Raw genomic sequence first — 72,089 nt, forward strand, 5'->3', positions numbered from 1 at the left:
ATAATTGCTTCTCTATGTCCTCACTGAGTACTAGTGGTCCCTTTGTGCTCCCACAAGATATTAGTGACTCCTTCATACCTTCAAAAAGAATTATTGGCCCTCTGTCCTCCTAATAGACCCCCTGCAGTCCATGCAGGTCTGCCATACCCTGGATCCCTGAGATTCCTTACAGCAGGTTGAACTTCCTTCCTCATGGATTGTGCTGACAACACCGCACTGTGCATACAGAATATCTAAGATAGGAGAGAAGTTGAGATATTCATTATGTACACTGCCATACTGTCAGTAAGGAAGATCAACTTGCTGCAAAGAGTTGGAATCCAACATGATGGCAGCTCTTACTGGCTTAGTGGGTCATTCACGAATGCAACCACTGAAACCCCTATAGCTATGTCATTGGATATGGCCAATAACATTTAGGGTCTGTTCATAATTGTATGTTGTGGAGCCTCCTTTGCCAATTCAGTCTTATTTCATGGGAAAAATAATGCTGCATGTACTGCTAATTTATTCACCAAAATGACAGGCATCTTGATGGAGCTCATGTACTTGTATAGGGTCTGTCTGTCCACAGGATAGGGGATAACTTGCTGATCAGTGGAGGACGCATCAGTGAGACCCCCACCAATCCTTAAAACGGAGAAATATGTCCCCTTTAGAGATGAGCGAATATACTCATTTCAAGTAATTACTCGATCGAGCACTGCGATTTTCGAGTACTTCTGTACTCGGGTGAAAAGATTCGGGTGGTGCCGGGGGGCGGGGGCGGCGTGGCGGAGCAGGGGGAGCAGCGGGGAACAGGGGGGAGCCCTCTCTCCCTCTCCTCCCCACTCCCCGCTGCAACCCCCCACTCACCCATGGCGCCCCCCGAATCTTTTTACCCGAGTACGGAAGTACTCGAAAATCGCGGCGCTCGGGTGGAAAAGGGGCATGGCCAAGTAGGTTCGCTCATCTCTAGTCCCCTTTTTTTCATAACTGTGGGGCTGTTTCTCAAGCTCAGAGTGACATCACATTGAGTGAAGCCACGGCCATGCATATGTGGTCACAGCTCCATTCATTTCAATGAGGCAATGGAAATAGCCATGTGCTTGCTGCTTGGCTATCTCCAGTAGTCCCATTGAAAATGGATAGAGTCTCAGTGCACTTATGCATCAGATGCTCCATTCAATCTATTCCTCATTGTAGGGGGTACATAGTAACCCTGCAGTGAGATGGACAGGGAAAACAAAATCCCCATTCTCAAAATTGTTGTGGGTCCCAATGGTGAGACTCCCATGATCAATAAGTTATTCCCTATCCTGTGGATAGGGAATAACCTGTAGTTCTAATATAATAAAAAAAAAAAAAAAAAAAGAAATGTCTATATTGTACCATCTCATGACCCAAGAAACTGTTGGTTTTCCTTTACCTGTGATAATTATTTAGTTTGCTGCCCTAGCCCTCTATATAAATTCTATGGCTACTGCAGAATGTGGAAAGACTTTTTTGGTGCCAGCCTTGGCACTCAGCAACCCATTGGCACCACTTACTAGCTACATCACTGCTCATGCATTGTCTATTTCTTGTAAGTGTAGCCAAGAAAAAATCTTTTTTTTCAAATAGCTTCTAAAGAACAAAGTGCTCATGAACCCAACTCCAAAAACATATATTGTGAAGACCTTAATTCCTCCATAAACTATTTGTGTTCTAGTTAACGCACTTCACTAAAAATAACTTAATTGCTAATTAATCACAATTTAAGGTTCAGGTGCCGTGAAATATGCATGAGGCCATTTTATTAATGTTAATCAGTTCCTAGTTAATTATACCTTAGGGCCACCTATCACCATCATAAACGTTTGCATAGTTCATTAATACGTTATGAATCATATTGCATATACAATTAATACCACTAATAGCGGCTCAACCGAAATCAAGAGCGAGCGACTGTAGCAAGTTTAAAAGTTCATTGATACAACAAATGCGACAGCATATTTCTACCACAAGGTCACTTGGACTTTGCTGTCTTGATTTTATACAATAAATACAAGAATATATCTTCTAGGTGTCTGAGTTTTTCAGTTTCTTAAGACATTCTTGGAAAATATACTTTTTGTCTGACTGGAAACATAATAGGTTTTGTATTTCCACTATCGCTTGAGTTTCTTGAAGGTTTATATATCACAGAACACCTACATGATGCTTTTCCTATTACACTCGTCTTCTCTCCCATTTTTTAATCTCGGTTATTTATGCCCACCGTGTCTGTCAGAGCTTCACGTTGTATTATAATCCTCTATTACTATATCCAAGGAACATCAGAACAGGCATGTCCACCCCAAACATAAAACGTAGAACTGTTTTTATAGAACTATTGCATGTACCACTCTAATACAATGACACATTTCATTACCGTATATAGTACTCTGCTTACATTATTCTTTATATATTTATATATAAAGGGCAAGGTGTCCTGACGACAGCTAACTTTATAAAAAGTACCTGCACCCATGGGTGCCCCAAAGCCTTTTTGCTGCCTGAGGCGATATGTGAAATGGCACCTCCCTCCCTCGCAAAAAAGTGCACCAATTTAGTAAATACTGAAATAGCCAATACACAAGATATCCAACACATATTTAAACCATTGGGTCATGTTACGTGTGCTGCTGGAATCTGCAGTACTTCTGTGTTTCTAGCAACACAGCCCTCACAGGGTTAATTGATTGAGTTGACTGGGAGTGGTACTTCCTGCTAGCCAATTTCCGGGGTCTGTGTTCACATATAAATCCTGCTTCTGTTAGTCTCTGTCTGGGTTCCAGAGTGAGCAGTCATGAATCCTTGTCTGTTGCAAGTAGGTCTTTTGTGTCTCTCTGCTTCCCAAGACGGTTTGGACACCTGTAGTCCTTCCCTGTGTTATATGCAGATCCCTTTACAGGTGCGGCCTCCAAACGTCTTATGTCTTACTCTGTGTGTCAGTTGGTGATCCCTGACACTGTTCCCTTTGTCAGCTTGGTGGCTGATTGTCTATCCCCCCTGTATGAGGACACATAGACTTGCTAGGAGTTTCATCTGTGTAGAGTCCGTGCCCTGGTTGTTCTGTCCTGTTTGCAGCCTGCCGTGTGATCTGTGACCTGTGTTCTGTTACCTGTCCTGTTGCAGCCTGCTGTGTGATCAGTGACCTGTGTCCTGTTACCTGTCCTGCTGCAGCTTGCTGTGTGCTCTGTGCCTTGCTGTCTTGTCCGTTTCTAAGTTTATTTTCTGTCAGTTTTGTGTTAGCTTGCTGTATGACCTGCAATCTGTGTCCTGTCCTGTTGCAGCGTGCTGTGTGAACTGTGTCCGGTTCTGCTGGACTCCTGGTTAGTGTAGGGACTAGCGGTATAACCAGGAGCCGTGAAGTGGCCCGCTAGCTTCCCCTTTTTGTACAAAATGTCAACTAATACCTGCTATTTATATTCAGCTTATCATCTGTTACTAGTGCTTGCATTGTGGCTGCTGTATGCTGTGTATTCTGGCTCTGTGTGTCCTGTTGTTCAGTCCCTGTCATGTGACATGTGAATGCGTCCTGTTCTGGTGCGTGGCTCCTAGGATCAGCTAGGACCCAGATCCAAAGACCGCTTGGCCGCCCTTTATTGGGGCGAATCCCCCACTTAGGTAGGGCCATGCCTTCCTCCCTTGTAGCACAGGGTCAGTTGCCTGAAACCAGTGTGACTCGTGTGCAACCTGTGTGCGTGCATCCATTCTTTTTTGGGTACGATCGTGTAGGCCCCGTACTTAGTTTGCCCACACGAACGTAACAGACATGTCTGAAGTCACAGAGTAATAGTGTCCCCAGTAGTGGCCCCAATAGTAAGTGCCCCTCTTAGTGGCCTCAATAGTAATAATGACTCCCTTAATGACCCCAGTAGTAATATTGACTCGCACTTTGGCCTCATTAGTAATAGAGACCTCCCTAGAGGCCTCAATATTGATAGTGTTCCCCTTAGTGGACTTCTGGACAGGCAGCTACTCAACACATGAAGCATTTAACTCATTCTGTCTATAATTCTGACCCGGCAGCCACTGCTGCTATAATCAGACTGTAACCCCTGACTTCTCTGCCCAGCATCTGCATTACGTACAGGACAACATATACGTACAAGAACACAGGTGCAAGGGGAAGAGTTCAAGGGTCACAGTCTGATTATAGCATAAGCGGCTGCCGGAACTAAGATAGGAACTGCTTCATGCTTTGGGATTGCTCTCCGACAGACTGACAATTATTTATGATTTATATGGCTGGAAAAAAGCAAATACTGGCCTTAATTACCTGCCAGGCTTGTAACATACTTGTAGATTGGCAACCCTAAGTGCTACCCCTCTGATGTGCTTTGTAGTGCAACCTGAAGTGACTGGTTTAGGTTGCCTTATGGCAGGGGAGCCTCTGCCTGTGCCACACAAAAAGGTATGTGACCCTCTCAAAAAAAGTGGTCCCCACTGTAAAGTATTCACTGGGTGTATCCCTTAAAATATAACTTTTATTGACAAATATATATAAAATGTTTGGGCCTCACAAAAAACAGACAAAACAAAACAGAAACAGAGCAGGAGATAGAACCCTGGAAAAGAACCGATAAAAAATCTACGAAGCTGATCCCTCCAAGGTGGTACAGGAGTGTACTGATGGATAAGACACTACCGACTCACTATATCAACCGCTCCAAAATCAATTCAAATCTATTTAGAGGACCATATCGAGGTCTACCCTTATAGAAAGGGTGGAAGCGGAAAAAAATTCCACCAAGTGGGTGGTTTACAGTCAGCTTCTAGTGGTGGCGAGCCCCTGGGTTCGCCCTATGTCCCATAAGCTAGACCAGGAGCAAAATGAGCAAGCGACCCAGTAGAAGCCCCAGAGCTCTGAAAATGACGTCCCGGTAAGAGACAAGTGCGGTTCTATCCAGAGGAATGCCCTGTTCAAGTAATAGTAGCGGGCAAGAAGTAATCCCAGAACGAGAAACCAGCAGAAGTCTATGATTGGCTTCTATCCACAGAACTAGATGAAAATTAGTTCTGAATACACGGACACCAATCAATGCTTCCGCTGAGTACCTCCGAGAGATAAACACAAGTGGCTGATAGACTATAAGCCACAGGTTATCAATCCAGAAATACAATAGATTCTAATAAAACAGCAGGAGAACCACATTCAACGATATGATGGGTTCTCATGCAACGTGTGGTTTCAAAGACCAATAAAAGACAAGTTCAGAACACCAGTGGACAATCAGACTGGGTTCTCCTAGCAAAAAAAGGGATATTTTGAAAAATTATTTCAAGGTTGGTACAGACTGGTTCAACGCGTTTCTGTCTCATACAGACTCATCAGGAACCTGAATGCTTGATAGTGTCATAAGACACGGAAAAAGAATAGTTGTCCTTGATAGTAAAATATCTATCTCATGTATAATTGGATTAACCTAAGCAGATGCCCTATGCTGTAAGCTATGCTGTTATATAGTAAAATAGGGGGTACCTATCCGTATGGGCAAATGAATAGATGATAAATTGCCCATAACAGAAAAATTGTACCAAAATACCACTTCCCCCAATAATAGAAAGACTCCCAGAAAAATAAGGAGTATGCTCATAGAAATAAAACTAACCAGGATGATTGCAACACCTATGGAGAAATGAGCGTTACAAATGTTACACTGATTCCTCACTAGAAGGTGCTAGGATAAAGTGATATCCTGGAAACAATATCCCAAACAGAACAGAGTCTCCACAATACATGGAGAGTGCTCCAAAACAAAGGTTAAAAAAAAACCAATCCGGTCAGAGATAGAGCAAAGTGGGAAGAAGAGAGAAAGAACAGCAACTCCTGTCTTGTCTACCTTGAAATAATTTTTCAAAATATCCCTTTTTTTGCTAGGAGAACCCAGTCTGATTGTCCACTGGTGTTCTGAACTTGTCTTTTATTGGTCTTTGAAACCACACGTTGCATGAGAACCCATCATATCGTTGAATGTGGTTCTCCTGCTGTTTCATTAGAATCTATTGTATTTCTGGATTGATAACCTGTGGCTTATAGTCTATCAGCCACTTGTGTTTATCTCTCGGAGGTACTCAGCGGAAGCATTGATTGGTGTCTGTGTATTCAGAACTAATTTTCATCTAGTTCTGTGGATAGAAGCTAATCATAGACTTCTGCTGGTTTCTCGTTCTGGGATTACTTCTTGCCCGCTACTATTACTTGAACAGGGCATTCCTCTGGATAGAACCGCACTTGTCTCTTACCGGGACGTCATTTTCAGAGCTCTGGGGCTTCTACTGGGTCGCTTGCTCATTTTGCTCCTGGTCTAGCTTATGGGACATAGGGCGAACCCAGGGGCTCGCCACCACTAGAAGCTGACTGTAAACCACCCACTTGGTGGAATTTTTTTCCGCTTCCACCCTTTCTATAAGGGTAGACCTCGATATGGTCCTCTAAATAGATTTGAATTGATTTTGGAGCGGTTGATATAGTGAGTCGGTAGTGTCTTATCCATCAGTACACTCCTGTACCACCTTGGAGGGATCAGCTTCGTAGATTTTTTATCGGTTCTTTTCCAGGGTTCTATCTCCTGCTCTGTTTCTGTTTTGTTTTGTTTTGTCTGTTTTTTGTGAGGCCCAAACATTTTATATATATTTGTCAATAAAAGTTATATTTTAAGGGATACACCCAGTGAATATTTGTTGAAAAGCCTTTCCTTTGTATCCCTCTGCCTCTGTGAATTATACCACTGTAAAGTATGTCTCCACTAAAAAAGTATATGCAACCTAAAGAGTATTTGCTTTCAAAAACTATGTGCCAGAAGAGAGACGCTCCTCTCCAACCTCCTAGAGAACTACAAAATGAATTCTTTTCAGAGCTTGAAGGAGGAATTCAAACTATCCGAGAATGAAGGATTTAAATACCTACTAATTAAAAACATTATTGCTAAATTAAAAACACTAGAGCTGCACCTACCTGCATATGTTCATATTTAGCCCTCCCCCTTTCATCCTTAGCCTGAAACACTTATGCTTTCACTTTTTTATATTACTTTCATCTAATCTATCTGTATGGACCCCATTTAGAATGTGCTCCATGATTGATAATGCCATCCAGTGTACATATTGTGCCATATATGCAGTCCTTGAACAGCCGGTCGAGGGTGCGTACTGCTGTACAAGGTTTGAGCGTATTGCATATTTAGAAGCCCACTAAATGAGCAGCTTGCAACACTGAGATCCATTGGCACCATGGAAAGGAGTTTATTGCTCACTGAGCTGCACTTGCTACGGTAGATATGGAGGCGGATGGTAGTATGGGAGAGCAGGATGTGCAGGCAGCTCTTCCCTCTACCCCTCCTTCTATAGCGTGTCAGTTAGAATGAGGGGTAGAGGGAAGAGGTCCAGGGAGCCTAGTCCTGAACTGACACACCCCAACAAGTTTGCAAAGTTGCCAGATGAAATGGATGCCATTACAGAGTTAGCACTGCTGTAGCATGACATGCCCTCTGAACGCCAGGGAGATGACTGCTCCAGTAAGAAGGGGAATGGGAGTGACCTGTCTGGCACAAAGACACTGACTGACTTGGGTAGGGGGCAGAGCCCTGACGGCTTTCCCCTTGCAGTGTCGATTAAGCTATGCGACACCTTGACAGAGTGAATAGTGTGTGGCACATGGATTCCCCATTGCTATGCCCACGTTTGCAGCTCCTGACGGAGGTGGCACAGGATTGGATTTCTCATTGCTTTTGTACAGCATTGTGGGCTATCGCCCCACCCCTTTTAAAGAGGGTCGCTGCCTGGCCCTGCCAACCCTCTGCAATGTGTGCCTCCGGTTCCTCCTCATGGCAGACACACTTATAAATAGACATGAGGGTGGTGTGGCTATGGGGCCAGCATGTGGCATGAGGGCAGCTGAAGGCTGCGCAGGAACACTTTTGTGTGCGCTGTGGACGCAGGGTCGTGCGTGCGCGCGCGCGCGGGGGGGGGGGGGGGGGGGTTGGGCAGCATGTAACCCAGGAGAAGAGGCAGCGGAGTGTCATGCAGGCAGTGATTGTGCTTTGTTGGAGGTAGTGTGGTGCTTAGCTAAGGTGTGGCTTACTAATGAGGGTTTGTCCGAAGTAAAAATTGTTGGGGGGGGGGGGCACTCTTGCCGCTATTGTGGCTTAATAGTGGGACCTGGGAACCTAAAATGCAGCCCAGCATGTTGCGCCTCGCCTGCCCTATCCGTTTCTGTGTCGTTTCCATCACTTTCTTGGGTTTTGCAGATTTTCACCAATGAAAATCTTAGAGAGCATCGGTGACATACAAAAATGCTCGAGTCGCCCATTGACTTTAATGGGGTTCGTTAGTCGAAACAAACCCTCGAGCATCGAGGAAAGTTCGACTCGAGCAACGAGCACCCGAGCATTTTGGTGCTCGCTCATCTCTAAATATTATATGTTGTAAGCATTAATAATTTCAAGGGTTGTGGATTCAGGGATTATTCCGATTGCCAGATTGGAATCAGGGAGGATTTTTTTCCCTTATATATCATTAGGAATCTTTTTGCCTTCCTCTGGATCAACATGGGGGGGGGGGGGGGGGGTAATAGGCTAAAGTGGATGGACATATATCTTCTTTCAGCCTTACATACTATGCTACTATGTTAAGAAGATCCCATGAAGAGGTTTTTTGTTGTTTTTTTTACAACCTATGAAAAACAATTGTAATATTGGAGAAAAGGAATCTCTATAACGAAATGAAGGATTTAAATACCTACTAATTAAAAACATTATTGCTAAATTAAAAACACTAGAGCTGCACCTACCTGCATATGTTCATATTTAGCCCTCCCCCTTTCATCCTTAGCCTGAAACACTTATGCTTTCACTTTTTTATATTACTTTCATCTAATCTATCTGTATGGACCCCATTTAGAATGTGCTCCATGATTGATAATGCCATCCAGTGTACATATTGTGCCATATATGCAGTCCTTGAACAGCCGGTCAAGGGTGCGTACTGCTGTACAAGGTTTGAGCGTATTGCATATTTAGAAGCCCACTAAATGAGCAGCTTGCAACACTGAGATCCATTGGCACCATGGAAAGGAGTTTATTGCTCACTGAGCTGCACTTGCTACGGTAGATATGGAGGCGGATGGTAGTATGGGAGAGCAGGATGTGCAGGCAGCTCTTCCCTCTACCCCTCCTTCTATAGCGTGTCAGTTAGAATGAGGGGTAGAGGGAAGAGGTCCAGGGAGCCTAGTCCTGAACTGACACACCCCAACAAGTTTGCAAAGTTGCCAGATGAAATGGATGCCATTACAGAGTTAGCACTGCTGTAGCATGACATGCCCTCTGAACGCCAGGGAGATGACTGCTCCAGTAAGAAGGGGAATGGGAGTGCAGGGCAGGCTAGACAGGTTCTGGCAGTGGGAGACTCAATTATTAAGGGGACAGACAGGGCAATCTACCACAAAGATTGGGATCCTCGAACGGTGTGTTGTTTTCTTGGCACTCAAGTTCGACACATTGCGGATCGTGTTCACAGATTTCTGGAATGGGCTAATGAGAATCCAAAGGTCGTGGTGCACATTGGCACCAATTACATTGTTAGAGGGAGGTGGAGGGTCCTTAAAAATGATTTCAAAGTTAGGGGCAGTGCTCTGACTACTGGTGGGGAGAGAGATATCTTTTATTATGCATATGAATATGAGAAGGACTAACCTCGCATTAGCGGCCAAACCAAATTGATTAGAGAGACCGCTAAGCCTGTAAACGCCCTAATGAGTCAAAAACACATATATAGATTATTTAGTTTAGAAAAAAGACAGCTGAGGGGTGACCTAATAACTATGTGTAAATATATCAGGAGTAGAGATGAGCGAGCATACTCGTCCGAGCTTGATGCTCGTTCGAGTATTAGGGTGCTCGAGATGCTCGTTACTCGACACGAGCACCACGCGGTACTCGTCTCGATTAAACGAGCACTGACCATTGAATTCAATGGAGGCTGCAATACAGCTGGCTCCATTTAAAGCAATGGGCTGCCGGTGATCGCGGGATGAATTGTCGGGAAGGGCTTAAATATATAAGCCCTTCCCTGCAATTCATCCAGAAATGTGTAAAAATAAAAAATATATATATACTCATCTTGTCCCGGCAGACGGAGTTCAGCGCAGCCGGCCTGCAGTGGGCGTGAAGGGGGTGTGAGTCAGACATGCCCCTGATTGGCTCAGCGCTGAGCCAATCAGAAGCAGGTCTCACTCACACCCATTCATGAATTCATGGCATTACTGGGTGTACACACTGCTTGACCCACGGTATAAGGATAACCTTTCCACTCTCATTCCCGAAGAGGAAAGGGGTTTGAGAGTGATGCAATACCACAGGGCCCTGGTGGACAAACTGATGGTAAACTTCCCATCTGACAGGGCTAGTGGCAGAAGGCGCAGTTCCAAGGGCCAAGTAGAAGGGGAGGCGCGGAGATCAGGCAGCATGTTCAGCGCAGGCAGGGGAACACTCTCCAAGGCCTTTGCCAGCCTTATGGCACCCCAGCAAGACTGTCTCACACCTCCCCAGTCCAGGCTGAGTCGAAGGGAGCACTGTAAGAAGATGGTGAGGGAGTACGCAGCCGATCGTACAACCGTCCACCGTGACGCCTCTGCTCCGTACAACTACTGGGTGTCAAAGCTGGACACGTGGCCCGAACTCGCGCTGTATGCCCTAGAGGTGTTGGCTTGCCCTGCGGCTAGCGTCTTGTAAGAGAGGGTGTTTAGTGCAGCTGGGGGAATCATCACGGACAAGCGTACCTGCCTGTCAACTGACAGCGCTGACAGGCTTACACTCATAAAGATGAACAAAGCCTGGATTCCCCCAGACTTCTCTTCTCCACCAGCGGACAGCAGCGCTACCTAAAGACCTTTGTCAATCTGTGTATGATATTCGTCCTCCTAATCCGGCTCCTCCTCCTGAAACCTCTCGTAATCACCGCGAATGTGCAATTTTTCTGTGTTCCAAAAGGCTCATATAACTTTTCTAAATAATATTTATCTGTTTCAATTCTCATTAAAGCGTTAAAACTTCCACCTGAACCAATTTTTATTTTGACTGGGCTGCCTCCAGGCCTAGTTAAAAATTAAGCCACAGTACGCTAAGCGATTAATGGGTTTCACCTGCCCTCTGGGTTGGGCATGGGCAATTTTTCTGGGGTACATTTCTACTGTTGGTACACCAATTTTTCGGGCCCTCGCCTACAATGTAATCCAAGTAATTTTTATGGGCTTCGCCTGCACTCATAGTACACCACTGTGTCTGGGGTTGGCCTACACTTTTGCCACAAAAGTGTAGTATAGCTATACTGCCTAGCTATACTTCTGCCACAGTAATGCTACAGGGGATTGACTATACTTCAGCCACAGAAATGTTACTTCGGTCTGCCGATACTTCTGCTCCTGAAATGTTACCTTGGTTGGTGTATACTATTACTACTGTAATTTTACTAATACTGGGCTCTGCCCATAATGCTTCAACGGAAATGTTACTGGGGCATGTCTATACTGCTATAACAGAAATGTAACTAATAGTGGGCTCTGCCCATACTGCTTCTACGTAAATGTTACTGGGGCCTGTCTATACTGCTACTACTGAATTCTTACCAATGCTATGCTCTCCCTACACTGCTGCCAGGGAAATGTGAATCTGCTGCTTTGCCCATACTGCTTCTACATAACTGTTACTGGGGTCTGCCTATACTGCTGCTACTGCTATGTTACAGGGTTGTGGAAACGGAGGCCTCCCAAAGACATGATGGTGGCGAGGCCGCGCTACTAGGTACCCAGGCACGACAACTTTTCAGCGACGCGGTCACTGGGAAGGTGCATATAACCACGGACACGAGGACAGGACACGTACTGCCTCAAAAACATCCCCGTCCTCCTCCTCCAACAATGAAAACATTCTTGGCCGAAGCCCACCTGTATTTAATCTGACGTTAGCTCTACTGTCCAGGGCACTGCAATGGGATTTATTTATGTACCACCGGTGGGTTCCAGGGAGCTACCCATGCTGTGGGTCCACAGAGACTTCATATTAGGGATTTGTACCTGCCTGTGTCTATGTATTAAAAACCCCGGTCAGGTTGGGGCATGCAGTGTGGGCCGAAGCCCACCTGCATTTAATCTGACGTTACCTCAGCTGTACTGGGCAATGCAATGGGATTTATTTATGTACCGACGGTGGCTTCCTGGGACCCTCCCATGCTGTCGGTCCACACGGACTTCACATTAGGGAGTTGTACCTGCCTGTGTATACTTATAAAAAAAACCAGTCTGACTGGGGCATGCAGTGTGGGCCGAAGCCCACCTGCATTTAATCTGACGTTAGCTCTGCTGTCCAGGGCACTGCAATGGGATATATTTATGTACCGCCGGTGGGTTCCAGGGAGCCACCGATGCTGTCAGTTCAAACGGACTTCACATAGGGGATTTGTACCTGCCTGTGTTGACTTAAAAATCCCAGCCTGACTGGAGCATGCAGTGTGGGCCGAAGCCCACCTGCATTTAATCTGATGTTACCTCAGCTGTGCTGGGCAATGCAATGGGATATATTTATGTACTGCCGGTGGCTTCCTGGGACCCACCTATGCTGTTGGTCCACACGGAGTTGTAACTGCATGTGTCTACTTATAAAGAACCCCAGTCTGACTGGAGCTTCCAGTGTGGGCCGAATCCCACCTGCATTTAATCTGTCGTTAGCTCTGCTGTCCAGGGCACTGCTATGGGATTTATTTATGTACCCCCGGTGGATTCCAGGGAGCCACCCATGCTGTCGGTCCATACGGACTTCACATAGGGGATTTGTACCAGCCTGTGTCTATGTATTAAAAACCCCGGTCAGGTTGGGGCATGCAGTGTGGGCCGAAGCCCACCTGCATTTAATCTGACGTTATCTCAGCTGTACTGGGCAATGCAATGGGATTTATTTATGTACCGCCGGTGGCTTCCTGGGACCCACCCATGCTGTGGGACCACACTGACTTCACATTAGGGAGTTGTACCTGCCTGTGTATACTTATAAAAAACCCCAGTCTGACTGGGCCATGCAGTGTGGGCCGAAGCCCACCTGTATTTAATCTGACATTAGCTCTGCTGTCCAGGGCACTGCAATGGGATCTATTTATGTACCGCTGGTGGGTTCCAGGGAGCCACCGATGCTGTGGGTCCACAGGGACTTCACATAGGGGATTTGTACCTGCCTGTGTCTATGTATTAAAAACCCCAGTCAGACTGGGGCATGCAGTGTGGGCCGAAGCCCACCTGCATTTAATCTGACGTTACCTCAGCTGTGCTGGGCAATGCAATGGGATTTATTTATGTACCGCCGGTGGCTTCCTGGGACCCACCCATGCTGTGGGACCACACGGAGTTGTAACTGCATGTGTCTACTTATAAAGAACCCCAGTCTGACTGGGGCATGCAGTGTGGGCCGAAGCCCACCTGCATTTAATCTGACGTTACCTCAGCTGTGCTGGGCAATGCAATGGGATTTAGTTAAGTACCGCCGGTGGCTTCCTGTGACCCACCCATGCTGTGGGACCACACAGACTTCACATTAGGGAGTTGTACCTGCCTGTGTATACTTATAAAAAAAACAGTCTGACTGGGCCATGCTGTGTGGGCCGAAGCCCACCTGTATTTAATCTGACGTTAGCTCTACTATCCGGGGCACTGCATTGGGACAAACTACAGGAGAAATACAGCTCTAATGAGACGTCCACAGCTACGCTACCATTGGAGTCCGCTGTAGGCCCGCGATTGCTGAGGGTTTGTGCAGAGGCCTATGTCCTGGGTGCAGTGAAAGTCCGCTTCCTGCCTAGGATTGCTGAATCTGTGGGCCAAGGCCTATGCCATGGGCGCTGTGCAAGTCTGCCATGTTTGGCTGCTCAGATCAATTTTTTTGTTTTTTTTTTGGGTTTCCTTGGACCCACCTATGCTGTTGGTGCAAACTTAGTTCCCATTGCGGTGTTTGACCTGTCTGGCACAAAGACACTGACTGACTTGGGTAGGGGGCAGAGCGCTGACGGCTTTCCCCTTGCAGTGTCGATTAAGCTATGCGACACCTTGACAGAGTGAATAGTGTGTGGCACATGGATTCCCCATTGCTATGCCCACGTTTGCAGCTCCTGACGGAGGTGGCACAGGATTGGATTTCTCATTGCTTTTGTACAGCATTGTGGGCTATCGCCCCACCCCTTTTAAAGAGGGTCGCTGCCTGGCCCTGCCAACCCTCTGCAATGTGTGCCTCTGGTTCCTCCTCATGGCAGACACACTTATAAATAGACATGAGGGTGGTGTGGCTATGGGGCCAGCATGTGGCATGAGGGCAGCTGAAGGCTGCGCAGGAACACTTTTGTGTGCGCTGTGGACGCAGGGTCGTGCGTGCGCGCGCGCGCGCGCGCGGGGGGGGGGGGGGTTGGGCAGCATGTAACCCAGGAGAAGAGGCAGCGGAGTGTCATGCAGGCAGTGATTGTGCTTTGTTGGAGGTAGTGTGGTGCTTAGCTAAGGTGTGGCTTACTAATGAGGGTTTGTCCGAAGTAAAAATTGTTGGGGGGGGGGGGGGGCACTCTTGCCGCTATTGTGGCTTAATAGTGGGACCTGGGAACCTAAAATGCAGCCCAGCATGTTGCGCCTCGCCTGCCCTATCCGTTTCTGTGTCGTTTCCATCACTTTCTTGGGTTTTGCAGATTTTCACCAATGAAAATCTTAGAGAGCATCGGTGACATACAAAAATGCTCGAGTCGCCCATTGACTTTAATGGGGTTCGTTAGTCGAAACAAACCCTCGAGCATCGAGGAAATTTCGACTCGAGCAACGAGCACCCGAGCATTTTGGTGCTCGCTCATCTCTAAATATTATATGTTGTAAGCATTAATAATTTCAAGGGTTGTGGATTCAGGGATTATTCCGATTGCCAGATTGGAATCAGGGAGGATTTTTTTCCCTTATATATCATTAGGAATCTTTTTGCCTTCCTCTGGATCAACATGGGGGGGGGGGGGGTGGGGGGTAATAGGCTAAAGTGGATGGACATATATCTTCTTTCAGCCTTACATACTATGCTACTATGTTAAGAAGATCCCATGAAGAGGTTTTTTGTTGTTTTTTTTACAACCTATGAAAAACAATTGTAATATTGGAGAAAAGGAATCTCTATAACGGGGGATAACATAGTGAAAAAAACTCCTAACCCCTTAAATGTATAACTTTTTGGATGACTTTTAGCAGCAACAATAGCAACCAGGCACTTGCTGCAATTTATATCAACATAGCTGTCGAGGAACATACTAGTCTAACCCAAATTTCTCTGACACTATTCCAGACCGCTTGTGGTTCGTGTGTTTTTGTAAATGTGAGATGAGCCCTGATGTTACTCTTAGATCTCAACATTTTTTCTTTGCAGTTGTCTGATGAATCCCAGATCCCAAAATGTAATATGCTCACATGTCTGAGACCTTATACATCGGGGGGCTTGTGACAAAGATGAATGCAAGTACACGGCCTAGAATCTTTAAATATGTAACAAAGAACCCTCTGGTGAGAGCTGAGGATTTGCAATTATTGATACAGTCGGTGATTAGGAGTTTGCCATAAAACAAACAGAATATTTGCAAAAAAGCAAAAAGTTTACTGACAAGCCATGTTTTACAGGGCGACAGCAATCAAGAATAGATGAAACGTACACTGAATAGTCTTCATATTAGAGCCCCCGCCCTATCATGATTGGCACTTATGGAAATAACAGTTGTGACTAGAGATGAGCAAAAACGCTCGGATAAGGCAGTTACTCGAGCGAGCATCATTCTTTTTGAGTAACTGCATTCTTGTCCGAGCAGGCTCGAGGGGTCGGCGGGGTGTGGGTGTGGGGGGAGATCTCTCTCACTCTCCCCCTACCGCACCCTGCCCTCCCCCCCCCCGAGCCTACTCGGACGAGTATGCAGTTACTCAAGAAGAGCGATGCTCGGTCTAGTAACTGCCTTATCCGAGCGTGCTCGCTCATCTCTAGTTGTGACCCCAGAGTGTAGCATAAAAAAAGTTGGCACAAATGAGCTACTACAGCAGACAACCAGATCCAGCGCCATTGTGTCTAAGAGAAACATAAGGTGAGACTCCAAGGGCAAAAGAATGCAAACATTGTGTCAGTGACAGGTGAAAAACATCACCTGGTCAGATAAATCCAGATTTCTATTGCATCATCCTCATTGGAGGGTTAGAATTTTGCACAAGCAGCATGAATTGGTGACCCCTTCCTGTAAGGTGCCAATAGTTCAGGAAGGTAATGGTGTGAAATGTTTTCTTGGCATACCCTGGATCCTCGGATACCTATGGATGGACGTTGTGATGAATTGTTGTAGTTATGAAAGCTAAAGGAGGTGCAAAGTGCTACTAGATGGGGATCTAAAATAAAGTGACCAATGAGTAGAACTTCAATTTATTGCTACATTTTCTTTGTGATGTGCATAGAAAAATAATTCCCTCAATAAAGATATCATATCTAATCACAACTCCTTAAATGGGTTGTCTCTTTACAATAAGATTTTTTTACGAGCAGCTGGGCATGAGGAAAAAATACGGAACTCTCATCTGTCTTTGGCCCCCTGGGACACAGCTGAGCGTCTCCAGCACCTGTGCCCTGGCACAGATAGCTGCCAGAAATCAGATGACCACTATAGCCAATCAGAAGCCACAGTATCACCATCCCAAAATTGTGGCATCATGACACCCAGCATGTGAGATCTGATGTCATGAGTTCCGAAGGTGATGTTGCAGCCTCTGATTGGCCACAGTGTTCATCTGACTTGCGATCGCCGTCTGCGGCGGTTCCTTGGGGCGAAAGACAGGTGAGTATGTTGTTTTTTTTTAATTTTCTCTCATATTCAGCTGTAAAAAGAAGTTTTAATGTAAAGACAACCCCTTTAACATCAAAGACAGTCTTCAATAGGGGTCTGTTTTGCTTATTCATGAACTATGTAAAATGACATCAATAACATTAGTACTTTAGTATTTCAATGATTGGCTGAGGGAATAAATAAGCACCCTGCTTATGCAAACATAGCAAAAATGAATCTGCCTCTGAAATTTTACCATTGTTACCCCATTGTTTGCAACTTTTTTTCCATAGGAAAACATTAAAGATGCAATGTGGTCATGATTTTACCTTTATTCTATGGCGACATTGCGGTGCCATGTGGCTCTAGTGAATTGCGTAGAGTGATTGTGATTCAAAAATACTGGAGTCAATACAGCAAAGAATAAGTAATATTTTTATTTGTCAAGCCAGAGCACAAACCAAGGAGTGATGAGTTAGATAAGGTCCAACAATTAAGCTGACACTGTACTTCACATAGCTGTCCTTCAAACACTTGGCCAGTAGCTATTCCTTTAGATATCCACGTGCAACTGAACGTGCACGTTTTCTGAATGGGGAGAGTTGAGTTAGCTGCAGCCAGACACCTCTGATGGCAGATTAGGATTGAACAAAAGGATAGAACGTGCTGAAAGTCAACAGCTCAATGCTTCTTTCTCCCAACGTCTGCCATTGGGAAAAAAGTCCAGATACCCCCAAGACACCAGATGGCTGGCCACTGAAATTGGCGGGTTCAGCCAAGATTGATCCACATGTGTGGCCACCCTTAGGCTCACAATGATATCAAGGTAGGAAAATAGAACCAGGCAACAGTTTTTAAAGGCATGGCAACTATAGCTATAACTCAGATCTTGCAATGTGGATTTACAGTATAAGGATGACTCAAGTAATCTTGTGAACCTGAGGGCTCAACTGTAGAAACCTTGGGGATTCTACTCAGGGCATAAGCATAGTAACATAGTATGTAAGGCCAAAAAAAAGACACTCGTCCATCCAGTTCAGTTTATTATTCCCCAGTGTTGATCCAGAGGAAGGCAAAAAAAAGACAATAAGGTAGAAGCCAATTTTCCCCATTTATGGGGAATAAAATCCTTTATGACTCCAATCTGGCAATCAGAATAATTCCTGGATTACTGACCCTTTGGAAGTTATTAATGATTATAACATATAATATAACATATTATAACATTATAACATATAATAGTGTATCACTCCAAGCCCCTCTTAAACGTTTTTTTTTAATCAAATTTGCCATCACCACCTCCTCAGGCAGAGAGTTCCATAGTCTCACTGCTCTTACAGTAAAGAACCCCCTTCTATATTGGTGTATAAACCTTTCCTCTAGACACAAAGGACACCCCCTTTTTACAGTCACAGTCCTGGGTATAAATCAATTGTGGGAGAGATCTCTGTATTGAGCCCTGATATATTTCTAGTCCCTTTCTTACTAAAGCAGACATCCCTCAGGCGGTTTGAGGCCATAATGTGCTCCAGCAGTGCTAATCCTGTAATGGTATTCCCCTCATCTACCAACTTTTGCAAACTTTTTGAGGTATTCCAGTTCAGGACTCACCTCCCTAGATCTCTTCCCTCTACCCCTCCTTCTGTCACCCAGCTAGCTGCCTGCTTATCCTGCTCTTCTGAATTACCCCCACATCTACCCCAGCAAGTGCCTGCTCAGTGAGGAGTAAACTCCTTTCCAGGTTGCCAATGAATTTCAGTATTGCTGCAGGGTCTCATAGGGAGACCTGATATACGTGGGGAGCTGGGAGGGTAAAGTGCTGACGGGTCACGGTGGCACTTACGAGACTCCTTCCCAGAGGGACACAGGCAGCCAGGGCCAGAGTATCACTGCAGGCCACCTGGAATACCCATAGTATAGGGAGATGCCCACTAAACAAGATACCAGGTGTTGTAGTTGTCACGGGTGACGCCACAGTTCCTACACACACCAGTATGACCCTCGGTGGAGAATAAATGCAGTCATAGACAGTTCTGAGTACCATGGGTCCCCAGGAACGGTTAGACCCTGACATAGACTTTACTTGCAATTTTGAAAAGAGGCAATACAAGGCAGTTCAGTGGTAAACATTACAGTGCAGGTAAATGACTTCAGAACATAGTATCTCCACACGGCTCTCATAAACTCAAAGACACACATGTGTGAACAGAAATTCTTATCTTGCAGTACCTCCACGCCGACTTGGAGACACGTGGGTGTGACAATTAGAGGGTGTACCTCTATGCGGTGATCCAAACCCCAGACCGCCACATAGGAAAATTAGAGAATTAATTAGTACCTCTGCACTGGCCTTGAAAGAAAGTGATTACTCACAGGTGCCCTCTCTTACTTCTGGGGGGTGGGGGTCTCACTCCACTTACATCCAACACAAAAGCAGCACAGGAAATCTCTCCTTCACCTCCATCTTCACCACAGGAAGGCTGAAGGTGCCTTCATGTGGCTTGTGCTAACTGGACCTCAGGTGGCAGGCAGGATGGAAGACCTGCTACTCCAGAAGATGGAACTCCTTTCCTGCTCCCAATCACTCCTATTTATACCTTCCCTCATACAATATAACAGACGTGATACATTTACATGCAGGCTTTGGATTTTACAGACGTTAACCTCTCAATTGCTGCAGCTGTGCAACACACATACTGGAAATGACAAGACAACTCTGCACAGCGCATCAACACAAGACATACTTGGTGACATTTATGGAGGGGACCAGAATGATGTATTGGGTCACTACATTGCAAGCTACTTATTTAGATCAAGGATCTTGGCAACAGCAACAGCTGTTCAAGGACTGCATACATTGCACAAGATGTACACTGGACAGCCTTGTCAATCATGGAGCACATTCTAAATATGAATCATGCAAATAGATTAGATGAAAGTAGCATATGCAAAAATTTTAATAGATAAACAGTAATTAAATACAAATGACATTTCCAAAGTTTCTAACTCCAAAGTAACTAAGGTACACACTTAGAACATAATACAGTTATAAGACATCCACGCACACTCATTCAGCTTGCATGTTCTCTTAGGTATTGATTAATATAGCATTTAGCTGTAGCACCTCTGTTCCTCCTCTGTTTGGAATGGAGGAACCTGGGACAAAAAAAAGAAAATAGATAAGGGTCATAAAGGGTTAAAATGAAGAGACATTGAATACTCACCTATCCCAGCAGCCCCTGTGCCCACCACACAGAATGCAGAAGAATTGTCGGGTGGTCATGTGCCGCTCATTGTGCTTGTGACCACTCAGCTACTCACAGGCTTCAGCAACCACGGAAGAATCACCATTGACGTCTGTCAGTGGCTGAATGCTCACAAGCACAATGAGCGGCACATGACCACCCACTGCTTATTCTGGGTTCCGTGCGGTGAGCAGGGCTGGACAGGGAGCCGCCGCTATAGATGAACATTTAATTTCCCTTCATAATTTTTATCTTATGTCCCAAAAACCCCTCTAATTACGACAATGTATCTCAACCTTCGATGTGACAATTTATGCTTTCCACTCCAATACTTCTTGTACTACATGTCATTTTTCTTTGCTTCATCTCGGTTAGGCCTCATGTCCACGGCATGCACGGATTCTGAGTGCAGAATCCCGCAGTGGATTCCTGCCGTGCCTGCAGACATGAGGCAAAAAAAAAATCACTCCCTGTCGGGACGCTATGCGGTCTTCTTTCCTCTGCATGGTGGATGCGCTCAGAGCGCCGCCGCCGTGCCTTTCTTCTTTTTTTAAATCTCCTGCTTTCCCAGAGATCCGCGGCACGTCCGCAGTGTCAGCTGCGGACGTGCCGTGGAATGGAAGGCTTCCATTGACTGCAATGGAAACCGTCCCTGCAGGATCTGCAGAAAAATGGAGCATGCTGCAGTTTTTTCCCAGATCATACGCCGGGAAAAAAATGACATCCGCAGGTATTTAAATACCTGTGGATACTCAATGATAGTCTATGGGCATATTGATCATCCGTCAGGTGACATACACGGATTCCGCAATTCAATTATGACCGTGGACAGGAGGCCTTTGTATTCCTCTTTGTAGTTTATGTGGCGTGCTTCGATCCAGATAGGACACACTAAGCATAGAGCATTGAACATATGAAGGGTCCTGCAAGACCAACTGACTTTTTCAGTTTCTCAGGATACAAAATAGATACACTCTCAGAGCATCCATTATATATGTACATTTGTGCACATTTTCTAATCCCCTGTTTTGCGAACAATAGAGTTCCTGTGGTAGTACTGTGCAGGTTATTGCCACCCAAGAGCAAAGGCAATGAGGCGGTCTCTCTTCAAAGACCTCAAAACAAGGTTATTTTCTAGGAGGAATTCGATCTAATTATAGATCTACACTTATATAACTTTTCTTATTGTTCACATAGAGGGTAGAAATGCCTCTGCTATAGATGTGTGTCCTTACTTACCCTTCCTCTTGGCTGGATAGGATCAGATACAGTATGTGGGTCATGAGATCATTAGCAGAGATGAGCGAGCGTACTCGGAAAAGCACTACTCGCTCGAGTAATTTGCTTTATCCGAGTATCGCTGTGCTCGTCCCTGAAGATTCGGGTGCCGCTGCGGCTGACAGGTGAGTCGCAGCGGGGAGCAGGGCAGAGCGGGCGGGAGAGAGGGAGAGAGAGATCTTACCTCCGTTCCTCCCCGCTCTCCCCTGCAGCTCCCCGCTCCGTGCCGGCACCCGAATCTTCAGGGACGAGCACAGCGATACTCGGATAAAGCAAATTACTCGAGCGAGTAGTGCTTTTCCGAGTACGCTCGCTCATCCCTAATCATTAGCTTTTCCAAACAAAATGATTTTGTGATACTCACAGGAGATGACTGTCCTACAGCTGGGTGTCTTGTTGCCACCCAGTGGTTGTGGTGTTACTTGCGGATTCAAGGGTTTTACTAACATGTTGTGATATTGTGTTGAATTGGTTTCATGAGAAATTGCAGTTCTTCCCAAATTAGAAGTGAGGTAAGGATGAAACTATCTGATATACAGTATATAGATGTAAGTAGGGTCTGCTAAGCATAGCCTAATTAAGTTTATTTTAATGGGTTTTTTATATACATTTTCTGTTTGGTGTATTCCACTTTAACAAGTGGTGCTGGTGGTTCGGTATAGAGCATTGTTTTTATAGGATCTATATATTCAAATTAGGCCTTGAGTTAGAAAAAAGGGAGTTTCCCACTTCCCAGAAGTGTGATGCAGTTAAGAAAAAGTGGAGAGTGGGCGAGAGAAGTCGCGGCTAGACCTGCAGTAGCAACTTTCTCTGTTCCTCTCTTTCTCCAGGCTCCACTTACACTAAACACTCACTCCTTCTTCTACATTAACTCCTATTGGCCAACCCGTGAGTAGGACCTTTCTACTTATCACAGGCCGTCTATCACCTAATTAGTTGACTCAGAACCTTTAAGCTAGGTCCTACCTTGTAACAGCGAAGTGTGGTTGACCAACAGCAAATTTACATATTAAAGTGACATATACATTAAAGGGGTTGTCTCGCGGCAGCAAGTGGGGTTATACACTTCTGTATGGCCATATTAATGCACTTTGTAATGTACATTGTGCATTAAATATGAGCCATACAGAAGTTATTCACTTACCTGCTCCGTTGCTAGCGTCCCCGTTGCCATGGTTCCGTCTAACTTCGGTGTCTTCTTGCTTTTTTAGACGCGCTTGCGCAGATGCATCTTCTCCCTTCGGCTGGTCTTGGAAGCATCGGCGTTTTGGCTCCGCCCCCTTGTACGCATCATCGCGTAGCTCCGCCCCATGACGTGTGCCGGTTCCAGCCTCCTGATTGGCTGGAATCGGCATGTGACGGGGGCGGAGCTACGCGATGACGCGTACAAGGGGGCGGAGCCAAAACGCCGATGCTTCCAAGACCAGCCGAAGGGAGAAGATGCATCTGCGCAAGCGCGTCTAAAAAAGCAAGAAGACACCGAAGTTAGACGGAACCATGGCAACGGGGACGCTAGCAACGGAGCAGGTAAGTGAATAACTTCTGTATGGCTCATATTTAATGCACGATGTATATTACAAAGTGCATTAATATAGCCATACAGAAGTGTATAGACCCACTTGCTTTCGCGAGACAACCCCTTTAATGACACGACCTCAGAGTCCACAGGTTATTATGGAGTGTACAACTACTGTACACTGCATTGGTCCATTTCATTTCTGGGTGTCTAAGCTGGAGAAGTGGCCGGAGCTTACACAACATGCATGCCTGCCCTGCTGCCAGTGTGCTATCAGAAAGGGTGTTCAGCACAGCTGCAATAGAAGAGTACAATAGAACAACAACAAGGTGTAAATGTGGTGCTCACCTAAAAGCCACACTGTCCATGGCTTTGTATTACATAGAAACAGTGAGCACCCACAAATAATAGTGCAAAAAAGTTACATTTTTCAAGCTGTACAAAAACATGATGGAGTCAAGTAACATAATATATCTAACAGAGAGGCTATATTAAATATTAGCACAGTTGTAGACATTGATATTACCACATAGCATAATATAACTCAAGCTTGCACCTAAATCATGAGACGTCAAAGTGTATGCTAGGACAAAGGGTCCCAATCGGGAGGGGGCTATAAACAAAATATAGACATAATTGAACAAAGGGTCCCAAGAAACAAACATAAATAACATATAAGGAGAGAAACAAATCACACATGGATGCTGGGCCCCAAACAGCTACATGTAATTAACAGGTAGCAGTTATATACTGAAAACAGGAGGAGTGCAGAAACATAAAGGAGACATTGGAGAAGGCCCATGCTTGAGTGTTGTGTTCACTTTGCAGAATTTCTTATTGTAAAATCTATAACATTGCTTTTAAAATAAGCACCAAACCTTCTGTCTTCCGTTACAAAATGTTTGGCAGGTCAACAGCTATTCCTGGGCTCTGCCATAAGTGACGCCCCCACATGACTGTACACTATTTTGGCCAATTTTGGGAAAGGCACAGTGATCCCCAGATATGTGACTATATTCCCAAGCAGGGGTGTAACTAAAGGCCCAGGGGCCCGGGTGCACAAGTTTAGCTCGCCCCCCCCCCCCCTCTTGGAGGGATGCATGCAGCCCAGCTTAGGGCAGCGCTTGGCCTCTTCCGGACGCCCCTAGGAAAGGGATGCCCAATAGATTGTAGAACAGGGAAAGAGTTTGTCATGGGTGACGCCATCGTTCAGGTACACACCAGAATGAACTTCTGGCAGAGAATAACAACACTGTCTTCGGGGCCATCTGTTTTATTTACAGAGTTTAGAAATGCGTCCCAGCCTGACCGTGGGTCTCCAGAGCTGAACTCAGAGCATCATAAGCATGAATGGTGCAGAAGACAGTGTTGTTAGCCCTATAGACATACACACATATACAGGCACATATACAGTATGTACACGCACTGTACACATACAGTATATATACACACATACAGGCACATATACAGTATATACACAGAACACTGTACACATACAGTATATACACACGCATATACAGTGTGTACACGCACTGTACACATGCAGTATATATACACACACATACAAGCACATATACAGTGTATACACAGAACACTGTACACATACTATATATATATATATATATATATATATATATATATATATATTTGAGGTGCTTTGGTTGCATTGAGGACCTTCTGAAGTGTAAAATGCTGAGCAATGATTGGTCTACAGACCTGTATAAAGGGGCAATCATTGATTTGAAGGAATGTTGCCATCCAATAGGTGGCGCTGCAGAGGTATTGTTAGATCTTCCTTATCTGCATGTAGACACTGCGTATTGTATAGATCACAGCATGCTCTATTTCTCTGTGTACCATACAGCATAAGCCCTATACATTGGTATAGACAGCTTACGAAATGCGGGGAATAAAATAAAAAGAGTCACACGGCACATGTCCGTGTGATACGTAGGCATGCGCAGTGCACTCGCAGCCATACAGAGCCGATGTTTACAAACATAAATGCTTTACGGATACGTTCATGACATGAGCCCTACTGACATGAACCGATTATTCCACCAATCGCTCATCACTACCGGCCACCAAGACCTACTGTTTTTGGTCTTTTCAAGTAATAAACTACCCTTCAGCAAGGATGTGGTTGTGTGGTGTGTGATCATCTGTGCGGCTCCTAGTACCCCAACAACCAATCGATAGTCAATATTACTGGCAAGTGACAACACGTATAGAGAATGACCAGAAGTGCTGAAGATGCTCCATGCCCCATTCACCTGCCATCGCCACTAGGCTGCACCAATCATCAATCCTATAGGGACTGCTTTATACATTCACCAGCTATTAGATTTTATCTGAGATGGGAGAAGTCGGTCTACTTACATTTTTGTCGGCAAACCCAAATGTTGACCTTCAATGTAAAAAACATTGGTTGTGTGGGAAGAGCGGACAACAATATTAAAATCTTTTGCTTCCACGTCTGTTCTTTTTTTTGTTAGACTTCACACCTCCGCATAGAAGGAGAACAAAAGGATCCTAAGAAAAACATACAACGGATTTCCACAACATAAACTAAACTACACGATTAAGAGTCTTTCTCAGTTGTAGGATAAGAAAGAGCAGCTCAACACCTTGTCAATTTTCCCCTCGCTGTCTCTCCTGATGACAGGATGAAACTGTAACCTGCTAGGAAAAGTCTATTTTAATTCTCCTTTTTTTACGACTTTACACCTGCAGCCAAATTTAGTCCTGTTGAAGTGAGGTCTTGATAAAGTATCCGGTTTGCTTTGCTACAGTTAAATCGTCATTTCTTCCTAGGTGAGTAAGAACTTTTTTTTTCACCTAGGTTAAAAATAAGTAAGTTAAGAAGGACATGCTGTGCGCCATTTCTCCAAGATTCCCCAAACTTCTTACCTGCCAGAATGTGATGACAAAGTCTTCAGAACACGATGTGAGGTGGGATTATCGATGTAGTTTTACCAGATTTTTACTCTACAGATACAAAATCTAAGTTAGTTTTTCCAAAAATTTAAAATGTGTGAGTGGGGTTTAAGAGCTTACATAATGCACTGTAATTAACCCCTTAGCGACCACCAATATGCCTTTTTATGAAGGTCGTGAATAAGCTTTAGGCCGGTTTCACACAGGCGACAAAATTGCACAATTGTCTCGCGATTCGACAGTGCTACAAATCACATGTATGTGAGGACTTATTTACACGAGTGTATATCGGTCAGCGTTTTCACGACCGGCCAATATACGCTTCCATTTAAGCAGTTCCTCCCCCTCACCGACTCGCTGCCTCTCCTCCACTATGGCGTTTGCTCGGCTCTCTCCCACCCACTCCTATTGCTGGCTATGGATAAGGGGCTGGGAGGGGCGCAAGCTTAGCTTTGCCACGTCCTGCCCACTCCCATTGCAAACCACTCGGAGGGGAGGAGAGAGGCAGAGACCCGGTAAGGGGGAGGGAAGGGGAGAACAGCTCAGATGGAAGCGTATATCGGCCGGCCGTGAAAACCCTGGCCGATATATGCTCGTGTAACTAAGTCCTGAAGTCCATGCTTTCCAATAGTTTCCTCTACATTGGCAAACTTTTGTAGGTTGCTACATTGTGAGAATACAAAATCATGGCGTGCTCTATATAGCCACGATTTGCTGTGTTTTGTAGCCCATGTTTCCCTATGGAGCTTTCCTTTCTGTTGTATCACATCGCTCGAAAACTCAGTGGTTGTGTGGTGTGATGCAACTTTTACAGTAGGAAATCCTACTATAAAAGCCCTAAAATAAGACCTATCTGCATGAAAAAAACAACAAAAACTGTACAACACCTAACAGGCGCTGTCCGCTCCACAATGTGTCTTCTCTGCAGCTCAGCAGACTTGCTTGTAGTTTTCAGTCAGCGCTTCCTGGTTTTTAGGTTTGAAATCTCCGCCTCCAGTAGGTTCTGGCTCTGATTGGTTCTCAAGCGACACGGCTCAGCCAATCACTGCAGCGCTCCAGCGCTCAGTGAACCAATCATATCTATTCAGTGATTGGCTGAGCCGCGGTGCTTGAGAACCAATCAGAGCCAGCGCTTCCTGGAGGCCGGCATTTTGAGCCTGCAAACCAGGTAGCGCTGACTGAAAAATACAAGCAAGTCTGCCGACAGCGCCTGTTAGGTGATGTACTGTTTTTTTTTATGCAGATAAGGCTGCCTGTCCACAGGCGTAGTGATATCCCGTGGTGGATCTCTGCCGCGGGAGCCGCCGCCGGGTAGAAGGAGCAGTTGTCGTGCGGTGTGATGCAGCTTTTACAGAAGGAAATCCTACTATAAAAGCCCTAAAATAAGACCTATCTGCATAAAAAACAATAACAAAAACAACAATACAACACCTTACAGGCATTGAACCTATCTGACAGATAGGCTCACCGAAGAGAATCGCGGCAAATCGCAGCATTCTACGACTTGCCGCCCACGAGTGGAGAATCGTTATGATTCTACGCTCTTGGACAGGGGGGCTGCGCTTTTCATAGCAACGCTATGGAAAAGCGTTCACTGTGTTCCACAAGGTGATATTGCCACGGGGAACACAATGAAAATTCGCCCGTGGAAGGCAGCCAAAGTCCTTTTTTGGGGGGTAGGGCTTATATTTCAAGCCCCCCCCCCCCCCCCCAAAAAAAAAATCCTGGCAAAAGTGCGCTACAAAGTCGCGCAACTTAGTAGCGACACAAAATTGCGATATCCCTACGAAAAAATGTAGCAATATTGCACAAAACACAGATGCGATATCGCTGTGATTTTCTTGTAGAAATATAGCTGGAGCCTATATAAAAGAAACCTTAAACCTGCACATATATCTTTTTAAGGTGGTGGCTTGACTGATTGATCCTGGCAGTTTAACCCCTTGCATGCTACAATCAATAGCAAATGCAGCCTGCAAGTAGATGACAGGGGAAGGGGTTCCTCCTGTCACCTGTCAGCATCCCACAATGTGCTCGCAAGGTGCCAATAGGGTCGCAAGGCAACCAGAGTCTTGACAAAGCCCTTTGTGTCTGCCATGTAATGCAGTCTATTAGACTCCGCCTCCAGCAGAGTCTAATATGCTAATGTTATAGGTATAATAGAATGCACTATACAGGTAATGCAGTGTATTATACTAGCAACTGAACAATCACATCTTGAGGGGCGAAAAATAGTGTCAAAGGCAGTTCAATAAAGTTCAATTTTAAAAAATATCCAGTTAAAAAAATTAGGTATTTTCCCCACAAAAACCCCTTTTTTTAAATTGTTAAAATGACTTTTATTTTTTTTTTTAAGCTGAACATACCAGGCATTACTGCAATCATAACGGCCCATAAAATGAAAATATTTCATCATTTATCATGCCAGGTGAATGGCATAAAAAAATTGCAGAAAATAATGCTGGAATGCAATTTTCCTTTTGTTCTCCTCCCAAAAATTCAATAAATAGAATTCAAAAGTCACATGTATCTCAAACTGAGTATCGCTGAGAAGGTCCTACTAGAACGTAACTTTTAATATTAGAAAGTAATAAAGAAAAATTAAACTGCTGTCAAACTATCTCAAACTGGTGTCAATTTTTTTCTGAAAAAAATTAATTCTTACAGAGATGCATTACCAGAAAAAGAAAAATGGGTCTAAGGGCTTAGTCAGACGGGCGTTTTTTCGCGCGATTTGCGCATGCGCATGTGTCCGGCGATTTTATAAAACCATTGCTTTGCAATGGTATCGGACACATGAGCGCTTTTTATGCGCTCGTCCGATAAATTATAGAACAGAAATCGCAGATCGCACCTATCTGCGATATACGATTCCTGTTCTCTTCTCTATATGCGCTCAATGGGGCTGGCGGCAGCAGCGCCGACCCCATTGAGAACATATAGTAGACAACTCATCCTCCTCTGCCACAGCTGTAACAGCTGTGGCAGAGAAGAATGATGTTTGCCCATTGAATTCAATGGAGCCGGCAATACAGCCAGCTCCATTGAAAGCAATGGGCTGCCGGCGAGCGCGGGATGAATTTTCGGGAAGGGCTTAAATATATAAGCCCTTACCTGAAATTCATCCAGAAATGTGTAAAAATAAAAAAATATATATACACTCACCTTGTCCCGGCAGACGGAGTTCAGCCGCGGCCGGCGGCAGTTCTCCTGAACTGCTCTCTGTAGTATTCAGCAGCCGGGGATTTAAAATCCCTGCCTGCTGAATGAGCTGCCTCTGATTGGTCACAGCCTGACCAATCAGAGGCAGCTCTCACTCACACCCATTCATGAATTCATGAATGACAGCTGAGAGCTGCCCCTGATTGGTCCCTGCGCTGAGCCAATCAGAGGCAGCACTTACTCACCCATTCATGAATTCAATGGATTCAGATTGTAAGATTTTGTATCATGTCTATTTCCTCTGCAGCCTCGGTCAGACTAGTGTTTATTTTGTGCTGCTAGCAGTGCACAGCACGCGCTTCTAAGCGCTCACATGAGAGAATTTTAGACACGAAACAGTGTGCACCTAACAAAGATAGGACATGCTGCAGGTCACAAGTAGCTCCGTGGTGCACAGCAAAGATAAGATATGTCCTATCTTTGGTGTGAGCTGTGCAGGAGTTTCCATTGACTCCTATGGAAGCAGGAGTCTATGGAAACGTCTGTGCGGGAAAAAAAGATTCCCTGCAGCTTACAACATGACATTCAATACCTGTTGCCCAGAAGCACATTTTAAATGTCCCGCTGTAAACTCCTGTTAGTCCCCGTGGGGATGAGGTGAAGCCCCAAAGGGTTCCCTTAATCCCCATGGAGACTAACAGGAATTTACAATGGGACATTTAAAATGCGCTTCTAGGCAGCAGGTTTTAAATGTACTGCTGTAAACAGTGGGGTATTCCTCCTGCCCCTCTGCTGGGCAATTCCCCAAGCAGCAGGGTGCAGTACGGGACTGTCTCCACCTCTCTCCCCAAGGGATATTCCTATGGCGGGGAGAGAGATGGGGGCGGGGTTACAGGGCTTTCCCCAAGGGCTGTGAGAAGACCTATAGCCTTGCCAACTCTCTCTGCACTATGGGGATATCCCTTGGGGGTACCTAGAGCAGGGAGAGAGAGAACGGGACTATATATAAATCCCCCATAGCAGTGAGAGAGAGTGGAGCTATGGGGGATTAACCCACAGCCCCGCCTCTCCCTGCTATGGGTTAATCTCCCATAGCTTCGCTCTCTCTCTCCCTGCTATGAGGAAATCCCGAAGCCCTGCGGGGCTTCTGTTCTCTCCTCCTGGAGCAGCTGCACTTTTTAAACTCCCAGTCCGACCTCACTGTATTTGTGGTGCTGACAGCATATGCCTGCTCAGCTGATCGCCTGGGGTCTATTACTTGGCAACCTGACCGATTGGCTGAGCAGCGATATTATGTCAGCGCCGCAAATAGAGGTCGGAGCGGAAGTCTCTGCTCCGATGTCTGTGTAGTGGCTGGCACTTGTAGCTGCAGGCACGGTTCTCATTGAAATCAACACAAGCCGTGCCTGCAGTTACAAGCGCCAGCCACTACACAGAGGTCGGAGACTTACGCTCCGACCTTTGTGTATTTGCGGCGATGACAGCATGCCCCCGCTCAGCTGATTGGTTGGGGTGCCGAACTATGGACCCCAGCCGATCAACCATGGATAACCTACCCGGAGAATAGGTCATCAATAGTATTCTCCCTGGACAACCACTTTGTGGGATAAAATTATACATACCTAACTTTTCAGTATAAGCTGCTGTGTGTACATGAGGGATAACACTATTTCTGGCCATTATATTGTATCTTTTCTTTTCCCCATCTTCTCCTTCCCATGGTGTACATCTGATTTTAAATCCTTTTTGGACAGATAGGAGGAGGCTGGTTGCTGTATTGTATACTGTAGACTGTGCTCTGTATCTGTAACAAATAGACATAACATCATGTAGTACAGTGTACAGCACGCGTGAGCAGTGGAGATATGATTTATGTAGCTAAAACACAATAAGCAGTCACTTACTATTACCTCCAGGCAGCCCCGGAAAAAGCTTGTTAGCAAAACTCTAGGTCGGGCAGTAAATCTGCATGGGGTTTGTTAGCTGTTTTTATTCAATGCATGTATATTTTTATATATTGTGAGTATGACCTTTAGGGCTCAGTGACACGGGCGCCGATCCGCCCGTGTTTATGCACAATAAGACGGCCGCACCGCATGCGGACGACTCTCTGCATGACCGGCTCCATTGTCGGCCATGTGTTCTTTCACCGGCTGGTGCGGAGAGTCGTCCACACCTGCAGTGCAACAGTCAGAATCGTACAGAAACATGGGCGGATCGACGCCCGTGTGACAGAGCCCTTAGGCCTCATGTCCACGGGGAAAATCAGGCCCGCTCCAGATTCTGCATGGAGAATCTGCAGCGGGTCCCTCCTGCCCCACGGACATGAGCGCTGAAAATCAGAATAAATGAGAATAAACTCACCTCCCATCCGCTCCGTTTCTTCTCTTCGCGGCGGCGCCATCTTCTCTGCGTCGCGGCCGGATCTTCTTTCTTCGGCTCGGCGGATGCGCATGATGACGTCGGTGACGTGCCCCGCGCATGCGCCGTCTCGAAGAAAAAAGATCCGGCCGCGACGGAGAGAAGATGGCGCCGCCGCGAAGAGAAGAAATGGAGCGTGTGAGTAAATTCCTATTTTAGGTCTCCCGCGGATCCGGACGGCTTCCATAGGCTTCAATAGAAGCCCGCGGGAGCCGTCCCCGCGGGAGACCCGCACGAAAATGGATCATGGTCCAGATTTTTTCATGCTCCATTTTTTTTTTTAAATCCCTTTTATTGACCATCCGCGGGTATTTATCTACCCCGCGGGTGGTCAATGCATCCCTATGGGGTGCGGATCCGCGGGCAGGAGAAGAGTTAAAATCTGCTGCGGATTTTAATTCTTATTTTGCCCGTGGACATGAGCCCTTAGGGCTTCTTCAGATATGTGTAGCAGTGAGCGGAGTTGCGCATGAACTTGGGTCTTTATTTCTCTGACCATTTAAACTCTGTTCTAAAGTGCGAGAGTTTGAAAAAAAAGACAGGAAGGTAAATCATGCCATATCTTTCTCGCACGTAGTATTAACTCGCGTAAATACTGCTCGGAGATACAAAACCATTAAAATCAATGGTTTTGTTTTGCCTCGTTGTCACGGCCACATAACTGGACTAAATCACACCCATCTGTTTAAGCCCTTAACTCATACTAAATTTAATTCAGACACTACCACACTATGTGTGTTACCTTCTTTTAGTACAAGAGCTCCCTTGGAGACTACATCCTGTGGATTCCATCTCTGCCTGTGGGATTACAAGTATACACATCTTTTGGAGGCATCTTGGAGGCATTTTCAATGGGTAAACAAGTGGGAATAATTCCTTGAATTGACTGTACCTCTATTTCCTATATTGAGCCATAAGATCTTTCTAATTTAGCTTCAGGCAGCATCTGTGTAAGTTTCTCTCTTTTCCTCCTCCCCCCTCCCCTCCGCTTTCTATATATTTCAATGTGTGTGATGACTTTGTCCCTCTACTCCAACCCGGTTCTGACGTCCTTGCATCTTTTGTCTATCATTTAACAGCAGGCAAGCTAAAAGGAAGGGAAACAGCATTTTAGAATACTTTTTAAACACAAAAACATACTTTTAGATAAGTTAAGCATATTGCAGTTTTACCAGTTATAACACTAGCTATCACATAAGTACATGCTATTCAAGAAGTTAGTGACTATTTAACCCCTTCCATCAACTGGACAAAATGTACATCATAGAAAGGCTTGCATTACATCTCCGTAGTGAACATTTACATCATGATGATTGTGGGAGCCTGCCATTGACTGACAGCTGGACTCACCACTGTAATGGGCGGGGCCAGAGATAACTTCAGTGCTAGCTATTTAACCACTAGGTACCATGGTCAATGTTGACTGTGAAATCCAAGCAGTTTGACGGAGGGAGGAGGCTCCCTCTGTCTATACCAGCCCCTTTAATTGCAGTCATGGCTTGCCAATGAGTTTGTCATGTCAACGGGAAGTCTACCAAAGGCCTCAAGAGTTGCCACGACTGAGTGTCTATTGGATTAAGTGTTTTTTTTAAAAGGCAAAGGGGTGAAGCATTAGGCCTCATGTCCACGGGGAAAATCAGATCCGCTGCAGATTCTACATGTAGAATCTGCAGCGGGTCCCTCCTGCCCCACGGACATGAGCGCCGAAAATGCAAATAAATGAGAATAAACTTACCTCCGATCCGCTCCGTTTCTTCTCTTCGCGGCGGCGTCATCTTCTCTCGTCACGGCCGGATCTTCATTCTTCGGCTCGGCGGATGTGCACGATGACGTCGGTGACGTGCCCGCGCATGCGCCGGGCCGAAGCAAAATGATCCGGCCGCGGCTGAGAGAAGATGGCGCCGCGGAGAAGAGAAGAACCGGAGCGGGTGAGTAAAATATGATTTTTGTGTCCCGCGGATCCGGACGGCTTCCATAGGCTTCAATAGAAGCCTGCGGGAGCCGTCCCCGCGGGAGACCCGCATGAAAATGGAGCATGGTCCGGATTTTTTCATGCTCCATTTTTTTTTAAATCACTTTTATTGACGATCCGCGGGTATTTATGTACCCGCGGGTGGTCAATGCATCCCTATGGGGTGCGGATCCGCATGCAGGAAATCCGCTGCGGATCCTAAATCCTATTTTCCCCGTGGACATGAGCCCTTAGTGTATTAAGTATAACATTTATAAATTGATTAAGTGATTGATTTGTAACATCCCCTAGTGGGACTAAATAAATTGTTAAATAATTATTAATAATGTTTATTTGAAAAAATAAAGGGAATAAAAATACCTTTTTTTGCATTAAAAGTTGTTTTATTTTATAGAAATATTACAAAAAATTCTGGAGTTTCTGCGTTTTCGTCACCTCTCCCGCAGAAAGAGCTAATAATCAATAAAATAATAAGTTATATATGTCCCAAAATGGTGCTATTGAAATAATTTAAAAAAAAAAACCTTGCAAAAAACAAGTTCTCAAAAAGCTACGGAAAATAAAAAGATCTAGCTCTCTGAATGTGGTGACTTAAAAAGGAAAAAATTCCTACTTTTAGCCTTATGAGCTAAGCTTATGGGTTGAAAATAGCTGACCCGCTGAGTCAAGGGATGTAAGCTTTAGACTCACCGTCCCCAGTGTTCCCCCAGTGTCAGCGCTGAAAGCCGCCGCTGAATGCATTGAGTGATGCGGCTAAGTAGTCTGTCTATTATAAAATTAGAAAGGGCGGATTACTTAGCATGCCAGTGACATCCTCAAACTTAGCGGGTTACCTTCTCTGAGCCCATAAGCTTAGCTTACAGGGCTAAGAGTAGCTGACAGAGTCTCTTTTATGCCCAAGTAGGTTCGGTACTTAAAGGGGTTGACTGATATATATATATATATATATATATATATATATATATATGCAAGAAGGCGGCTGCTTAGGTGCTCGGAAGCAACTTGAAGCAACTCCCTGTCATCTGTGACAGAGCCACAATGGCCTCTTCATGGCGTTATTGCGATTTTATTTATTTTATTAATAACTCGTGATGCCAGCACTACATTAGCACGGAAGCAGCAAATCGGCTCCGTGAATGTCCCGCTGTCAGCATTGGCTGCTAGTCAGGTGACCATTGCGGCCAAACACAGCTTGCATGATGCCAGGAGTTTGACATGGGACATCACAGCCTCTGATTGGCCAAAGAGATCACCTGACTTCCGGCTAGCACTGACAGCGGGACATTCACAGAGCCACTCCTCTGCTTCCAGGGGGAGAAGAGAGATAAATATCTATTCTGTGGCTCTTTTATTGGAAACCCAACCATCTAAAATGAAAAATTATTCTCAGACAACCACTTTAAAGGGTTAATCTAAGGTTTCCACTTCTGTACTGGAAATGCTCTACACACTTCTAGCTGGATGCTACTTTCTTGTTCTAGGTGGGATCTTTACCATCCACTTACTCTGGCAAATGCGCACCCCATTTACATGAAATCGCACACTGAACTGCGTGATTTCACAGGGTTAATCGATAACACAGGGACTAATTAGGCAGCTTGTTCAATCATAGCACTAGTGTGTCCTGTGCCAATGTGAACGGGCCCGGCAGCACAGGAAAGTACAGTAAAATGCGCAGATACACGCACGATAGCGCTCCCTTCACAGCACTATTATGTCACGCTACTGTGAGCGTATTGATGCCTGCCCGTGTATGCAGTAGCCCTTGGGGCTTATTTTCTGTCCATAATCAGTCTGTATTTTTTACAGACTGAATATGGAGAACACTTGGATCCATTAGATTACGTTTTTGCATGTAAATGTGCGCTTTTTATGCAGATCAATGTTGCGCTTAACAAAATTGTCCTATTTTCATCCGTAGTCACAGACCAAAATTGCCCATTAAAGTCTATGGGTGCGTGTGACAACACGGGGGTTAAATATCACCACGGGGGGTTACATATCACGCCAAACGGTCACTTTCCTTCTTGTTCACTTTATTCATGCACAATCTTTAAAGGGGTTGTCCCACGGCAGCAAGTGGGGTTATACACTTCTGTATGGCCATATTAATGCACTTTGTAATGTACATTGTGCATTAATTATGAGCCATACAGAAGTTATAAGAAATTTTTCACTTACCTGCTCCGTTGCTAGCGTCCTCGTTTCCATGGAGCCGCCTAATTTTCAGCGTCTAAGCTCCAAATTAGACGCGCTTGCGCAGTCCGGGTCTTCTTTTCTCAATGGGGCCGCTCGTGCCGGAGATCAGCTCCGTGTAGCTCCGCCCCGTCACGTGCCGATTCCAGCCAATCAGGAGGCTGGAATCGGCAATGGACCGCACAGAAGCCCTGCGGTCCACCGAGGGAGAAGATCCCGGCGGCCAACTTCAACCGGTAAGTAAGAAGTCACCGGAGCGCAGGGATTCAGGTAAGCGCTGTGCGGTTTTTTTTTAAGTCCCTGCATCGGGGTTGTCTCGCGCCGAACGGGGGGGGGGGGGGGGGGGGTTTGAAAAAAAAAAAACAAACCCGTTTCGGCGCGGGACAACCCCTTTAACCGAAACATAGATGACTGGGTCTCCAGGGCAATAATAACCATTTGGCAACAACAAAGTCTCTTATAAACATCCCTTCACAGTCCTTTTCAAAATCCCCTCAGTACAATCCTCCACAGGGTTGAAGGCAACAGCAACAACAAGTCCACTTGATTTGCACAGACCTGTGGATGTCCAGATCGCAGCTGGTCCTTAGTCTGTGGTGCCTTTAGACCCTTAGTCCAAGGGCAGGCGTACTCCAGGGGACTTGCTGGAACCACGTAGTTCCTGGTCCATAACGTCTTTCTACTGCATACAACAGGAGATTTCTTTCACCAGCAGTCTGGTTGCAATACAGCCTTAGTTAAAGTCTGGTCCTCCCAGACACACACCTCTCCTAGGTGTTGAGGTGAGGGGCGTCTCCCTGTCCACCTCTGGCCTTCTCAGCCACACACTCTGGGCTAACAGCCCTGCAGCTCCACTGAGCTGTATTCCTGGCCTTCTCAGCCAGACACTCTCCCACACTGCAGTGGGAACAACCCTTTATATATCACTGACCACACCTGTGGGTGTTTTCCCTCTTACTTCAGGCACCCGACTGATTGTCTGTTGCCCCCTACAGGCCATCTTCTGTAGCGCACCCCTACAGTGCGTAAAAAAACTCACAGCAAACACACATCAGCATCCATATTCACAGCGATTTTTTTTGTGCACCGTCTTCTGTTTGTTGTGACAAAGCTGACATCACTTGGGCGTTCTTGCGGCTTTTGCTTTTTTTTTGCATGCATGAATAAGGATGACACGCGGAAACAACACAATTGTAAAAAGCCCAAATATACACAGCAAAAATGTATAAAAAAATACATAGACAAATGCAGTGAAAGTGATACATTTTTTACGGACCAAAAGTGCATTCGCCCGTGCGTATGAGCCATAATGCATGCTGGGATAAATTATAATTAAGCGGCATTACCGAAACTAACTTACAATTGTTATATTTGCTGATGTGAAGTGGAAAATGATGGAAACAAGATGTGATTAAATGCTGGGGGCAAAGCGTTGTCTTTAATATAGTTTTATGTCTGCCTCCACAACCTCCTCCACTCCACAATTCAGTTGAGCTCTTGTGGGATTTATGTGTGAATGTAATATAATTTATATACAAAATGTCGACATTCCGGATATTTGCCAACAACAAGATGGATTGAGCTTGGAAGCAAAGAAAAGGTCTTCTTGACTGTTAGAAAACTCTCCAGGATCTTCTATGTATTATCTTTACCCAATGTGTAACTAGAGGGGGTACAGACGGTGCACACTTGGGCCCTAGTTTCTGATGGAACCCAACGGCTCCTCTGCTACGGAGATGAATGCCATTTTTTTATTATCTGTGTGCCGTGACATCACAGTGTGCATTATCCCTCATCTGTATCATCATTCTTATTATGCCTGAGGATATGGTGATGGCAAAAACCATAGAAGAGTTTAAAAGGGGACTTGATGTCTTTCTGGAGCGGAAGGATATTATAGTTTATAAATCTTAGGTTAATTGTTAATCCGGGTATACAGGCAGGTAGGAACTATTAGAAGTTGATCCAGGGAACAGTCTGATTGCTATTAGGGAGTCGGGAATTTTTTCCCCAAAAGGGCTATTTGGCTTCTGCTCTTGTGGTTTTTTTTGCCTTCCTCTGGATCAACAAAACAGGAAAATAAACAGGCTGAACTAGATGGACATTGTCTTCATTCGGCCTTACAAACTATGTTACACTGTTACAACTGTGTTATCACTGTCATTGTCCTGCAACGGTGATACCACTTGCTTATAATGTCTTTACCTTAGCAGTGCAATGTGCGGTCACATTAGATCGCAGGCTATGGCAGGCTATGGCATAGCAAACTAATGGAAGAGCACTATTCGGGGGGCGCCGGGGGGGGGGGGGGGGGGCGTGGTGGAGCGGGGGGTAGCAGTGGGGAACACTCCCCTTGCAACCCCTTGCACACCCCCGGCGCACCCCGAATCTTTTCGTCCGAGTAGTCAGTTACTCGAAAAAAGCGGTGCTCGAGTCCAAAAACACCCGAACCGAGTACGCTCGCTCATCTCTAATCCTGACTGTTACATTGTATGTTGAGTTTGGTGTCACGTTCTAATGTCCTATGAAAGATAATTGTATGCCAAAAATATTGCATCCTGAAACCATTATAACTTGAAAGTATACATTTAGTAGCTTAACAATAAGTATTGGGTAGATGGAGTAAAGTATGATTGTGGAATCTGACGACACAAGGTATGTTTGTAGTCTGTTACCATAGAGATACATCACTCTGCATAGGTGCTGTTGACAAATAACGATAGAAAATATTTATTTACAATGATTTGCAAAATTGCTTCATGTTTTCATTTTAGAAGTATTAAAAAAGAAGATTGGGAGCTTTTTATGTTTAAGACACACGGTATATTAGTTTTTCTTGTTTATCTTAAGTGTACTTTAGCCTATTTGTTGAAAAATGTCTGACACCCTGAATGTAGTTTGTTTTGTGAGTACAGTAAATGCATCTTTGAAAGACTTTGCAAATACATTCGTAAAATCTTGCATACTGTTTATCCCTAACATTGTTATAACGGGGTCATTTCAGTTAACAATCCAAGAACATTTCCTATTAAGAAAAACAAAGGACTGGCATCTTATATAGACTGATGAGTAAAGAATCTCTGTGAAATTTGAAACTGCACTCTCCTAATAAGACCCACTACCCCTATAATGGCCAGCAATTTTACCCAAAAGAGTGCTGGAAGAACAAGTCCACTTAAGACCTGTTCCAGTGTCATGCTCTGGTTTCCAACTGTGCAGCGTTGACCTCTTAGACACCGCCAATGCATTGGTAGGCAATGGCGGGAAGGGAGACTCCCTCTCCTCCCACGCACTGTGGGGTCCTTTGCCTTGGTCATCCAGCTGCTTCATCTTCCATCTCTAAGTCATCAGGGCTCTCTTGGTTCTTGCTGGGTCCGGTGTTGAATCCTTCAGGTTCTGTTGTGATGTTTCTCCTGGCAACTTCCCAGCATGGGGAAACTGCCTGCCTTGCTGCCCTTTGACACAACCTTCACTACTTTAAATCTGCCCTGTCCTGCTGTGTCACTCTCACTGTGGTGCAGTTACATTTCTTTTCATAGGGACCTGCATACCACCAATAAGATTCAGGCTTGTTCTCTGAGGGTGGTGGCACAGAGGAGACATGCTTAGTGCTGGGGAGCTAAAGGCACATTATTGACTGTTGGGGTTCAAATGGGGCATTACTGATTGTTGGGTCTCTGGAGCTAATTGATTATTGATTGAGGGGGCATAGAGGGGATGTTGCTGATTGTGGGACACAGAGGAGATGTTATAGATTATGGGGCCAATGAGAAGACATTATCAATTGTGGTGGCACAGAGGGGGCATTATTGATTGTGGGGGGGTTGGAGGAGATATTATTGATTGTGAGGAATTAAAGTAACGTTATTCATTCTGGGGCATAGAGGGAGCATTATTAATTGTGGGACAAGATGAGGCATTATTGATTGTGGGGCATATAGGAGACATTACTAATGGCGGTGGCACAAAGAGGTTGTTTTGTGAATGTGGGGTCATAGAGGAGATGTTAGTTATTGTGGGGTACACAGGCGACATTGCTAATTTTTGGGGCACTAAAGTTACATTATGGATTATTGGGGTACATATGGGGCATTATTGTTGTTGGAGAGCTTGGGGAACCATTATTGAGGGGGCATAGAGGGGATGTTGCTGATTGTGTGGTACAGAGCGGATGTTATAGATTGTGGGGGCACTGAGGGGAAATTAGTGATTATGTGGGCACATGGGTAGCATTATTGATTGTGAGGGCTGGAGGAGACACTAGTGACTGTGAGGGAATAAAGTGGATTTATTGTGTTCATTGTCAGAGCATAGAGAGGACATTATTGATTGTGGGGGCACATAGGGGGTATTACTGGTTATTGGATGGGTGGACTGGGACTGTGCATATATGATAAATGTTGGTAGAGTAGACGCTTTAATGGAATAGGGAGGGGTGTGAAAATGTAAAGAAAAATTCGTCACAGTGCACATTTTGCTACAGAATAAATAGATAGAATACATAGACTATGTACCGTAACGTCAGGAATAAGAAGTCTTGTTTACTCACCGGACATTCCTACATACAGTGGAGCTTATGTCTCCATTCTGTCACCTGTTGGTAATTGAGCCCGGAGGCTCATAGAGACACTGAGCTATACATACAAATATGTCAGAAAATGGATATAATTGGGAGGAAATTAAAGGAATACTTAGATCCTGTTCAGCTTAAAATATGATACAATTAACACATGGATGGTAAGGAGATGTTATTATCTACAAAAGCATGACAACTTAATAGCAGGTCTTCAAACATCTTTCTTTTCCTGTTATTAGTGCAGCAATCTGGGTAGGATGACGCGTTCTTTTAATGTTCCTCGCTCGGCTCAGACTCTCTGCACCGGGATGAAAAAGTACAATATTTAAGTCTACGCTTCCCTCAAAGTGTTCCTTATATGATGGATGTCATCTTCACTTGTTTACGTTAGCAATTACCAAATAACACGGTACTACTAGGGCACATTGCATGGCATAATCTACGTATAGGAACTAATCTGTCATTAGATTTAGCAATTTTATGCCGGTAATTATTGGTTGTGAGTTTTGAGACAATTGTCTTACTGGAGACCAAGAGTCTGTTACTTTCAAACTTCACAGAAAAAGTATTAATTTCTGAGGCAAAAATCCCTAAATAAAAAATATTCTAGATTTTCAGTGATGCAGGTTTCTGAAAGGCACACCTGCAGGCACCCCCCATAACCCTCATGTTCCCATTGAAACCTGACCATCCTCCAATCCGGGCCTACAAATACAACTGCCTTAGAATATCTTTGTTTTGCACATATACTCTATTTTTACCTTCATACATATACAGCTGCAGTTAATTACCAGCTGTATGTAACTCAGCCAGTAATTAACTATAACAGTCACATGACCCTCTGCTAGGATGCCATTTGCTTGGGCTTGAAGAAGAGTGCAGTGGGGGACTGGGCACCATTAAAATAAATGGGGGCTCTGTGGGATCACGTGAAATGAGGATTACTTTCTTTTATGCAGCGCTGAGCCGATTTCAATTAAATTTTTTTCTCCCCAAACTACCACTTTAATCATTGATGGCCAATCCTTTGGGTTATTGTTGAAGTTTCACAGTCCTTTTATAGTCTTTGGTCTGTTTGTGTCATTGTCAGATATGCCTTTAAATGCACAACTCCATGTACCTAAAATACTGTATGCAAATGGGAGATGGTACCAATTCAGCAGCACCAATGCATCTTGCATTAGTGTGCTACAGCAAAAGGCATGGCACAGTTGGCCATTGAAAAGTGAATGGCAACAGTCACACTATGTAGTTAGCATATCAAGACATTGGGTGCCTACACTCCAAATGGAGCATTCCAGCCGTCAGCATAATGTCTTCTCCATAAGAAAAAGACACCAATCTACAGACAGTCTTTAAGGGCTTCTACCCACTAGCGTTTCTTTTAATGCTGCAATATCGCTGCATTTTTTTTTTCAATGGGACTTTCTAATGTTAAAATCGCATCGCACAAAAATCACAAGTTTGCACTTTTGCAATTTTTGTGCGATGTGATTTTAACATCTCCCATATCACCACTATATTCAATCTCTCTCTGACCTCTGGCATCTTTCCCTCTTCTTTTAAACATGCCATCATATCCCCACTGTTAAAGAAGCCAACTCTTGACGCGACTGATGCTGCCAACTACCAACTCACCTCTAATCTCCCCTTTATCTCCAAACTACTAGAACGCCTAGTTTACTCCTGCCTTGTAAGCTATCTATCAGAGAACTCTCTCCTAGACCCCCCTACAGTCTGGCTTTTGACCCCAACACTTGACAGAAACTGCCCTTACAAGGGTATCAAACGACCTCCTGACAGCCAAATTGAGGGGTGATTACTCCCGACTGATCCTCCTCGACCTCTCTACAGCATTCGACACTGTTGACCACAAACTAATCCTCAGTATGTTTCGCTCCATCGGCCTAAAGGACATTGCCCTCTCCTGGTTCTTCTCCTACCTATCTGACCGCTCATTCAGCGTCTCCTTTGCAGGCTCCACCTCCCCTCCTCTTTCCCTTGCTGTTGGGGTCCTCCAGGGCCCCCTACTTTTCTCCATCTACACAGCCCCTATTGGACAAACCATCAGGAGTTTTGGCATCCAATACCACCTCTACGCTGAAGACACCCAGCTATACACCTCTTCCCATGACATCTCTGCACCTTTCCTCCAAAACATCACCGACTATCTGTCCGCTGTCTCTAACACCATGTCCTCTCTCTACCTAAAACTAAACCTCTCTAAAACTGACTTACTGGTATTTCCACCCTCCACTAACTGACCTCATCCTGAGATCTCCATCTCAGTGCGTGGCACCACCATAACTCCCAGACAGCACGCCCGCTGCCTTGGGGTCATATTTGACTCTGATCTCTCCTACATCCAATCTCTTGCCCGAACATGTCAGCTGCACCTCAAGAATATCACAAGAATCCGCTCTTTTCTCACTGCAGACACCCTAAAAATGCTTATTGTTGCCCTCATCCACGCTCGGCTCGATTATTGCAACTCGTTGCTAATCGGCCCCCTCTGCACCAGACTCTACCCTCTACAATCCATCCTGAATGCGGCAGCCAGGCTCATCTTCCTGTCCAGCCGCTACTCGAGCGCCTCTGCCCTGTGCGGGTCACTGCACTGGCTGCCCGTTAAATACAGAATTCCATATAAACTCATTACCTTCATCCACAAAGCCCTCCACAGCACAGTGCCCCCCTATATTGCCTCCCTCATCTCTATCTATCACCCTGCCTGGGCTCTCCGCTGTGCTAACGAAACTAGACTGCACACCCCTCTAATTCGAACTTCTTATTCCCGCCTCCAAGACTTCTCCAGAGCAGCACCAGTCCTCTGGAATGCTCTACTAAAGGATACCCGGGCAATCCAGGACTCAAAGAACCTTAGGCGTGCTCTAAAAACGCACCTCTTCAGGGAGACATACGACATTCCCTAAACAAACCCCTCTGTACACTGCCTGATAACATGCTTTCAGACCTACTGACTGCAATGTTTGCCAGCGACCATGAACTGCCCTTGCAGTCATACCGATTCTGCCATCACACGGCTAAATGTCTGACCATTGTCTACATGTATAACATCCCTCACTCTCCACCTCACCATACCGTGCACATCTCCAGCCCCTTTACCCTGTAAATCACCCCATTAGAGCGCCTACCTACTGGCGTTGCCGATTTTCGTGCGTGAAAAACGCAGCGGTTTTCGCGCGTTTTCCGCGCCTTTTTCGCAGCGTTTTTCGTTAATTTCCATTGACAATCATGGGTGCATTAAGAGAAAAATAAGGAGACATATGCAACTGACAGTTCCTATGTGAAAAATTGCAACTAAACGGAAAAAAAAACCCAAATGGACAAGAACACATTCTATGCTAATTGCTCTTCAGAAAAAACGCAAAACGCAATTTAGCATCGCAGGAAAAAAAATCGCCAGTGGGTAGGCGCCCTTACTTGTAGTATGTAAGCTCGTTGGAGCAGGACCATCACCCCTATTGTTTCCATCAACTGATTACTATGTAACCGTGGTTCTGTAATGTTTGTACTTTTGTCTTTCTGTATCCCCCCTGTCTATGTAAGAGCTGTAAAATATGTTGGCGCTATACAAATAAAGATTATTATTATTATTATTAACATTAGAAAATCTCATTGAAAAGAACGCAGCGATATATCAGCTTTTTAAAAAAAAACGCTAGTGGGTAAAAGCCCTTATGGAGAAGACTTTGCTTTGGCTTATATCTCTAGTCATGTTACAAGACTTGTTAGAAGCTCTGACATTGACTAATAGAGATAATCCATTCTAATAGATGGTGCTACAGAGGCAGTGTACCATTTGCCATTTGCATACCTGAATTCGCAGAGGAACTTGCAAGGCCCAGATGTCTTCTCACACCAATTTGGCATTCTCCATAAGGAGAAACCGTTAGCGAGACACTGTGTACATTATATTTTGGTTAGTAGCACTTTGAAATTGTCTAAAATTGAGCTCATATTTTGAGGTTCTTTAGACAGTAGTGCAAGGAGGCTTCTGGGAAGAACACTACATGGGGTAGGCTAACAATACAGGTGAGGCTGTTTAGAGAACAATATGGGGGCTGCAGAGATGAGGACTAGGGAGAGGACACTGTAGGAGGTGGCCTTCATGACTGGGGAGGGGGCTTATACATAGGCAGTTGCGAATACTCGGGGGTCTATAAAGCTTGGAATCACATTCTTTTACACACAGCAAGTAATGTGCTTGCACAGCAGTTCTTTAAAGGGAACCTGTTAGCACCTCCAGAGCCACTAAGCCACCAGTATATCGTTATATAGCTGAGTTTAATTTTCTAGAGATTCCCCTGTGACATGTGGCTGTCTCAGTATTATCTAGAAAACAGAATTATAAAGTACTCGAGATGAATCCAGGACTCGGCAAAGGCAGGATCGGACGTATGCACATATGATGCTGATGGCAGTACATATTGGTTCACTGTGCATGCCAGAGGAGAAGAGTACCGGATCCATCTTCATTAAGCTCCTTCTTTTAGATAATGCTTAGACAGATGCTTGTCACAGAGGAATCTTTAGAACGCTAAAACCAGCTATATAACAGCAGGCTGGTGGTTTAACAGCCTCAAAGGTGCTCATAGGTTCCATTTAATGTGTACTGATTATCAGAATCTACCCTATACAATTCAGATAATGACTGCATTTTAAGGAATCACTGTTCAAAAATGTTTGGGTATTATTTTAGTTTGTTTAGTAAATGTACAATAAAAATGAGATTAAGATCGAGAATTTAGAACATTTTGTAAAAAAATTGAGATTTTAATTTTTGACCAAACCACCCAGCCCTAACACACACAGTCACAGATGCACACAGCCCCAGGAAATGCAGAGACTATGGAAATCATTATCACAGTGTCTGCAGATCTGTCAGTCTGCAGACTCTGAGTGCATGGAAGCATCCCTGTGAAGCTAGCACTCCCTGCTGTTACTATGGAAATGTCCTTGTTACTACAGAAGCTCTGTACCTAATGACAGCAGAGATTGCGGAGAAGCTGGAAGGGATATCCATAGTGACAACCACTTCAAATGTGATTTACAGTGGTAAAGCAACAAAACTTTAAAACATATTATAAAAATGACGAAACTAACACAAGTGAGTAAGTGAGAAAAAGTTGGCAATAATACAGCTAGCCAAAACTAAAGCACCCGGCATAGATAACATACCAGCAGAGCTTTTACTGCCAGTACCAGTGAAAACCATCACAGCCCTGTGCCAGGCAGCGTGGGCATCCACACAATGGCCACAGGACTGGAAAAGATCTATCTTTATATCTCTACCAAAGAAAGGCAACTCACAGAATTTCTCCAACTACCGAACAATAGCCCTCATTCTGCATGCTAACAAGATCCTTCTCAAAATTATACAGGAAAGACTGAGATCAGTAGTTGAAGCAGCGCTCCCTGATGTGCAGGCAGGATTCCGGCAAGTATGCGGCACCCGCTACTACATTGCAAACCTGTGATGGACCATGGAAAAAGCTTGAGAATACCAAAAGAATATCTACATGTGCTTCATCAACTACATCATGGCCTTTGACTGCGTCAACCATGACAAGCTATGATAACCCCTACAAGACCTGGGCATATTGGTACATGTAGTTAAGCTGATAAAATCCCTTTACACCAATCAAGAAGCCACTGTAAGAACACAGTATGGGGACACAGATTGGTTTGGGATCAGCAAAGACGTCTGACAGGGCTGGATCTTCTCACCCTTCTTGTTTAACCAATATGAGAAACTGATCATGTGTAAAATGGACCTAGATTAATTGGAAATCGGGGTGAAAATAGGTGGCAGAAACATCAACAATCTCCGTTATGTGGATGACACAACTCTGCTTGCAGAAACAGAAGCTGAGCTAAGGAAGCTGTTATGCAGGATTAAATGTAAAAGTGAAAAAATTGGCCTCTACCTGAATTTAAGGAAGACAAAAATTATGATGACTGCAAAAAATGACCAAATTCAAATCAAAATTGACAATGGGGCTGTAGAATGCGTGCGAGACTTCATCTTTTTTGGTGCCAAAATTTACCAGGATGGAGAGTCTATGCCAGAGAAAAAACCTAGAATGGCATTGGGGTGAAGCACGATGTTAAACATGGACAAAATCTGGAAAAGTTGGCTTAGCAACTAAACGCAGGATACTGCAAACTACCGTTTTCCCCGTAGCCAGCTGGGGATGTGAAAGCTGGATTGTGAAAAAAGCTGATAGAAGGCGGATTGATGCGCTTGAGCTGTGGTGCTGGTGAAAGCTTCTGCGTATGCCTTGGATGGCGAGAGTAATAAACAGAGAACTCCTGAATCGTATAAGACCCAATCATATATCACTGAAAGGCAAGATATATTTTGGCCATGTAATGTGAGCAGAGTCGCTAGAAAAATCTATAATGCTTGGACAGATCAATGGCAAAAGAAGACCCAGCGCCAAAGAACACAATGGCTGATATTGTCAGAGCTGATACTGGCAGGGATATCACACACTTTAGGGCTCAGTCACATGGGCGTTTGTAACGGGCATTTTTCTGCACGTTAAAAAATTTGCACTAGATAGAACCAATGCTTTTCAATAGCATTGTGCAAACTTTACATGCAGAAAAACGCCTGCGGCGAAAATTATTGGGCACTGGTTCGCAGAACGCATGTAACTGCGTGTATGCAAAACCCCTGGATGCGATTCACCTTGCGCTCGATGGGGCCAATCAGAGGCAGAATTCATGAATGGGTGAGTGCTGTCTCTAATTGGCTGAGCGCAGGGACCAGTCAGAGGCAGCTCTCAGCTGTCATTCAATAGCTGAGGGCTGCCTCTGATTGGTCAAAGTGCTCAGCCAATTAGAGGCAGTCCAATGCTGGTAGCCCATTGCTTTCAATGGAGCCCGCTGTATTACCGGCTCCATTGAATTCAATGGGAGAACGTCGTGATCCTCTGCCACAGCTGTGGCAAAAGATTTCTTCATCTCCGAGGGGAGTCCCATTTTCACTAGACACTGTGACAATGCTGTCACAGTGTCCGGTGACAAAGGGACTCCCCGCAGAGATGAAGACATCCTCTGCCACAGCTGTCACAGCTGTAGCAGAGGATCGCAATGTTCTCTGTATGTCAATGGGGCCGCCGCAGCTGCCGCCGGCCCCATTGACCACGGGTGAAATCCCTTGATGTGACAGCATCCAGGGGTTTCACATCCAGGGAATCCCCTGCTGCAGCTGTCACAGCCGCAGCAGGGGATAGCGGGCAGTGCTCTTTTGGAGGAGATAAATGCTGCTAGCAGCGTTTTTTCCGCTGTGACGCCCGCTTTATTCATGCAAATTTTTGAACGCATAACTGATGCGTTCAAAAATTCATGTGTCAAAATGCCCGTGTGACTGAGGCCTCAAAGAAGCAGTGCAAAACTGAAAAACATGGAAGGAGCTCGATGTTAGGGTCGCTGAGGGTTGTGAATGACTAAATAGCGAGTAACATAATAAAATTTGGATATTGACTTGAATTATATCCGGACATCTTTTTATCTTAACAATATTGATAATTGATAATGATGTGCACTCATTTACATTATTTACTAAAGTCTATGATTTGCTACAGTCAGTCTCATCCTCAGGTTAGATGGCACCCTGTGCTGAATTTAGTTTAACCCCCCCCCCCCCCCCCATTTCCAATTAGTCTACCTGTATTCTGCTTGTTTGGAAAGCAGTGCAATAGCTGTATACCCACACCATAACAAATCAGCGCATAAATACAGCACCAGAACCAAGCTCCAAGCTGATAACATAAATGCAGTACCTGAACCAAGATTATATCATGAATGCAGCACCTGAGCCAAACTAATAAAATAAATACAGCCCCAGAGTCAAGTTCATAACCTAAATAGAGTATCAGAACTAATGTCAGGGTGTGCATGCTGGAACCTGTTGTCTTACTGGTTTCCAGGAGCACACTTTCACATGTGTGTAATAATTGTGCTATTTGGGAGTGGATTTCTCTAGCCAGCCAATCTCCACTGGTCTGCTGCATATAAATACCTTCCTCTGTGTAAGGAAGTTGGTATCCCTTCAATCAGATCTAGGTGTTATGCATGCTGGTCTTTAGTGTCTCTCTCTTCTTCCCTGAGGATGGTCTGGACATCTGTTGTCCCCATCTGTATCTTATACAGACCCCTTCACCCCTCTCCTTTGACAGGTGCGGCCTCCAGATGTAAGATGTCTCATATGGTCAGATGGGTGCTTCCTGACATGGTTCCCTGTATGTCAGAATGGTGGCTGACTCTCTTTCTCCTTGATATGAGGACACTTGGACTAGCTATGGTTTGATATCTGTATGCATGAAAGTTCTGAGTGGAGTTCGGTTCTTTAGTGTTAACAACGATGTGTTCTGTGTCTGTGCAGGTGGCCAGACATGTGGTGTGAATTGTCCTGTTCTGGGTTGCATGCAATTCCGGGTGTGTTGGTGTGTAGGTGTGAACTGTGTCCTGCCCCGCTGTGGATCATTTACTATCTCTGGGCTAGTTAGGTCCTTCAGTTCCAGCATGGGGTTGTCCTTATCGGGACGATCGCCCTGCTAGCAGGCAGGTTTCCTGGGGGTAGTTTTCTCATTAGAGTAGGGACCCATGAGATAACTAGGACCCTTGAAGTGGGCTTGTGGGCTTAAGTGACTCCACAAACTAATACCTTTTACCTATTATAGCAATTCTATCTGGTTATGTGTGTGTGTATGATTAGTTCATGTTTCAAGCATGGGAGGAAGGATGGACCTAACAACTAAACAATTGTGTGGCAGGGGCACTCATGGGCTGACAGTGTTACCTTGGAATATCAGAGCTGAAGAGACAGGACCACGTGAAGGATGATTCATGTAGCTCTACAACGTACTATCATGTGGAGGAAAAATATCATCTGCCCAGGCATACCAAAGGGGTGATTGCTCCCACCCTACATCCGCCTGGTGCACCCCCTACAAAGTGGTGACCAGTGCGCTGTGTGAACACACAGGTTGCATATAGCTAAGGCCAGCCATGGCAACACCTACAAACACAATGTAATTGAATTAAACATATTACTCCCTCTCAAACCAATACATGCAGACCTTCAACCTGTGCTACTGTACTTGCTTCATGATCAATAACACAAACCGTAGAGCTGTAACTCAACTTCTTCTTTCTCCAACTTGTTTCATTACTCTCTTACCGTTTCCCCCTCACTAAACCGTCATGTATCAGTATTGTTTGATGACCTTTATCTTATTGTTTCTCTTCATCCCTTGCTATTGTCTCTCCTCTAATATTTGATGCAATGAGATGTGTAATCCTTTTTATTTGTCTCTTATGTTGTTTCACCTGAACGGATACCACTGGAACGCAATAATCAATACATGCAAAATTCAAACAAATGATGCGTCAAAATTGTTTTATGAACGCGGCAAAGTGTTTATCAAAATTTACTGTTGGTTCCTGTTAGTGGCTTAAGGACGTCGCTTTTTTTTACCTTCAGCCACAAAAGAACAGTAAAGTGACAGAAAGTTATTGAAAGTACAAGTAAGAAAACTTACTTCTTGGGATTTGCTGTGCTCTTGCTCCCCCTACTGGGGGATGGGTGAAGCGCAGACTCACATCCTAGACGCTGATCACGTACTTACTGTAGATCTTGTCACCCTTCTCATTTTTCTCCCTCCCTGTTTTTCACAGACAGAAGCTAATAAATCTGACAATTGGACTGTAATGATGTCAATTAACACTGCTAACTTTAAATCTCTCAAAACAAACTTTGTAAAGCAATTTTATCTACTACTTCAAACTGCTCGCAGCATACAGGCTGGCAAATACTACTACACTGATTAATTGTTTTTGACCTGAGGATCAGGTGCTGAATGTTAATATTTTCCATGAGTGGATGGCTAAAATAATCCCGGTGTGTTCGGTAAGGAATCTGGCCTGTAATAGCTTGTAAGTCACATCCTTTATGTCTGGCTCACTGTCTTAAGGACAATAGATTCATGTGCTTGTCGCTTTAGCGCACAAGGCTCTGTCTTACTGCTCAGGATCGGAGTAAGAGACTCTCCAGTGGATTGTGAATAACTCATGTGCCTGTTTAATAAACTAACACACATACAGACAAATGTTGATTTTGTAATCCTGGTGATATAATAAGGATTAATGCGTTTGTCTTTGCGGAAGGAACACAACAACATTTTCTTCGAACAATTCTTGCTTTATTAGAGGAAGCAAAAGAATTTGTCATCGGAAGAGGTTAATAGAAGAAGATGACTACACCGAATGGTCACTTTATTATAGACCCCCGTCTAGTAGCGCATTGGACCTCCTCTGGACTTCAGAAGCACAGCAGTACATCATGGCGTAGTTTCCACTAGTTTCTGCAGGAATTTTGACCCCTGCGGACCGGAAGCTTCTTGTGGTTGCTGCAGATTAGATGAAAGTGCTGGCATGTTCTGATCAGTGGACAGAAGGAGTCATCGATTCATGCTGCTTGCACAGTACAACAGAAATTTGAATTTATTAATAGGGCCTCATGTGGTGCAGAGTGCAGTCCTAAGCTCTCGCTCACGACCTGGGTATTAGTGTATCTTGACGCCACCAGGAAGTCCTGGTGGAGACAAGATAGACAGGAGGGTCACACCCCCCTACCTGATAGACTGCACAGCTTGTTAAGCAGCAGGTCATGGCAGCCCACAAAAGTTTTCATGTGAACTCAAAAAATGTGCAGTCCCATGTGCAAGGGAATGGGAGAGCCGTGTTAAAAGCGGACGGCCCCCACAGAGGCATATTGCGGCTCACTTACCAGCGGCGGCACGCACCCGGCCCATGTCATTTTCTGCAGGGCTCATTTTATGTTGTGAGTGGCTGCCTGCAGACCCCATTGTCAGTCCAGGCTAGGCAGCCGTAAGCAGGGACATTACAGCGGAGCGAACACACACCACGTTACTGTACGACCACACTCGGCACGTCGGAGCACACACTGACAATGCCGGACACCGAGAGAGCGACCTGGGCGCTGAGTTTCACTGAGGAAGGGTAACATGGAGGCAGTGGGGAAGGCTTTAGGAGCACAGGGTCACAGTAAGGGGGACAGGGAAGGCTGCAGCGTGTGGCGGCGGCGGCGGCGCGGCCAGGTCACTCACTTGCTCCGGGGGGTTTGTGCCTGCAGCGCTGGTGGCGGCTGCATGCTTTATTTATGCTTCTTTACTTAGCTTGCAGGACCTGCCGCCCAACACGCTTTCCAGCCAATCAGCTACCAGGGGTGTCACCCCCTGTCAATCTTGACTCCACCACGAATACCTGGTGGCATCAAGATACAATAATACCCACGACCTGAAGGTTGCAAGTTCAAGACCTGCATAATTTGGGTAATAATAATCTTTATTTGTATAGTACCAACGTATTATGCAGCTTTCAAGGTTGACTCAGTATTCCATCCTAAAATGAGTCCCCCAGCTTGCTGGGGGGGTAATGAATAAAGTACCTAAAAGCGCTGTGGAATACGTTGGCTAATATGCATATATGCATAACTCATTCAGTATACACTGGGCCCCACTGCAAAACAGGGCCCCCAACTATAATGCTTTATTCGTAGTACTGCATCCCCTATAGCTACACCTCTGTTGGTATGTATTCATCATGCCTGATGAATGATCACTGTGTAATGATCACTGTATTAGGACGTGTGACATCTTGTGATCAGTAATGTGCAACCATGTGATGGCGACCTGCTCTCAATGTGTTAACCTCTCCTCTGTGCAGCAATAGGAACCCAGTATTAGCTGTTCCCAAGCCACGGTATCAAGAGAATAACAAATCTGGTTAAACCATGGATAGACATCCAACAGAAGATCACACAGCAGCAGGCCACATGTGGTCGATTCTAGAGATGAGCTTTAGGTAGCATGCCTGGTATCTTAGTAATGACATGCCACAGTGGACCAACTGACCCAGTAGTACAACAGAGGGTAAGTTAGACACATTTCCACAATGACCTTGCGTCAACTTGGGTTTAATAGCCAAGAACTAACTAGGGTGCCCATGATGACCCCGCATCATTATCAGCAATGCCTCGCGTGGGGTAAGGAAAGACGTTGATGGACCTTGGACACATGACAGAAGGTTGTCTGGAGTGATCAGTCCCATTTCCTGTTAAGCAATATGCATCTGGCATAAACAACATGAAACCATATCCCAGATGGTACACCATTTTTGTTCAACAGGCCAGTGGTGGTCGAATCAAGGTCTGGGGAGTTTTTTCCTGGCATGGCCTAGGACTATTGGTCATCATGCCGTGATTCTTGAATGGTGAACACTACAGGAACCTGTTAGCTGACCATCTGCACCAAAATCTTTTGTAAGTCTTCTTGGACCACAGTGACATCTTTCAATAGGACAATTGTAAGGTCTGCCACCCTCTTGCAGTTCCAGGCAGCTTCAAGCAGCCCTCTGTTCTCCCTGTGTGTATGGATCCTATATGTCTGTTTTTGTGCAGCGCTGAGAGGGTTACCCAGTTTTCTGGCTCTCCGCTCACCTGTGGGGTCAATAGCCATTACTCCTGTTACGGTACTAGTGGAGTGCCTAGGTACGCACGGTGCAGGGCTCCCTGATCTTCACCCACGCCACTGTCCCTTCCTGGAGATAGCCCTGATGGTGGACACGTCCAGGCCGCCAACTCTGACCCTACGCTTCCTAGAGGGGACAGGCAGGGACTGCAGTACCTAAGCAAGAGAATACTATGCTCTAGTACAGACAAAAAAGGCAGATGAGAAGAACCAACATGAAACAATACAAACAGAACAGTGGAAGATGGATTAGCCTGGCTGATAACAGAAAGTAAAGCAGACAATAGCAAGGTCTAATGGAGAAGCTGACAGAAGCAGGATACAAACAAATGCAGACTGGAAAACCCTAGCTGATAACAGCAAGGTCTAGCGGACAAGCTGACAGATGCAGGATACTGACAGAGGCAGACTGGCTAGCACACTGAAGACATGACATAAAGTACCCGGACCGACACTCGGTCAGAGCAGCTGGACTACTCTGAGGACACTGAAAATAAAAGCAAGGTCTAGCGGACAAGCTGACAGAAGCAGGTTACAAACAAAGGGCACTGAAGAATAATCAGCAACTCCCAGGCAGCAAAAGCTGGATATTATAGGGAGGCGGAAAGAGCCGATAGGTAGGTAGACCTGTCAATCACCAGCACACTACTCAGACACATAGCAGGGTAATTAACCTGACTGGAAAGCACAGGAGCTGTTAACCCTGGCTCGTCTGGACAGAACAAGGTGTGCTAGCAAAACTAACTATGAACAACTCCTCCATTTAAGCTGGGTTGTGGCACTTCCTCTTTGCCTCAGAACTGTTGTGTGTTGGATGTGTAGTGGCTCAGTTAGTTGGACCCTTCCATAATATAATATGTCAGTCTCATTCCATTGTCCTGTCAGTGTCTTAATTGTGGAATGTATCAGAGTTATGTGTATTGCAACACTGAATGGGTTAATGTCTGGGTTATGTCTGGAAAATGTATCATGTTGTGTGTTATGTGACTCTGTCTTATATACGTGTTTGTAAGAGAGTCAGGAGTAAGTGAGTAAGTCAGTCAGAGGGTCAGAGATGCAGTCTATGAGAGAGTTAGTGAGTTAGTCTTGCAAGTGAGAAGTCTGACACCCACACTTCAGTGATCAGCCTGTGTGCGGAGAGAATGGAGGAAGCTGAGTGATTTCCTTCTGCGTGGCCTGAAACTAGTCTATCCACGATGTGCCAGTGCTACCACTAAGTATTGAATGAGACTTGTCGAGAGAAAGGCACCAGAAGCATGAGTGTTGACTGGTAGAGATTTGGAAAGAGAGAGTCACCAGGAGCAGGATCACATAGATAACTAGGTCTGTGGATTGCCCAGAATGCTCAGAGAATTCTCCCTGTCACACCCCCTTCTCACCTTCTACCATCAAGGTTCACTGTAGAGGACGGAACCGTGGCGTCACAAGTGACAAGAAAGACTACAGGTAACCTCTGGATACTTTTCCTGTGACCTTCCCCAGCAGTAACTTGGTCGGTCCTAGCTACCCTCAGGGGAGGAGATGGTAGAGCCCTGTGACAAGGCTTTTATCTACCCCACTATCTCCTCGGCTGTGGGCCCGCTCCTCAAATGCTGCAGATTTGTGTTTTTTCAGCATAAATGATGGACAATGAGCTGAACGAGGAGTATTCAGTGTAAATAGCAGTTGTTCAGTATTGAATAGCCGCTATGTTTAGTGAATGGAGAGGGGCGGAGCAGCATGGCAATGAGTATGTGGAGGGTCAAATGTCAGGCATCGTTTGCCCGATATTCATCTTGTGTAAATGGCCCTTAAGTCAGTTCTGTTCTGTGTCTTGTGTTCTCTTCATTGTCCCTTTGTTTTCTCAGGGATAGTTAGCACCGAGGTTCCAGCCTGGGATCGTTTTTATCAGGACGATTGCTATGCTTGTAGGCAGGGACCTTCCCCTCTTCCAGCTTATCTTAGGTCAAGTTACCCATCCGGGATTTCGCTGCTTCCCTACCCCCATTTACTGGGGTCAGCTGCTAGCCATACCAGGTCTGGTCTAAGAGCCAAGTTTGGGAGGTTAGTTCAGTGTGTTCATATTCTAAATCCCTAACAGTATTCTGAGTCCATGGACTCCGCTGACCCCGCCTGCGGAGGTATCTCAGATTTATTTCAGGAATTGGGATCACCAAGAACAGATTCTGTCATAATTATACAATCTGAATGCTCGCTTGAACTCCATATCATCTGTCACAGCAGTAATGCAGTCTTCCGCAACAGATGCAACTAGCGCTCCCTTTTCCCAATCAGTTTCTGTGACTAGTTTTGGCCCTCTTCTGTCTGCCCTGCCCCAGTATGAGGGAGACCCAGACCATGCCATGAGTTTATCAACCAGTGTTCATTGCACTTCGAAGTGCTGCCGCATCTGTTTCCCATGGATCGCACCAAAGTGGTGTTCATGATGTCTCACCTGTCTGATCAGGCGCTGGCCTGGATAAACCATCTCTGGAAAAGAGTGATTAATGACCTTGCATTGTTTGTAGAGACATTTCGGAGGGTCTGTGTTGAACCAGGGTGTATTACTTCATCAGCTTCCTCCCTGTTGTGTCTATGGCAGGGTAGTCTCACCGTGGGACAATACGCCAAGTTTATGACCCTGACTTCGGAGTTAGGTTGGAACAATAAGGCCATAGTAGTGTCATTCTGGAGGGCTTGAGGGAGTGTATGAAAAATGAGTTGGCAGATCGGAGGTTCCGACTTCCCTAGATGCTTTGATTACTGGCCACAAGAATTGATCTCCGATTGCAGGAGAGGACCAAGGAGACTACCCATGATAGGAGGTCGATCTGCCTGGCACCCGAGTACCAGGGTCCACTTTTTGTCCCACCCACTACCTTCTTAGCTGAAAACCCTGAGCCCATGCAGGTCCATCGGGTCAAACTAACTGAGGAGGAGCGCGTGCATAGATTTTATAAGGAACTGTGCATGTACTGTGGAGCTCCGGGTCATCAGATCAGTACCTGTCTTCATAAATCAGAAGAACTATTGAGCCTAGGATCTCTATGGGTAGCTTCCTCAGGTATAGACAATTCCCCTCCAAGTTTACATTTACCTATGACATTGTCCGGCTCTGGTACGCAGTTCTCCGTATTAGCCTGTGTGGATTCCGGTTCAGCAGGGAATATTTTGCATCCGGCCTTGGTGGATCGCTACCATATTCCTACTCAGTGTCTGGAGAGACCGCTAAGAGTTACTACTGTGAATGAAGGTATTCTACCCGAGACCATTTGGTTTGTCACTAAACCACTGGATCTGAGAGTGGCCACTCACCACTCTGAGCAAATGTCCTTGCTGTTTCTCCCAAGGTCCACCAGTCCCCTGTAGCTAGGGTTGCCTTGGCTTCAGCTGCATAATCCCATCCTGGATTGGAGGCCAGGGAGGGTGTCAGGTTGGGAGTTATCATGTTACTCTAAATGCCCGGACCCAGTATAGCCTGTCAGTCTCCTCTCAGTGCCCCAGCACCGAGTGGCCAATCGCGGTACTGTTCCATGTCCTCTCGGCTTCTCTAAAAGGGAGCTGCGTTTTGAGCATGTCACTTCGCTCCAGCAACCAAATAGTTTCGTACACTCCTCTGTCAGCAACAGATGACGAGTACAGAACCTCAGCTGGTCTGGCTCTAGACAGGGTTTTCTGCCTCCAATTGGACAGAGCAAATCAAACTACTTGTATCCTCAGCAACAAGTCATGGACTCTATCGTGGATGGCTCCACTAGGGAGAGTGGTAGCATAAATTGTCTTCAGAAGGATACTTCTCACTAAGAAAACTTCCTCTCTGATGATTCTGGCAAATTTATAGTCCTAGGAGATAGATCCAGGGTTGATAGATTCAGAAGAAGGAGGGGACATAAGGGGGAGGTACTATAAGGTCTGCTACTTGCGTCTGCCACCCTCTTGCGGTTCCAGGCAGCTGCAAGCATCCCTATGTTCTCCCTTTGTGTATGGATCTTATATATCTGTTTTTGTCCAGCATTGATAGAGTTTACCAGTTCTCTGGCTCTCAGATCACCAGTGAGGTTAATAGCCATTACTCCTCTATGTAAGCTGGGTTGGGGCACTTCCTCTTTGCCTCAGAATTGTTGTGTGTTGGATATGTGTTTTGTCTCTCACATTCTGCAATGCTAGGTGACCTATTTCTGATCACTTGTCTGTTTTATCCCATGCCCTTTCCTGCATCCGTTTATTTTGCATGTCCATTGCCTTATGCTTTTGCCTTTGTGTGTCTCTGTCCATTTCTGTCCAGTCTGTGCACTGCTCCCCTTTGCTTGGTAAGTCAGTTCTGTTCTATGTATCCTGTGTTCTCTTCATTGTCCCTGTGTCTTGTCAGGCATAGTTAGCACCGAGGTTCCAGCGCAGGGTCGTTCTTATCAGGACGATCACCCTGCTTGTAGGCAGGAACCTTTCCTTCTTCCAGCCTACCTTAAAGCAAGTTACTCATCTAGGATTTTCCTGCTTCCCTACCCCCATTCACTGGGGTCAGCTGCTAGCCATACCAGGTCTGGTCTAAAAGCCAGGTCTGGGAGGTTAGTCCAGTGGGTCCACATTCTAAATCCCTAACAACAATGCTCCCTGTTATTGAGATCAGATCACTAGGGGGTGGTTAGGGAAACACGACAAAAAATTCTTTGCACTGCCTTGGCCTCCAAGATCACCAGACTGCATCCCCAATGAACATGTTTGGAGAATGCCGCAAAAGGCTGTGAAATCTGCACCAACTTACAATGTCCACAAAATGTGCACCAACTGACTGAGCTGTTGCATGACCAATGGGTCAAGTTGAATATGTCAGCCACCTGGTGGAATCTGTTACCCAATGTCTGAAAGCCGTGATGACCCACAAACTTGGACATACCAGCTATTGAGTAGGTGTTCCTAATGCAGTAAGTGTTCAGTTGTATAATAGTGCCTGTAGTGTTCACCCGCCCCTACTTTACTTTTTCATGGTTTATTGATTAACTGCTTGAACCAAAGAGGACTTAATTAGATTTGCTTGACAATGACAACAGAAAAAGACTATAAAATCAAACCTTGACAAACTGATCTATGGTTATTGCAGCCTTTCGTAAAAAAGATTCTGTACTTGGATGATTATCATCCATGTATAGAGGTCTTTGCACTATAAAAGCATTGTAGTAACAACTGCAAAATTGCTCTTTTGTGTCTCTACATACTGAAAACCATAACTATTATTTTTCTACTGATGGAGCTGTGTTTTTTTTTTTTGTAGGATGAGCTTTAGTTTTCATTGGTATCATTTTATCATTTGGGGGTATTTACAGCATTTTTATCACTTTTTATTCCTTTTTATGGGATATTCAGATGAAAAAAGAGCCCTTAAATGCATCTGGCGGAATACTTTTGTGCATTGAAGAAGAGAACTAGTGCTCTCATTCTATGCACGCACACAAATAGTCTGAATAGATGTATTCAATGGCGGCTTTGACAACTGACAGAGAGGAACAGGCGGGAAAGGTAAATATAAGGGTTGTTCCACATGCAGTATTTTTTGGAAAACACACTTGAAGGTTTTGATGCCTTTCTTGAGCCAAAGATGGTTTAAAAAAGAATGAGAACTATAAAGAAAGGATTTCTACTTCTCCTTCTTGCTTGAACCCCTTCCGGCTTTGGCTCAAAAAACGGCATCAAAAGCTGCAAATGTGTTTTCAAAAAAATGCTGTGTGTAAAGTCACCCTTAGACTTACATCCGTGGACTCTAGTTTATGGGGCTCAAATTAACTGTTAGATTCCTTTTAAGCACTCATTACCTTCATCCACAAAGCCCTCCACAGTACAGCACCACCCTATATTGCCTCCCTCATCTCAATCCATTACCCAGCCCGGCCTCTCCCCTCTGCTATTGAAACTAGACTGCACGCCCCTCTTATTCGAACTTTTCATTCCCACCTCCAAGACTTCTCCAGAGCAGCACTAGTCCTCTGGAACGCACTAACTAACTAACGCATGGCAGAGCTTAAAAAGCAACATCAATAATTTGCTAAATACTGCAATACTGAAGTATTGCAGCATATAGTACCATTGATCCTGTGAGGACTAAATAAAAGTGAAAAAAAATTAACTAAGTTTTTTTTATTAGTTAAAAAAATAAAAGAAATATTTAAAGTTTAAAAATACACCATTTCCTGTAAAAAAAAAAACAACTAAACAATTAAAAGAAACATATTTAACATCACTATGTACATAAGAGTCTGAACTGTTAAAATACTACAATATTTATCCCGTTTGGTAAAAGACCATTAAAAAAAAGAAAAATTGGCAGAATGCTAAAATTGTGTTGTCCATTTTAAGGTATGCTGGCTCCTCAAAAATTTGAATAAAAAGTAATCAAAATAATATGATTCCCAAAATGGTAATAATACATACTACAGATGACTCTACAAAAGATGAGCCCTAACACTGCCCAATTGACGAAGAAATAAAAAAGTTACGAGTCTCGGAATATAGTGAAGGAAAGCAATTTTTGTTTAAGAAAAACAGTATTTACTTTTTAAAAATAGAAAGTCTTTAAAAAAGCAACCTCAATTTGGTAATCATACTGACCCATATAACAGAGTACATGTATTTTTTACTGCCCTCTGAACAATATGAGAAAAAACAAAAAACAAACAGGGGCCTTCTCACAGAGTTCCCCCATAACAAATATAGAAGGGCGGGTCTAGAGTGTGGATTCCCTTAGCTCGGCCCCCTCCTCCTACGCTATTGGGGAAGCCCTATAACCCCGCCCTCCTCTTTCTTCCCACTATAGCAACATCACTTGAGGAGAGAGGTGGAGGGAGTCCCCTACTGCCCCCCACTGCTAGAGAATTTCCCAGGAGTGGGGCAGGAGGAATACTCCACTGCTTACAGCAGGACACTTAAAACCTGCTGCCCAGAAGCACATTTTAAATATCCTATTGTAAATTCCTGTTAGCCCCTGTGGGGATTAAAGGAACGCCTGGGGAGTCCCCTCATTTCCCCTTGGACTAACTGGAGTTTACAGCGGAACATTTAAAATGTACTTCTGGGCAGCAGGTAATCTTCTGCTCCCATACTGTGTTTTCCCGAAAATAAGACACTGTCATATTAATTTTTGCCCCCAAAGAGGCACAGTGTCTTAGTTTTGTTGGGGGGGGGGGGCTTTATACTCACCTGCTCCACGGCGTCCCGATAGTCTCCAGTGGCGCTGCGACAAACTTCAGAGTCCTCCCCGTCTGCCATCTCAGCTTCTTCTGGTGACGGGGCTTTGAATATCCTGCCTCCAGCAAAGCAAGCGCTGTGATTGGCTCATCAAGCGTCAGCAGCCAATCACAACCAGAGCTCAATGAGCGAATCACAGCCACTCAGTGAATGACATAACTGAATGGCTGTGATTGGCTGCTGGTGCCCGATTAGCCAATCACAGTGCTTGCTTTGCTGGAGGCGGGGTATTCAAAGCCTCATCACCAGAAGAAGCTGCGATGGCAGACGGTGAGGACTCTGCAGTTTGCCGCAGCGCCGCCGGAGACCTTCGGGATGCTGTAGACCAGGTGAAAACCAGGTTAGGTCTTACTACCGGCATAGGACCTACTTTTGGGGAAACACGATACCAGTCAGTGGAAACTCAGGCATAGTTCGCACCAAAGATGGGTCAGGTCCTATCTATTCTTGCAGTACAGAGCTTAGATGCGGACATTGTAGCCACACATGTCCTATCTTTGATTGGTGCGAGGATTTAGCGCTTCTAAAATTGCTTCATGTGAATGCTTCTATAGAAAACCATTAGTTCTTATAGAAACGCTCTTTTCACGCAGCAAAAACAGAGTTTGTGTGAACGAGGCCTCAAGAGGGTTTGAAAACGCTGTGCGAGGGAGTATTAATGGCCCTTTTATTTACTTATTAAGTCTATACAAAATTATAGAAATGTCTACATATACGGCATTTTTGGTTTGGGCGTTGTTGTGGCATTTTGGAGGTTTCTAGGATATTTTTTAGTGTTTTTCTATAGGCTTCTCTATAGAACAATAAAAACATCTGAAAATGCATGTTTTAAATGTTACAGCAACAGCAGCAACAAAAAAGCCACCAAATGTTCAGAGAGATGTTTAATTAACAGGAGATTTACGCAAAAGCTATAGCTGGAACAGGAGATGTCAGTCCAGACGGCATTTTGTCATGCTATGCACATAACTGGTTGAGGGGATGAATATGATGAGCGCATAAAATGTATAAGATGCCAAATGTAAAAACACTGCGCAGTGTGCATATCCCGAGGAGCTGATAATTACAGCCAGTGCACGTATGGGAACCTCAGTTATTCCTGCATAGAAAACTTTTATGTCTTCCAAGAATAAAATACATTCATTGTCATAAAAGCCCAAACACCTATAAGGAGCTGTCGGAATCAAATTAAACTTTCTCTGTGTGATTGTAACGTTGATATAAGTAAGTGATGACAATATCAGAGCAAAAAGATAATTTATTGCAGAATGTTGTACCGCCTCTAGTTTGGATACAAGATGTGATACGGGTGGGCCTGGAGGCTTTAGTACCCTGTTGTACCGCCTCTAGTTTGGATACAAGATGTGATATGGGTGGGCATGGAAGCTCTAGTACCCTGTTGTACCACCTCTAGCTTAGAAACAAGATGTGATACGTGGGCATGGAGGCTCTAGTACCCTGCTGTACCGCCTCTAGCTTGGATACAAGATGTGATACGGGCAGGAATGGAGGCTCTAGTTCCCAGTTGTACCACCTCTAGCTTGGATACAAGATGTGATACAGGTGGGCATGGAGGCTCTAGTACTCTGTTGTACCACCTCCAGCTTGGATACAAGATGTAATATGGGTGGGCATGGAGACTCTAGTACCCTGTTGTACCGCCTCTAGCTTGGATACAAGATGTGATACAGCTGGGCATGGAGGCTCTAGTACTCTGTTGTACCACCTCCAGCTTGGATACAAGATGTAATATGGGTGGGCATGGAGACTCTAGTACCCTGTTGTACCGCCTCTAGCTTGGATGCAAGATGTGATACGGGCAGGCATGGAGGCTCTGGTACCCAGTTGTACCGCCTTTAGCTTGGATAAATAGGTGATACAGGTGGACATGTAGGCTCTAGTACCTTGTTGTACCACCTCCAGCTTGGATACAAGATGTGATATGGGTGGGCATGGAGACTCTAGTACCCTGTTGTACCGCCTCTAGCTCGGATGCAAGATGTGATACGGGCAGGCATGGAGGCTCTAGTACCCAGTTGTACCGCCTTTAGCTTGAAAGAAAGAGGTGATACAGGTGGACATGTAGGCTCTAGTACCTTGTTGTACCGCCTCTAGTTTGGATACAAGATGTGATATGGGTGGGCATGGAAGCTCTAGTACCCTGTTGTACCACCTCTAACTTGGATACAAGATGTGATACGGGCAGGCATGGAGGCTCTAGTACCCTGCTACACTGCCTCTAGCTTGGATACAGGAGGTTATACAGATGGGCATGGAAGTTCTAGTACCCTGTTGTACCACTTTTATCTTGGATACAAGATGTGATATGGGCAGGCATGGAGGCTCTAGTACCCTGTTGTACCTGCCTTTAGCTTGGATACAAGATATGATATGGGTGGGCATGGAGACTCTAGTACCCTGTTGTACCGCCTCTAGCTTGAAAACAAGATGTGATATGGGTGGGCATGGAGGCTCTAATACCCTGTTGTGCAGCCTCTAGCTTTGATACAAGATGCGATATGGGTGGGCATGGAGGCCCTAGTACCATGTTGTACCGCCTCTAGCTTTCATACGAGATGTGATATGGGTGGGCATGGAGGCTCTAGTACCCTGTTGTACAGCCTCTAGCTTTGATACAAGATGTGATATGGGCAGGCATGGAGGCTCTATTACCCTGTTGTACTGCCTCTAGCTTGAAAACGAGATGTGATATGGGTGGGCATGGAGGCATTGAATGGGGGTTCATTTCTGTAAGGGCAGTGAGACTATGGAACTCTTTTCCTGATGGAAGTGGTGATGGTGAACTCACTAAAAGAGTACCAGAGGGGCCCGGATGCCATTCTTGAGTGTGATAATCTTACTTGTTATATCACTGATTACTTCAAAAGAGTCGATGATCCAGGGAGTTATTGCGATTACCAGATTGGAAATCGGGAAGGAATTTGTTCCCTAAAATAAGAGAAACTGGATTCTACCTCATGGGGGTTTTGCCTTCATCTGGATCAACACTGCATAATAATAGGCTGAAATAGATAGATGGAAGGCTTTTTTCAGCCTAACAAAATACAGTATATTTCGATGCCACTACAGATATATTATGTGCTAAATGAACATTCAACACTCCAAAGCCATTTGTTTAGCATCATTAGCATTTGGCATCTTATGCAATTTATGTAGCCCATTTTAGTTCATTGACTGACAGGCTACACAAATACCATAGGCTCGCTACTAGAGATGAGCGAGCACCAAAATGCTCGGGTGCTCGAGGGTTCGTTTCGAGTAACGAACCCCATTGAAGTCAATGGGCGACTCGAGCATTTTTGTATATCGCTGATGCTCGCTAAGGTTTTCATTTGTGAAAATCTGGGCAATTCAAGAAATTGATGGGAACGACACAGAAACGGATAGGGCAGGCGAGGGGCTACATGTTGGGCTGCATCTCAAGTTCACAGGTCCCACTATTAAGCCACAATAGCGGCAAGAGTGCCCCCCCCCCCTGTCAGCATAAAGATCGTTCTCCTCTGCCATAGCTGTAACAGCTGTGGCAGAGAAGAACGATGTTAGCCCATTGAATTCAATGGAGCCGGCAATACAGCAGGTTCCACTGAAAGCAATGGGCTGCCGGAGATCGCAGGATGAATTGTCGGGAAGGGGTTAAATATATAAGCCCTTCCCTGCAATTCATCCAGAAATGTGTTACAATAAAAATATATACCGTATATACCGGCGTATAAGGCGACGGGGCGTATAAGACGACCCCCCAACTGTCACCTTATACGCCGGGAATACAGCGGAGCAAAGAATAAAAATGATTACTCACTTCTCCTGGCGTTCTGCGGCGCTGCTGCAGGCTGTCGCTCCCTCCTGGTCCCTGGCAGAGCATTGCTTTCTGGACACAGGGCTTGAAATCCCCGCCTCCAGAAAACACACGTGCCTTCAGCCAATCACAGCCATTCAATGACATCATAAGCCCTTCCCGACAATTCATCCCGTGATCGCCGGCAGCCCATTGCTTTCAGTGCAACCTGCTGTATTGCCGGCTCCATTGAATTCAATGGGCAAACATTGTTCTTCTCTGCCACAGCTGTTACAGCTGTGGCAGAGAAGAATGATTTGTCTTCTATATGTTCTCAATGGGGTCGGCGCTGCTGCCACCGGCCCCATTGAGCGCATATAGAGAAGAGAACAGGAATTGCAGATCGCACATAGGTGCGATCTGCGATTTCTATGGCCTAAGAAGGACCGTTGGGGTTCTTGAAGCCTAAAATAACTCCTAACGCTCTCCCTATAGCAGCAGCACCAGCAGCAGCACTTTCCCTGATTTATGTCAGAAGGCATCTGTGGCGAGCCGCGGGGGGGCAGATTTTAATACTCGGGTGACACCTAATCTCGCCAGCCACTCACTGCAGGGGGGGGGGTATAGGGCTTGAACGTTGCAGGGGGAAGTTGTAATGCCTTCCCTGTCTTTCTATTGACCAGAAATGCGCGCAAATTTCTCAGGGAAGAAAATGAAAGTAACTCGAACATCGCGTGGTACTCGTCTTGAGTAACGAGCATCTCGAACACCCTAATACTCGAACGAGTATCAAGCTCGGACGAGTATGCTCGCTCATCTCTACGCGCTACCATATCTACTTAGCATGCCACGAAAGTCAAGCTGAGGTTGGACATATCTCTCTCTTCTCTCTCTAAGGAATCCACACTGACTCTGTGACTCCCATCCGCTTTGCACCGGCACCAGGGTTCTTTCCAGGCTCTACTTCATTAGCCTTGCACTGCTTGCTCATACTAGCTTGCACTCAACACAACTATGGCAATGCAACAACAGTTTGCTTGCCGCATCCTGCCTTTTATACCAGACTCAACAACACCATATGGGGCACAATGTATCCTCTGATTCCTCTGTTGATAATGATGTTAACTGCGCATTTAAGCATAAACAGTCTATACTTTAGCTATAAGTTGTTTAATACACAAGTACACAATACCATTACCCCCAAAGCTATGTCACACTATCCATCTCTGTGGTACTTACCTTGTTATGCTACGGCATCTGCATAATAAACACTATTCCTTCCAGACATTGGACCAAGAGCTGACAACAAGACCTTCTAATTGGCGTTGAGCGATTAGTGAAATATATGGGTCAGGTAGTCCCAACCCAATTTCTTTTATATTATTGTGAATCAAAACAGCCAATTCCAATTCTCATTAAAATCAATGGACTGCACTAACGTGTGTAAATATCTGCATGGATTTTGTATGTTCTTTTTGTGTTTCTCTGTCTTCTCCCCCCTACTCCAGATAAGGAAGACCCATCATGATGGCTCAACTTCTGCCATGAGATCTAAGGACAACTTCTATATGCTTTTTTATTTTTTCTATGTGTTACTTCATGTTGTTCTTCCCCTTCTCTGGAGCGGAATAGACAAGTGTGGTAGCTCAGTTCTTAGCACTGCTGCAGGTGTGGGTTCATATCTGACCAAGGCCAACATTTGGATGGAGCTTTTCAAGTCATGCAGATGTTTTCCTTGATGGGATTTGAACCTTATAGCCCCAAACTGAAAGGCAACAGTACTAACAGCTGAACCAAATTCATAGAAGGTGCATGCATCTTTTATTTGTAAAATGATTTTCTGGTGATTATTGCAACAAATCGGGTCGGTATGACCCAATGCGATTCTGGAAAAATTGGCACAATATTATTACCTGGCCAACCACAATAAGCAATGCTACTTTTAATATTCAATTAGGGAATGGAAATGTACCACCACATTGTCACCTATTGGAAGGCAGCCACATCTGGCCTTTCAGTAGACCATACAACATGACTAAGGATATAAACCAAACCAGATTCTTCTCTAGAAGGAGAAAAGATCTTGACTCTGGCTTGGCTTGTATCCTTAGAAATGTTGCAAGACCTGTTAAAAAGTTGGTTATTGACTTATAAGGAAGACCATCTCAGTGACAACAGAACAAAAATTTGCCTTCTGGAAGGGCTTTAGGGGCAGATTGTTGAGCGGCGTGTATGAGAGGTGAAAGGTCGGAGGAGACAGCAGCGAGGACCACCCCAGGGGAGAGAATACTCACAGGCTCAGACTCAGAAGGTTCCGGGGAACCAAAACTCCTAGACAGGGCATCTGCCTTGACATTCTTTGAGCCGGGTCTATAGGTTACAACAAAATTGAACCGAGAGAAAAACAAGGCACAGCGGACTTGCCGAGCATTTAACCTCTTAGCGGAGTCTAAATAGGTGAGGTTTTTATGGTCTGTGAGTACCGTGATCTGGTGACGAGCTCCTTCCAAAAAATGCCTCCACTCCTCAAAAGCCCACTTAATAGCCAGCAATTCCTGGTTGCCTATGTCGTAGTTCCGTTCAGTGAAAGAGAACTTTCTAGAAAAATAGGCACACGGTCTAAGGTTTGTGAGTGTGGAGGGACCTTGGGACAGTACCGCTCCCACACCAAACTCCGAGGCATCTACCTCCTCAACAAACGGGCAGGACAGATCCGGTTGTACTAGGACGGGCGCTGAAGAGAACGCTGCCTTTAGGGTATCGAAAGCCCTAAGAGCATCAGAAGACCAGGTACTCACATCTGCTTCCTTTCTGGTGAGGTCTGTTAGAGGTTTAGCCACCACGGAGAAGTCTTTAATGAACTTGCGATAGTAGTTAGCGAAGCCGAGGAAGCGTTGAAGAGCTTTCAAGGTACCTGGCCGGGCCCACTCCGTGATGGCTTTCACCTTCCCAGGATCCATCTGGAAGTCACATGGCGTGATGATATACCCTAAGAATTATATCTTTTGTACTCCGAAAAGACATTTCTCGAGCTTAGCAAACAGCTTGTTACGTCTGAGTCGAGCTAGCACGGTCCAAACATGTGTACGGTGGCTCGCCAAGTCGGAGGAAAAAATCAGAATGTCGTCTAGATATACCACGACAAACACCCCCATGATATCCTCAAACACAGAATTCATGCACCCCTGAAAAATGGCTGGGGCGTTACACAATCCAAAAGGCATCACTAGGTATTCAAAATGACCGAGAGGCGTATTGAAGGCGGTTTTCCACTCATCCCCCTCCCGAATGCGAATGAGGTTGTACGCTCCCCTGAGGTCAAGCTTCGAAAACCATTGGGCACCAGCGACCTGTTTGAGGAGGTCAGGAATGAGCGGAAGAGCATACTGGTTTCTGACTGTGATTTTATTTAGCTATAATCTATACAGGGCCAGAGACCCCCATCCAGAAAAAAAACGGCACCCACTGGGGATCTGAGGGCCAAGCTGTCCTGGATATAGTCCCTCATGGATTCTCTCTCTGGAACTGTAACATTATAAATGCAGCCCTTAAGAAGTTTGGCCCCAGGAATCAAATCGATTTTACAGTCCCATTCCCTATGAGGGGGCAGGGCTTCAGATAATTGCTTAGAGAAAACGTCCGAGAACTCGGAGAGGTAATCTGGTAGGGGAATCCCCTCGCAGGTGGAGATACCCACCTCAACCGGACATAGGTGGTTGGCACAGCGGGGACCCCACTCTACCAGTTCCAATGTGTCCCAATTTACTACAGGATTGTGCTCCCGGAGCCAGGGGAGACCTAAGACGACGTCCACAGACAAGTCTCTCATCACCAGGAATGTGCAGGTTTCAACATGTAGGGCTCCTACAGTAAACCTTACCTCAGGGGTAACCAGATTAACTACCCCTGCCTGCAATGGAGTGGAGTCCACTCCTGAAACAAAAACCGGAGTCTCTAAGCGCAACAAAACCCCGGAAAGTTGAGCAACGAAATTAAAATTAACGAAATTTGCAGCAGCCCCAGAATCAACGAAGGCTTGCCCAGTACGGTGGAAAGAATGGAATTCTAGGGTGCAGGGCAATAACATTTTGGACAACACAGTTGTCTAGGAGCTAAGGGAGTACCTTAGCTCCTAGACAGTCCTCCCAACAACTGCCTAGGAGCGGAAGTTTTTCCTGCCGTGGCTTCTTATCGCAGGTCGCAATGCGGTGACCCGGCTCCCCGCAGTAGAAACAGAGATTCTTCTTCAGGCGATATTCCCGTCATTGCTTAGGGTTCATGGCTCCCAGCTCCATGGGCTCAGTGGTGGGAGGTGAAAAAGTCGGGTCAGTAGAAGAAGTGGGCATGGGGAGTAGACTGGTCCGAGTGGCGTGTCTGGCCCTCAAATGTTGGTCGGCCCGAATAGCCAGCAACATGGCTTGCTCCAGGGTTCTTGGCTCTTGGTGGGTCACGAGTAGGTCCTTAAGACCCTCAGTCAGACCGGCCAAAAATAAATCTTTTAGGGCGGCATCATTCCACCCGGATTCCGTACAATGTTGGCGGAATTGGAAACAGTAGTCTTCCCCATCTTGCAACCCTGGCGCAGGGCTAGAAGCTTTGAAACTGCGTAACCAGCCCGGTTGGATTCGTTATAAATTTGGCCCAAGGCGGAAAAAAAGGCGTCAAGGGATAGTCAGGCGGGAGAGCCAGCCAGTAACGAGAAGGCCCAATTTTGGGGCTCTTCCCTCAGGCGGGTAATTACAATTCCCACTTTCTGGTATTCAGTACCAGAGGAGTGGCGTCGGAGGTCAAAGTAGAGCTTGCAGCTCTCTCTGAATGCAAAAAACTGACCTCTCTCCCCGGAGAAGCAATCCGGAAGCATTGCCCGAGGTTCTGACACAGTTCCTGAAGCAGAAGGGGGCTGCATGGTACCTGCAGCCACCACTTGTTCCTGTAGCTGCAAGCAGGCAGTTAGGTCCTGGACAAGGTTAGTAAGGACCTGGACCTGGTTCGCTAAAGCCGCCACGGCCTCCATCGAGGGGTTCAAAGTTGCCGGGTGGATACAAGGGTCTGACCTTCCTTCGGCCAGTGTTACTGTCAGGACAGTGTCTGGGATAATGGGAGTCCCTGAGAAAACCTGCAACCCCTGTCCCTGCCTACTTGCCCCCCTAGGCTAACCCCCAGGGGACAACTGGGTGGTGGTCCCTACCCTCACTAGGGAAGCGGGACACGGGAAAGACAAACAGACACTGAAGACAAACAAACAGTAGAATGGTCAGACAATCTGGGTCGGCAACAGGAGGGTACGCAGTACAGAGGGGAAGGCAAAAACGAAGTTAAGTCCAAAAGCAGAAGTCAGAAAAGCCGAGGTCACAAGAGGAGTCAAAATATACGCTGGTGCAGCTGGAGAACCAAACTAACACTGGCAAGGCTGGAAGGAAAATACACACATTTTAAATGCTGTCAGAACTCCCGCCCCAGCAGCTGATTGGGGGGGGAGCCTGACAGCAGCAGGGCCCAATCAAGGAGGTGCTGGAACACCACCCACAGCCTTTCTGAACAGACAGTTACCAAGGAAGCACGCTTGGTAGTCAAGGAAATGGAGAAGCACCTGCTGCCTCCCTAGCAACCCGGCGGTGACCAGATTTACAGCGGCCAGGGGAGATCACTAGAACCGGGGCTCCCCTGTGCCGCACACCTGCAACCCGGGTGGCAGGACCGGTAGTGTGGGCACAGCGGCCCTGAGAGTTGCTGGTTCTGACAGTACTCCCCCTTCTACGGGGGAACACCGGACCTTCATGGCCAGGAGCGGGCTTGAGAGGGAAAGCCCTGTGGAACGATCGGACTAGGCGTGGCGCATGAACATCCCTGGCAGGGACCCACGTTCTATCCTCAGGGCCAAACCCTCTCCAGTGGACCATGTATTTTAGCACACCTCTAACCCGTCGGGCATCAACAAGTCTTTCCACTTCATACTCCAGTTTCCCCTGTACCAGAGAAGGAGAGTGCGGGTTCTGGGTGGGTAGAACTGGAGTCACGTACCTTTTAAGCAAACTTTTATGAAAAACCTTGTGGACCTTCCAGGGGTCAGGAAGTGACAATTTATACGACACAGGGTTGATAACCTGCAAAACAGTAAATGGGCCAATGAACCGAGGAGCAAGTTTCAGGGACGGAACCTTAATTCTCAAATTCTTGGATGACAATAAAACTTGCTCCCCAACCACAAAAGGTGCCGAGATAGTGCATCTTTTCTTGACTTCATTTTTGCCTTCCCCTCTGTACTGCGTACCCTCCTGTTGCCGACCCAGATTGTCTGACCATTCTACTGTTTGTTTGTCTTCAGTGTCTGTTTGTCTTTCCCGTGTCCCGCTTCCCTAGTGAGGGTAGGGACCGTCACCCAGTTGTCGCCCTGGGGGTTAGCCCAGGGGGGCAAGTAGGCAGGGACAGGGGTTGCGGGTTTTCTCAGGGACTCCCATTATCCCGGACACTGTCCTGACAGAAGCCACCTTCTATGAGTAATACTTTTTTTCTGGGGATCATTGCATAACATATAAGATTCCCCATGCCAACTTGAAGCTATCCACAAGGAGACACTTTATTCTCCCATACTCAGAATCCAAATGGAAAGCATAAACAAGCACTTTCTACAAGGAGCAACTGAGTAGCTATTGACGCCAGCAAGAAGAGAAAGACCAACCGGCTGTCGCGAGTAGATGGTGTCATGAGTAGATTCAGGATAAAACACAGCAGAAAGAGGACCAAAAATCTATAATATTTATTTAAGAACAAAGCAATGCAATACAATAATAGTATAATAACAAGTATGCAATGACCTCCTAAATCCTAGGAATGATATTACTTTGGGTACAACAGAAAATAATCACAATAGCTCTAAGAACAATATCAATAACGTTTTGCAAAGTTCAGTCCCATTCCCGAGAAACATGAAGTGCAAAATATAATATGCAGTCTCTTAATAAAGGCTAATACTCCTCTTTAAGCCTCGCTTGATACCTCAAGCAATATTTGTCTCAGTTCATGAATATGAGTTCCAGCACTGGATCCTTAGCAAAGGTCTGGTTTCCCCATATAATGTATCTCTCTTCCTGCAGAAAGCCTGCTGACTATTATTAATCCTTTGTTAGTGTGCACATCAATGTGCCTTTGAGGCCGGCCTCACTTGCAGTTCTGTTGTGTTGGAATCACTGCTACTATCATCCCAAGCTGAAGGAAGACAATGTCCATCTAGTTCAGCCTGTTTCCACCCCGTTTGTTGATCCAGAGGAAGGCAAAAAAAAACCAATAAGGCAGAAGCCAATTTAGCCCATTTGGTGTGGGAGGGGGGGGGGGGAATTCTTCTCGACTCCATAATGGTAGTCAGAATAATCCCTGGATTAATGTTTTAAAAGTTCCTACCTGACTCCATGACCGGGATCAACAACCCGGCTGACCCTACCATGTCTCTCCCCTGTCTCTTATCACAATTCAGCTGCCCAATGCAGTTAGGACAGTCTTATTCAGTTTTGGCCTTCCTCACAATCCAGCAATAGACTCAGCCTGGCCTACACTTTGTCCTCCAGACACCCTTTCTCAACCAGCAGCAGCTTCCCAGTAACACCTCAGTCCACTCAGTCCTTGCTCTCTTCTACTGTGCAGCAAAAATTGTTCTTCTTCATCTGGGAGATTCAGTCAATCAGTAGCAGCCATTAGGCATGCTTAATTATCCATGCAAAAATTTTACGCAAATTTTGGCGTACATGATGATTTGGCTTTATTATTTGGGCACATTTCATAATCTTTGCCATAGCAACAATTTAACTTTTTAAGGTAGTCCTTTACAAAGTGGTGGGTCAACAGACAGGTCCATAGGCCCATGTCAACAGCTCAAGTGATGTATAACCATCTCCTTGGAAGTCATTGTGCTTCAGCTTCTTTGGACTATTCCTCTTTGAGCACCGTCTACTGTATTGTAGTTTTAAAAAATTGGAGCTTCATAATGGTTGCTATCATAGAGCATCAAAATCCCCCAAGTTTCAAGTGAAAATCAAAATCTTGCTACTGATACGAGGAATTTTCTTCTTTTTCCCAGTAGCATTACTATTAGTTTCCCGCTCCGAGTGGTAATTTGACAGTGTAGTTTTCTAAAACAATCAGACTATTTGAACTATACAGCCTCGAATTAGTTTTCTCCCGTGTCGGTGCGGCACAAACTGCTGAAAAATAGTAAACTGCGGGGCATCACCTAGGCTGCTATTGATTGGTATGATATTTCAGCTTCTCAAACATAAATGGAAAGAGAGCTTTCCTCTCGAATATTGGAGATTTGTGTCACAAATTACAGCTTAGCTTTTC

The sequence above is a fragment of the Eleutherodactylus coqui genome, chromosome 4 (assembly GCF_035609145.1).
Source record: "Eleutherodactylus coqui strain aEleCoq1 chromosome 4, aEleCoq1.hap1, whole genome shotgun sequence".
In the NCBI taxonomy this organism is placed as follows: Eukaryota; Metazoa; Chordata; class Amphibia; order Anura; family Eleutherodactylidae; genus Eleutherodactylus; species Eleutherodactylus coqui.